Source organism: Rosa chinensis, chromosome 6, assembly GCF_002994745.2.
Source record: "Rosa chinensis cultivar Old Blush chromosome 6, RchiOBHm-V2, whole genome shotgun sequence".
Classification (NCBI taxonomy): Eukaryota; Viridiplantae; Streptophyta; class Magnoliopsida; order Rosales; family Rosaceae; genus Rosa; species Rosa chinensis.
In genome coordinates this window covers 10701176-10763728 of record NC_037093.1, presented here as the reverse complement: position 1 = coordinate 10763728, position 62553 = coordinate 10701176, and the positions used below count along the sequence as shown (strand labels likewise).

Genomic DNA, 62553 nt, shown 5'->3' with positions numbered 1-62553 from the left:
ATCCCTCTTGATTGATTACCATATATGGTGTCATTTTAACTTAAGAGATAGCTACACTACTGAGAACACCACCACTGTTTCTAAAGCTGTAACCGTGCTTATTATTTAAAGCAAGGATTGCAATGCTTCAAGAAATAGCTTGGGGAAGATAAAAGGGAAGGGGTTTCTTAACAAACCACAATATATTGTAGCCATATTTCCTAAAAGAACAACCTCTAACATAAAATTTAAAAAATCTGAGTACCATTATACACTAAAACCATTAGCTAAAATACTAAAACTAATAAAAGAAAGTACTTTTGCAAGTCCCTCCTCAATCTTCACTATACAACCTCATGCCATTATCTTGGCAGACCACACATACAAGCTATCAACAAGTTTGCCCATGTTAGATATTGTTTCCAACGTTGCCGGTTTACCCGCAGGTTGAGATCTTCAAAAATGATGAGACAATGAGCGTCTTGTTTTAAAGTTTTTGCAAATTAACTTCTTATCCACAATCATCTGAAACAATTTTTACTCCGCATGATTAGGGTTATTATCACAAATGATACCTGAACTTATCATGTATCTTATCAATGGTACATGAACTTCAATTTTGATCACAACCAGTACTTGAACTTTTCTATTTCATTTCAAATGGTACCCATCACTAACTTCCGTTAATGTTCCGTTAAAAATTAACATGTGCAAAATACATGACCTATACTCAAGAGTAGTTTGACGAAAATACTCATTTAAATAATATTGTTTACTAGATATTTGATCAATTTATATGTTAATAAAAATAGAAGTTCAATTAAAAATAGAATTAAAAAAAGTATCTCTACCCTCTTATGAAAATAAAATTTAAAAACAAGATCTCAACAAAAATTAATTTGTTTTATAGATACAGACAAAACATTTCAAATAAAACTATAAAATATTTTTTTTTTGGGACAAACTATAAAACATTTAAAACCAAAAGCTTATCAAAACTTTAGTAATTTTTTTTTTCCCTTTCATTCATATTTTTAATTGAAGTTGAAAGTTTTTCCTTTTGATAGTCTCATCTTATATAGCCACAATATAAGTGAAAATAAGTGATATTATAAAAAATAATAAAAAAATGCAATTTTACAAATTTATCCTTGAAAAATGAGTCACATGTTTCGCATATGTCAGTTTTTAACGGAATATTAATGGAAGTAAGTGATAGGTACCATTTGAAATAAAATCGAAAAATTCAGGTACTGGTTGTGATCAAAATTGAAGTTCATGTACTATAAAAAGATAGAGGATAAGTTCAGGTACCATTTGTGATAATTACCCACATGATTAATATATATAGGCAGTTCAATTAGCTCAGCAATATGAGCAATCTCCATGAAGACAAATTTTGGCTCCCAAGTCAAATTATTTGTGGTTTGCATATGAAACTTTTCTAACCCATCCTCCTCTACTAAAGTTTTCTCCAATATCTCATTATACAAAAAATCTAAATGATAGGGTTATTTGTTTACATCCCTGCATAATTTGGTTATCCAAAAAATCTAGCAACTTCAAGAGACACAACACCATTCCTCGTATAGAAACCAATCGGTTAATATCAATGCATATGAATAAGAATAACATGATCAGTCAAATGGCATAAATCAAAGTGCTAAGAGTAGATTTATGGTTAGGGATTGAGAGCAGAGAGAAGAGAAAATGTTGAAGGAAGAAGACGAAGTTGTATTGCTTATGCTCGATCGATGATTACATCTGTCTAATTACACTGTATTTATACATAGCTAACATTACCAGATTGCTTAGGTCTTAAGCTAATGGTTGACGAGCTTAACCACTTTCAGTTTTGATTAACAAATTGCTAACAAACCTTTCTTGCTGACCCATTACAACATGACACGTGCCATGAGCTGTTATGGATTTAGATGACTTTGCTTCTTTGTTAACTGGATGACTTTGACTTTGGCTTTCTTCTTCATTTCCATACAATCTACACAAAGAAGCATGAGTAGTCATGGAAATTTAATTTAAAGTGATTGTTCTCCCATCGGGTTGGGATGAATTCTCCTGCTCATTTATACGCTTGCCGGAATTGTAGGTTAGAGAAGCTCTGAAAAAAGAGACGCGAATGATCGAAGGACAACGTGATGCAAATCCCTTTTGTTTTGCTAAGTTTTAGGCCTGGGCTCGGGCTCGGGCCGGGTCCAAATTTTACTAGAACCAAAACCGAGCCCGAAGTAATCGGTCCGGGCCAGTTCGGTCTATTTGAAATGTGGCAACCGAGAGAAGCCCGACCCGATAAGTAAAGTGTCGGGTTTTCGGTCCCAAAACTCAAACCATTTTCCAGAACCTGGATTGCCTAATTTGCCTGCACATGCATAGTCCAGGAACTGTGTTGTTGCATTTTTTGGTACCTGCAACGCAAATGGGGGCTTTTCAAGCATTATAGTACAATAATCACTCATCAAAGCACATTACAAGTTTACAACAAAGTTGAAAATTTAAACTGTGAAACATTGATCTATTATCAATTCAAATGCAATTACAGAACATTCACATAAACTGAAATTAAAGGCAAATTGATAAAAGCTCAAATACGGTGAATCAACTCAATCAAGCCAATCAAGTGAAGAGCTAATGAACACAATTATTTACACAAAGTCACAAATACATAAAAATAAGGATTAATTTCAGTTTACCTACCTGAACTTTCACTCATTCTTCATGTTAGTCCCTGAACTTCCAATTTGATCAAGACTACCCCCGAACTCTCAATTTTAATCAACCGTGCCCAATCTTTCACACTCCATCCAAATTATCAGTCAATTGATGACGTGGCAAGAGACGAATGATTAAATTCCTATAATACCCTCGTCAAAATTTTCCACTTTGTTTACATCCTCGCAAAAAAAAAAAAAAAAAAAAAAAGGCCTCTGTTTGCATCGCCCTCTCTCTCTCACTCTCGCTCTCTCCTTCTCTCTCTATCTCTCTTGCTCCTCTGATCCCAAACTCAGACGATGCAATTTCAATGAGTAGAAAACACAAAAACTCCAAGCACAAAATTTCATCCGGGTTTCTTGGGAAGAACCTCAAACTCCGATTTAGGTAGTGAAATCTACCCAATTCCTCATCCAGGTTCTTCTAATTTCTTCACAAAAGCCTCAAATTTGATTTGGTTATCAAATTCTACATCATATCTATCTCATCTAGGCTATGCTCATTCTTATGATTTCACGACAGCGACGACGACCGGGAGTTTGAGGCTTCAGGTGGCTGGTTGAGGACGACAAGAGCCACCGCTGGTTATGAATCCCAGCACTGACCCCACCACCGCCAAACCCGTCGCAGCGCCACCGTCCCTCTACCTTCTACGACCGCCACCTGGAGGAGAATTTCACCAGCTTCTGCCCCACATATGCCTCTGCAAACGACTCGATCTACTTTCACCGTTTTGCACCCTTCAACCACCTCAATCTACTTTTTCATTATCCCGAGAAAGAACAACCCACTTGGGGAGCCACCTAACCTAAGATTGAAGTTGAAACTAGAAACTTAGCTTGTCCCTCTTCAAGCTCTCGAGGTCCGGTGTTCGAGTCCAAAGAGGAGGAACAAGACAGCGACGAAGATGAAGAGGAAGAACGGGATTTCAGGAGCTTTTGAGATCTGGTGCTCTGAGCTCCTTCTCCTCTAATTAAAATAAGTTCAATTCTTTACATTTCGGTTTCGATTTGTGCTCTTTGTGGATCTGTGTCTCCGTTTTGGTAGAGTTTTTTGTGATGTTTGCTTTGCCTTGTATCAATGTTGCGTTGACTGTTTCAATCAAAGCCATTTTCATTGACTGAAGGTCAGGATTCCGGGAGGTATGGATTCAGTATGGTCACAACAAAGAAGAGGAGGATTGGTGTCGCTATCGTCGTCGCAGACACCCAGGTGGAGCAATAAGTCAGATAGAGATTTTGCGATCGACAGATTCAAATTCGATGAATAGGCATGGGAAAGAGAAGGGCGTCATGGTGGTGCTCCTTCATCTGTGGGAGATTTTGATGAATAGGCATGGGGAAGAGAAGGGCATCAATGTGCAGGTTCTTGTGCATTGCAAGTGAGTCAAGAGTCTGAGTTGGACTCATGGCCGAGTTGAATGAGTTGTTGTTTCGAGTCATAAGCTCGTGAATTGATTTAGCTGTGTTGTTTGTTGGAGTTAAAAGATTTCCTGATTTCCCTATCTGTGAGAGGTTTGAAGTTGTTCCCCAAAATGATCGAGGCTCAAGGATCTGGGGTTAATGTGATCAACAAAGACGCAGCTGATTTGTTTAAAAAAAAAATGCAAATTATCTATTTTAGCCCTCTTTGTGGGCCCGATGGCTTTAAAATTTGCTTGCTGACTCGTCCCACATCAGCAGTAAACGGAATTTTTGGATGGCGTTAGGAGAGTTGGACACAGGTGATGGAAATTGGGAGTTCGGGGGTAGTCTTGATCAAATTGGAAGTTCATGGACTAATATGAAGAATATGTGAAAGTTCAGGTAGGTAAACTGAAATTAATCCTAAAAATAAATTTCATTACCACAAACTACACTACAATAATGAAATAATGGCTAATGCAAATTCCCAAACCACAAGTCCAGTGTCCAGAGCATCAAATCATCATTGTTTTATTGTCTACAACAGTCCAGAACACCAAATTTTGACAATGAAAGATTAAAAAATTAAAAATGAAATCAGGAAGTTGAACAAATAGACTAATGGAGGCTACTCCAGCTGGGTGCAGCTGCTCCACATGCTTCATCACCAACTCCAGCTACTGCAACTGCTCCAAATGCTTTAAGTTTCAAGAATGCAAGCTGCATTTAACAAACAAAAATGACAAATAAAAATCAAATCACATGACATTAACCAAATCAATGACTTCAAGTGATGAGCATTGCAAATAACACACATATTAATGATATTATCACATATAAAAACCAGTCCAGAACCACAATGACATTAACAGTATACCACATTAAGCCATTAACAATTTAACACATCAACTCAAAATCAATGACACCATTGAGATATTCAGCTGTTGTTCACACATTTACACATATGGACAGTTTAACACAAATTCACACATTTACACATATTAACAGTTTAACACACATTCACACATTTACACATTCAATAACAGTTCACACATTAAGTACTTAACAGTTTCACATATGTCCCTGTATCAATGACACATTAACACAATAAAACATCACAAATTCCCAATTACATATTAAGGGATTGCAGTCTGCTACCTTTATAATTTGGCTTTTCCTTTGCTTGCTGCTCTTGCAGCATCCATTGTCTTTGCATTCTTTGAAGCTTTAGAAGATTTAGAGGTGGATGGAAGGTCAGGCTGATCAACTGTAGTACATTCTTCATTTGCATGTTTTGTAGCCAAATTGAAAACGGATTGACGATTAAACCATTTATCACATAAAAAATATAAACTGAAACAAAGAAATTTAAAATGCTCAAAACTACAAAATTTCATACCATGCTCCATACTTTCATAGAATTCAATATCCTCAACAGTGGGAACATATTGGATGCTATGAATGGTCTCGGACCTAATCCAGTTTTGGTAACAGATCAATGCTTCAACTGTTTTGGGAGTGAGAGAACTCCTAAAAGGATCAATGACCCTTCTCCCAGTGCTAAAGCAAGACTCACTTGCCACTGTGCTAACTTGTATAGCTAAAACATCCTTGCCAACTGCTGCAAGGCTAGGATACTTCATGCCATTCATCTTCCACCAGTCCAATATTTGCCATTCTTGAGGATTTTGAAGCTTCTCAATAGGGTCCAGTAAATATCGGTCAACCTCATGTCCAACAACAGCCTCTTCCAAGTCTTCCAACTCTCTTTCCCAGTCTTGTTCCACGTCCAATATTTTTCTAGTTGGTTGAACAGATTTTTTGGAAACTGATCTGCTGCCATCAGTGCCTTGGCTGAGTGTGCGCTCTCCACTTTTAGATTTTCTTGAACTCTGAGATCCTTGAGCCCTCATCGATATTGTATACAGATCATAAAGGGAAATCAGAAGATGTTTTACCTCTGCAGACTTGGTCTTAATCTCACTATGGTCCATCTTAAGCTACTTGTGGCAGATACTCTCGAAGTTTCTGATTTTGAACCTCGGATTTAACACCAACGCAATATAGATTAGCTAGTTGCAGTCATCCAAGCTCCCAAAATACTTGTCAAATTTCCGTTTCATCTTCACAGCCATGTCATACAAAATCTTCTCGGACTCGAAACTTGTTTGCATCTCAGCTGGTGTAAACAAGTCATCTATCTCAGCCTTGATTACCACTATATCATGAAACACTTTATGTGATGTGAGATGGTTTGAAGCACTTATCCTCATGGTCACATCATAAAAAACTTTTAGAAACCTAACAAACACTACAACCTTGTTCCAATCATCCTCAACCGATGGCCGTACCCTTTTCCTTCTCTGTTTCTGCCTCACTTGCAGTTGCACATCATCATCCTCATCAAAGTAGTTTAGGTACTTGCTTTCCTCCTCATCTGCCATTCTGTCGAAAGCTTTTCTTAGCCCCAATGCAGTGTCCAACATTAAATAGGTGGAGTTCCACCTTGTCGGCACATCGAGTATACAAACCTTCTTAGATTCTAGCTGATCATTTGCCACACACTGTTTAAAAACATCCAGCCTCTGTCCACTACTCCTAATATATCGAACTGCATTCCTAATTGTAGTAACTGACCTTTCCATCACTGCAAGCCCCGATCTCACAATTAGGTTTAGAATGTGGGCAAGGCACCTAACAGGCAGGTACTTGCCTTCTAGAACAGGTGGTTTCTTCCAACCTAACATCTTCTTCCTAATGTAGTCAAGTGAAACCTTGTTTGCACTTGCATTGTCAACAGAAACTGTCAACACTCTCTCCACTCCCCAATCAGTCAAGCATGACTCCAACAACTTCCCTATGCTAGTGCCCTCATGATTAGGAATTACCCTAAAGTTCAAAATTCCTTTATGCAATGTCCAATCAGAATCAACAAAGTGAGCAGTCAAAACCATGTAATTGATATTTTGCATCGATGTCCATGTATCGATGGTTAAGCACAAACAATGACTCCTAAGCTCTTTCTTAATCTCTATTTTTGCTGACTCGTACATGTTCAAGAAATGTTTTACAATAACCCTTCTAGATGGTACATCCCACCTAGGCACAGCCACGACAAAAATACCTAAACTCGGGCCTTTCGATGAAACTAAAAGGCAATTCATCCATAACTATCATCTTGCAGGCTGCTTCCTTGCAAGCATCCTGACTCCACTTAATCATCACTAACTCCTTAGTACCCCCAGTACTTAAAACCTGCTGCCCAGCCTCTAAATCAACCCTCCCCGGATATTTTTTGCAAACATCATGTATATGCCTCCTAAGACTACTAGTCCAATTCTTGTACTTATCACATGCAAGATCAGTCCCACAATAATTACATTTAGCTCGCTAGATAACAGAAGTTTGAATCTTCTTACCATCCTTGACCTCAAATACAGGCTTGTCGATCTTCTTGAAGTGTTCCCACATCTAGGATCTTCCAGCTGGTTTTTCAGACTTTTCTCCTTCCTCTTCCTCTGCATCTGCAGCTCGCTTTCTCTTTCCCCCTATAGCTCGCTTTTTCTTTTGGGCCTTAAATGTTTTGGGAATTGTCTAAACCCTCGAAGCATAGGTTGGAGTTGGTGTTGGTCTTGGAACGATTGATTTTGAATTTGAATTGGAATTAATGGAATCGGAATCGGATTCGGAGCTTAAACTTTAGGATGCATTTTGTGTAGATGCCATTAAATTTGGGATGAAATGAACTGGGTTTTGATTTTGGGAACACATAAATGCAGAATAAGCAAGAACTGGGTTTAAGTTGATATGGTTTTTGAGAAATGGAGAAAGAGTGAACTCACTGAACTGGGTTTTGAGAAAGAGTGAAAGAGAGACACTGATATGGTTTAGATCATGAAATGGAGAGTGAAGACTAGGGTTGACTGTTTTAGTGAGGTTTTTACTTCTTCTTTTTTTAATATACTATATATATAATCATCCAATAATATACTGACATATGGCATATTACTTGTAAATCGGGTCGGTTCGGGTAGACCGAACCCTAAAATTCTTAAGCTCGAGACCGAACTGAGAGTTTGTAATCGGGTCGGTCTTTGAACCGAACTGAAATTTTTCATTTACAAACCGAACCGAATAGGGCTATTTGGGTCGGTCCAGGTCGGGTTATCAGTCCTTCGAGTCCGGATGCCTAAGCCTAATCACAAGCATCCTCAAAGAAAGTGACATCTATAATGACATAAAACTTTTTTGTAGGAGAACGGAAACACTTGTTCCAAATAATTCAAATGCGGCTGAACAACAATCTTATTTTTATTGGTGTTTTTCTTTTTTCAAGTAAAGGTACCAAATTATTCTTTTAGCTGAAATCAACTATTTATATTTATTATAAAATAAAATTTAAAACAACCACTTTAGTCCTTTCATTTTTACTCTAATGATATTTGTTTTCAATAGTTTAATACATATCAATTTAATGATTCAACCAGATAGAGGAACGAGAAATGCGATGGCTATTATGCACCAAATACCCAGTTGTAAAGAAAAACAAAAACACAGCTTCGTACCTCAATTGATTTGTTTTAATACTACGTTCTTCTTCCTTCAATTTCCAGAAGCTCTAGAATTATCTACAGGCTCCCTCAAAATCAATAACACACTTAGAAAGACCTTTGTTACTTAAACTCAAAATCAATGACATATGAAATTTTACAGTAATTTGTAAGATTGTTTTTGAAAAATCCATCAAATACCTCTTAGAATGGAGAAGACAGGCTCATCACGTCCAAGGAAACTGTACACTGTCTCTCTTCTGACCGATCTCTATTCGCCTACAAAATCGCTCTACGACTCTCTCTCTTTCTGCGAATCAAAGCATGCACAGCCACGTCTAAAATTATCGCTGCCCCACGAATTGAACGGTGCACTAGAAAGTAGACAACTGGAAGGGGCTATTCCGTAAAAGAATAGACAGGAGGCAGGAACAAAATCGAAACTACTATTCCTAAGGAAGTTACTATTCATAAGCTATAATATCCCCTATCCTCTTTTAGTGTATATATAATTTCTACTTCATCTCACACCTTTGTCCATGCAGTCTATTCTTTTATTTCAAACGATTAAGATTCAGGATATTTTTCTCAAATTATTAAAACTAGTCTCTTAACATCTGCTTCGCACATGTCAATTGGTTTTGTTTTTTCCTATTTGAAAAAAGAAAAATGAATAGTTTGTGACGGACGTTTCAGAAGCACATGTCCATCAAGTTTTATTTTTTCCTATTCATAAAAAAAAAAAAAAATGAACAGTTTGTGAAGGACGTTTCCATCTCCAATTTTTTAGGGAAACTTGTCCTAATTTTGTGGGAAATGATGCATTTGTTTCTTTACATATATAAACAATCTATTTATTGATTTTTCATTAAGTGAGGGTATTTGTGGAAGTTTAAAATTTTTAACCGCTTTTGTGAAGAATTTGCTTAATTAATACAACATGCCCGTATTTCTCGTGGATGATATTGTGAGGTTAATGAAAAATGGGTCGATTAAAAAGAATTGTAATTTTTTTAGGACATAGAATAGTGGTGGTTTAGTTACGTTTTCAAATTTACACTTTTGTTTATTTATATTTTATTGGCTTAGATTGATAATTATGTTATCTAAGGGTATTATTACACTTTAAAATTTGGTGAAGCGCTTTGACACCTAATTACTAAATTTGGTGAAGTGGCTTGTGGACTAAAGCCTTTGACTGCTCTGATTGTGTTTGTGCCTGCAATGGGACCCGTTCGTGGTTTGGTGTTGCACCAATGACATTTGCACTAGTAGCTGTCTTAGCACTGTTGCTTTCCTCAGCATATTACATTGGTCAAGCTTCTATTAGTGACCAAGGTTCCTTGGTATCTTAGGGAATCGATTGTGCTACTGATTATGCTAGAGCATATGTGCTTCAGCGTGTTAGGCGTCGCGTGCATTCAGGTTTGAACCCCATTCTCTCAGGGCTCTCTCTGAGGGTCATTAGGTGGCTACCTACCGGTATCATACCTCCTGAGCAGATCTCTCGCCTACCTATGGACTACATAGCTTCTCTTCCTATCGAGTACCTCGCAGAGCAGCTAGTTGAGATCATTACACGACTACCACCTAAGCTCATATCTCGTCTGCCTACCCCAGTCATCTCTGAGCTTCCAATGTCTTCTATTCGACAGCTCCATCTTAGCCCCACGAGATGGTTGAGCGTCGGGGTTCGTGCGTGGCAGAGGCTGTTATCTACAGTATTATATTCAGTTGTTTCCCACCTTTCTTCTTGGGCACCTGCTCCATTTACGGCGTGGCCACTACAATTTTCTCTTGGCTTTGCTTCTATCATGATTTGTAGATTCATCGAGAAGGTATATTTGGCATGACATGTTTTTCTTAATCATCAAATGCATCATTTTATGGATTCTTTTCTATTATTTTCTCTATATTTTTGGATAGGTTGTGATAGTTTTATTTACTTCTAATCTCTTGCTATAAATCGTTTTACGTTGGACAGGTTGTGATGTATGTTGTTGGATTGATGAGGTGACTATATAGCCGTTTTGGGCGTGATGGAAGGCAACCATGAGGAAGGACGCACCATGCTATTTTTTTGTGTTTCAATGTTGTACATTTTTTAATTTCTTGTGGATTAATACACCATTGCTTTTGTATAATCAATGGCGGATCCAGACATTTTTCTTAGGTAAGGCAAGACTCAAAACATCATCAAACGACACTTAATGAACAAAATGTTAATGAAATTGTCCTCAATATCTTTTCATACATTATACTCTCAAATTATATTAGAAATGCCTCTTCAAAATTCGCCTTAGGCCTCGTTTCATATAGGAACGACCCTGCACAATAGTATTCTTGTCATCAGCAGCCAGCAACAACTTGATCATATCTTCCTTTTATTTCTCTAATTCAACCAGAGACGACGGATCGACGAACGAGCTACTGCCATGAGGGATTTGAGGAGGCAAGAAAAGCTACGTTCTTCAGTCTATTGAACTTTTCTTGTTTTTGGTTAACAAATATTAAACTTTTTGATTCCTCCTTGTACTTGTTAACTATGAGTGATACTAGAGACACCAAAATTTTATATCAAATTAGACAGATTTGCTCATCTAGGGGACAATTTTAAGGGACTGTGAGAGACAAATCCATCTCAACCACATATATTAAATATAAAAGCAGAAATTATAACAACTTAAAACTATATATTTATTTTCAGCCATAAGATTCACTAGTCTCTTACAATCCCTTAAAAGCTGTTCCTTAGGTGAGTAAGCCTTCCAAATTAAAATAGCAAATGATGTGGCATGTGCAATATCATTAGCTTTACATGCCACATCATTAACTAGTAATTTCCAATATATACAAAACTAAATTAATTTGTTCTTGTACAACTAAATTCTTCTATAAAAAAAACTGGAAGCCTTAAAACTCATCTTAAGGTGGAAAATGTCGTCGTTCTCGTACATCAGATCAACCATCCTTTTTCCCTTTTGTTTAGCTTTTCTAAACAAGTATTCTTACATTTGGATGATTAAGGACTATTTGGATTAGTAAGCCTCACATCATCTCGGTGACCATAATCTCGTGTGGAAGTTCGCATAAATTCTCACATCATATTCTGGCAGATCTCACAGAGGCTATCGCATGTGATGTGAGGATCTCACATAAATACAGATCCTCACATCATATTCTGGCAGATCTCACATAGAGGCTATCCACAACCTTTTCCATGTTAGATATGGTTTCCAACGCTGCAGAGTATATAGCACCTGTCTTGATATCCTCAAAAATGATGAGGCAGCCAGCGCCTTGATCTAAAGTTCCAGCAAACTTCTTGTCTAAAATCATCTGAGATAATTTCTTCTCCACCTGGTCGATAGGCAGTTCAATCAGCTCTGCAATATAAGCAATCTCCACCCTTGTGTAAGGCTCAATCAATCTACAGAGGTTTTGTTCCAAGAGAGTGTCATACAGAGAGGAGAGGTGCCTGTGGACAATTGGATCTTCGTCTAGCTGGCCTTGAAATGACGAAGAGCAGTCTAAAAAAGCATTAAAGAATGCTTCGAGTGAGCATCAGCCACCGTTTTCATGGCATCCAGCTCGGGCCCTACATACCGTAGGCCTGCTTTAGATGATATTATTCCTGCAATATCATCTGCATGGCTCACCATAATCTTGCAAAGCAACATATACTTGAGGCTAAACACGGCTCGAGAATCTTCAAGAGCATTGAAGGCTTCAAATGCTTCAAAGAAGTAACTATAAGCAGTTTTGTAGTCCTTTTCTTCGGCATGAAGGATCCCACTCCGCAAATCTATAGTTCCTTGTTGAGCTGGAGGAACATATATAGAATTGGCTGCTGTTCTCGCTGCTGTGAGTAAAGCCTTGGCTTTAGGAAGATTTCTCAATGAAAAATGGAGCTTACTTTCTAACAAATCTATATCAACAAGAAGAAGCTTGTCATCAAGCCTTCTCACTTCCTTGATCAAGCCTGATAAAAGATTTAGTACTTCAGAGTACTCCATGCTATCCATCAGAAGAGCTGCAAGTCTGGCCTCCACTCGCTGCCGAAGGAAAGTGCGCTTCTCAGCACGGGTCCACTGCACCATTTCCTTGCCAAAGGGAAATCTGAAGATCAGATGTGCCTGGTACTTCAGCTACCGTATCAATAATGCCACGGACAGTCTTTGCAGTCTTTGCCTTTGGAATCAAGTTGAAGAAAGGCCTCAGCTGGGTGAGAAGGTTACAGAGATCTTCTGCTCGCTTTTCATGCCTAAGGAGATCCAAAAAAATTGTTATAGCCTGTTCCTTTATTTGTAGAGCTGTAGAAGAAGATGACGGGTTTTCAAGAACACGGTAAATAATAGAGATGGCTTCAGATGGAGATTTGGCCTCTAAAGCCTGAGCAATCGATTCAGTAATTGCAGGGAGGTATGCTGAAGACATGGTGCTTTTAACAATCCAACTAATCCAAGTCTCAAGACTACCACAAAGTGACTTGGCTGGTAAGTGACTAAACCATCTTTTTCAACACCTACTATTTTGTAACACACTAATACGTAACATGCGTTTGAGGCCTTTAAAGCAAAGTTCACAGTAGTTTGATCATAGTGAGTATGCAGGCTAGGGACTTGAGTTTATATAGAGAGGTTTAGAACATAAATTCTTTTCCATAAAAAGAAACTGATATGAGGTCTAGAACATAAGTTCTTTTCCAAAAGGAAACTGAGTGTTATTCTATTACCTATTTACCATCCAACTATAACTTCACTTACAACAAGTGGATAACGTACGTGGGAAGAACACGTTTAAGAACTACAGTACTAAAGAATGAACTCGATACGTTTTTGCACCCTTCACTCTTACAAAGGAATGCATGACTATATTTCTTTTACAAAGTGAAACCTCCAGTGTCCGAATGAAAAATTCCTAATCCAATTGATTTACAAAGGGATGCGCCCTTAACTCTTCTACTCTCCTTGTCAAGCTAGTAAAGAAACACTCATTTTTCTTTTTTCAATCGAAAAAGAAACACTAATGTTGTGAGCAAAATAATCTCGATAGAGAGATTAGGAAGACAGAAATACACTAGAAAATACGCGAGGAAAAAAAAAACAGAAAAGTTTGCTGACTAGCCACGAAGTCCCTCTGACTAGACCCACTGAGGATCGGACACCCTCATAGATGCTCTTAATAGCAAGATATTGCTCCTTGGAGAGTTAAAACCTAGCAGTGCAAGACAGAAGTTACTATCATGGCAGTTTGCCCACATTTTGGGTTTGAACGTCAAACACATTGCAAAACATGGTTAATACGTGAAATCAAACATGTATCATTATTAAAAACCTCAAGTCCTCTACATTGACATAGCACCAAATGACAAATGATCACAGACTCACACTCCTACTACCAACGAACATAACGAAAGCTTCAAGCATTGACATATCAAAATAAATTTCATAGTTTACTCTAAAGGGCAGGATGATGGGAATTAGCTGATCCAAAATGCTTGAGGTATGCATCAGCAAGCATCTGACCCAACTGAACTTGTGCCTTGGTAGTCAGGTGAAGATGATCATCCTTGAGCTCCAATCCCTTGGCATCCACACACACAACATTCTCAACCTTCATCCCCAATTGAACCTCCCTAATTTTCTCCAAGAACTTTTCATCACCAGAACAAATAGCCACCTACAAAACACAAACATTAGCAATTAATTATTCGAAATTGAGTTAGGATTAAGCTAGCAGAAAATTCGAACTACAAAATGTGAACATTAGCAATCAATTATTCAAAATTGAGTTAGGATTAAGCTAGCAGAAAATTCGAACTACAAAACGTGAACATTAGCAATCAATTATTCGAAATTGAGTTAGAACTGAGCTAGACACTAAAGAACCGAGTGATGGACCAACCTGGATAATTGGAAGTGAAGGCAAAGCAAGGTCATGGCGCACATTCTCAATGAGCCTAACCATGTTCTCGTGGTACGCATCAACATCATGCTGAGACGACGTGTCGCTCTCCCCCTGGTACCACAGCAACCCTTTGATCTCTCCCCCGTTCTTCACGCTCTCACGCGCCCTCTTCACCATGTTCTCGTACAGATGCTCCCCACGCGCCCACTCCTTGATCGCCGTGCCGCCAACCGCGCACGGCACCAGCCCAATCTTCCCCTCCACGCGCCCCCTCACCGCGTTGGCGAACGACATTCCCGGACCCAAACCGCACACCTTCTTGGTGTCGATGTCGGCGTGGAGAGGCTCACGCGCCGCCTCCCAGTGGAGGTGAGCGTTGAGGCGGAGGATCGAAGGGTCGGGCTGAGCCTCCGACGGAACGACGCCGTCCCAGTGCTGGTGGTGGTTGTGGCCGTGGTCACGGATCACGCCGCCCCGACCCGCCATGTTGCTCTGCCCCGAAAGGATGAAGATCTGCTCCGGCGACTCCATTTCCGGGTTTTTCGGGTGGAGGATAAACGACGTGTCGGGTTTTGTTCTTGGAATGAGCGAGTTCTCGGGTTTAAATGGCCTCTCCGCGTCGCTTGTCAACGAAGGCGAGTGGGGCCCAGCGTATGCTTGGAGCGGAACGCCGTCGTTTCGTCTTCTTCGTGTAGTTGTGCCGCGACGGCGAGTTCTTCGCCGCTTCCGGTTAGCGAGTCGGTGTTGTTCTCCGGCTATTAATAGTAGTGAAACAGTGCACAAGAGCATAAATTCATCGTCAGAAGAATCAGAAGAATCAGAACAGAAACCCAAACCCATGAATTGTTTATAACTAGAGGAAGAAGGAAGTTGCTATAGTTTAGAGAAAAGGTGATTAATCTCTGATTAATTAGCAACATATAAATATAAAAATTTATGAAATAATGCAGAAAATTAAGAGAGGTGGGAAACTGATTTGGTGAAATAAATTGAAGATAAGAAGCAATTTCAATTTCTTATGCGGAAAACTGAAAATTTTCCCGCCAAAAATATTTTGCAAAATTCCCGCGAAAAAAACAAATGAAAACTTTGAGCTGAGAAACTGAAATACCATGTTCTTGAGAATCCTCCTCCTCCTCCTCCTCCTCCTCTTCCTCTTCCTCTTTGTCTTTGAGATAGTGAACTAGGACAGTAAGCAAATGGGTTAAAAGAGCCTGCTCTTCATCCTCGTCTCTCATTCGTTGGAGAAGATATCGCTTAAGGTTTGAAGGGAAACGAGTAGAAAATGGAATACGAATTGGGTGGACTTCGGAGTTCATGGTTGAGTAGAAGGCTGTAGCAAAGTTTAAAAGAAGAAATGGGAGGGAAATGAAATGGTGAAGAAGGTGATGTGTTGTGTGGCCTTTTGTAGAGGAAAGAAGTAGTGAAAGGATAGGGTTGAATGATTGAACTTTGAAGTGAATAATTTATAGATTAGAGTCATTTGAACTTCCACATCAGAAAAGTCATTATAAGAAATGATATCACTAATTCTGAGACATTTTGTATTAAAACCACATATCTATTGCACTCTTGAGTTGCTAAGTTGGGGGAATCTTGACATTATTGGATCCATATGTAGGGGATCTGTCTGCCGTTTCAGCCCAACAATTGGTGGTTTCTTTTTTATCTATAAAGTAACCCAAATTGGTGATGGCGTATAAAAAAGGATGTAGAAATGATACAATCTCTAAATTCACTTTTTGCTCAACTCTAATAGATTCAACTAAGCAATTCATCAACGAAAATCAATTCATAGGTTCACAGACTCATTTCATACTCAAAAACTCAATGCGATACTCAATTTATTTTACTACCTCGAAATCAAGAATAATTATTACTTTATTTTTATATTTATTTTTCTTTGGTCAGAAATTACTGCCACGCTTATATCTATTCGTAATCTTGATTGGTATAATAAGAATGAAGTCAATGAACTTGTAAAGTTCACAAAAGCATATGCACTCCCTTGATTTGGTCTCTCTTTTTAGAAACCCAACCGTCTCACATGCTTCTTCTACCGAGAATTTTAGTTTACTGCTATATACGATCGGTGATCAGTTTAAATATTCAATTGGTGATGATGTCATGACTTCAATCATTTCCTTTAGGTTTGTTGCTTGTATAATTGGGTATCGGTGTGCCATGTCATGTTTGTTCTAGCTAGAGCCAACAACATCGCGTAACGAGAAATTTCCCAAGTAGAATGTTCTGAAATAGAATTGTGCCCTAAAGTACTCTAAAAAGTAGTAACACTATGGGTGGTTTACGAAGAAAGGATTAGAGAGTAGGTGTAGCATCTTGATCTAACAGTTTTTTTTTTTTTTTTTTTAGAAGAAGATAAAATTTCATTAATGGATGTTTCTATTCATACCTTTGAAATTGGCATTTAAACCTCCTTACTTATTATACCTCCAACTTACTTTTTGAAATATACAATATGCTAACTAGTAACTACACCTCTTATAGTTTTCCCAAAATGCACTTAACCATAATATCTGACCAAAGCTAGGGTTCTCGATGAAGGCTTAGTTGCAACCTGAAAGGTGTCAAGGTAGCTACCTGCAATCGATCGATCTTCGGATAAACTTATTTAATAGATGTTCATTTCTTCTCTCGCTCTCCCATTGCACCCTCAATTTACAGATTCATTAGAGTCTTGGTATTAAAAAAATAAGAACTTGAGGACCTTATTACACAGTAAAGACATAGTTGGGTTTTATGTGGCCACCAAATTGCTATTCCCATATTCCACTATCAAATTTTCCCCAGATCGATAGTTTCATGTGGTCACCAAATTGGTATTCCCATATTCCACTATCAGATTTTACCCAGATCGATACCTGAGCAATGGGGAAAGGTCATAAAGAAGTAACAGGATATGCATTGAACATGTTTTTTTTTTTTTCCATTGGAAGTTAGCCTCCATCTTAATCGTTAAGAACCCTAAAATAATTTATCCTATTTAAGTTGTGTTCCAAAAGAAGTATGTGTAATTAAAATATGTTGTGTGAACACTAGACTACATTCAACTTATGTTGCAGAGAGTCTTTTGGAATTTGTATCAATATCACAATATGATTAAATATATAGATAACTGAAGGCTACAAAATAATGTAGTTGTGGACTTCTGGTGGTAAGATTTCCTCAAACTTTTGATAGAAAATAAAGCACACTTTTCAACATTGATTAACATTAACAATGAGAAAAAATGATACTAATCGATTCAATAACTTGAGAGTCTTATGGGATACATTGGGTTGTTTGTCGAATAACTAGAGGAAACTGTTTTTTTTTTTTTCCTTTATCCGGGTGTTTATTGGTAATTTCATATCAACTGACATAGTGAAACATCACTTGAAAAAATAGGGAGGTCCAAATGCTAATTTTTAGGGCTGGGCATCCAAAACCGAAGGCCCGGCCCGATACCGTCCCGAAATTCCCCAGTACGGGCCGGGATCAAAAGCTGAAATTTACTGTTTGGGTCCGTCCCGTCCCGTTCCAAGAAAACGGGCCCGTACCGGTACCGGCCCAATAGAAACCGGTTGGTCCCATCCCATCCCGTCCCGTTTATATTAATTAAATTAAATCTTTTATTTTTTATATTACTTAGCTGAGTTTGATTGGGTAGAATATTAGTCAAAAACATGAATTACCACACCTGATCACTAAACCTCTTGACCTAAACGAAGACCTCGATCCCCAATTTGGATTTTGGAAACCTTCTGATCTAAGCTCTCTTCAATCTTCTCCACTCTCTGCTCTCCAGTTCCAATTTCCCTTCATAGTTCATACATGAACCTCTAATTTCTCTTCTCCACTCTCGTAAGCTTGTTCCAGACCATCCAAGTTATTGATTCATACTTCATCAATTCATCTCCAATTCAGTTCTTCTCGTCAGCTTGTTCCAGACCATCCAAGCTGCTGATTTATACTTCATCAGTTCATCTCCAGTTCAGTTCTTCTTCTTCAATTCAAATCATTCCAGATCAGTTCTTCTTCTTCAATTCAAATCATTCGATGGCTAGAAGGAAGAAGGTAGCTGCTTGACCTCATCCATGTTTGCTTTGGTCTGCATGTTGGTCTGCATATTCACTTATTTGACATATTTCATATATGTTTGTTTGTAAGTTGGCAGCGGGAGTGTGAGATGTGTAGCAGACTTGGTTGGTCATAGTGTAGCAGACTTGGTTGCTCACTTATTTGGTCATTTTGTAGGTCATTGTGTTGCAGACTTGCACTTAATATTAATAGTATTGCATTCCGGAAAATTTGCAGCATCATCTTCATGTATTAGTGTATTACCATTACTACATTGAGCTCCTTGAAATAGTCAGTGTCGAATTCTTTTGTTTGCTTTACTCTTGCAAACTCATGCAAAGTTTGTTTTTCTTGAGATTAATGTTGCTTTAGGTAGTCTAAACTCTAAAGAAAGTTTCTAAAGCTGAGACAATGGTTTGGAAGATTTGATGTCACCTGGAATTTTTGTTAGCCATCTGGTTGGCATTTTGTTTATTTGTTATAGCTGCCTGCATTGCAATGATCATAATGTTGCTTTAGGTACTCTAAAGAAAGCTTCTGAAGCTAAAGACAATAGTTTGGAAGATTTGGGTTACCATCTGATTGTAACAACTTTGACTCTTCAAAAAATCTCAATTTTGGACTTTGGGGATTTTGTTGGTTTTAAACCCGAACTGGGCCCAAGCCCGTACCGAAACTGAACAGGAACGGTACCTTCGGTATCAAGTTTTGAAAATGGCGATCCCGTCCCAAAAGCCTATTTCGGGATGAGTTGATAACCGGCCTGTCCCGGCCTGTGCCCAGCCCTACTAATTTTGGAGGTATGAATAGAAGCACTCTTCATTAATAACCAAAACAATCACAAAACATTGGAATGATCGGTTGCGATATCAAAACCACGACAGACATTCCCATCCTGATCAATGGTTATGGGTCTGTTAAGACAAATGACATTCATGAGCTAAAAGGGCCCAACCCTTAACCAAATTTTACGCCCATACCTTCAGGCTACAATGAATAGTGACCAATCCCGAGTGTAATGATACAGCCCTGCCACAACATTAAGACGAACCACTTCATCCTCTTCAACACTGTGTCCCAAAACAACCAAACCACATGCAAGGACGATTCACCATCACGTTGACAACCAGAAAGCATCGACAATAGAACAGATAGTCCTCGGGAAAAACACCATAGAGATGGCACAACAGTACGAACAAGACACCAAACTAATTGCATCGATACTCCAGTACTAAAACACCCTAACCCTTGCTCAAGGGAGGAGGGACTTATTACGCCTAACCACGAACTAAAAAATAAAACCCTAAAAAACAAATAAATAAACTGCAACGATCAACTTTCCTCCTCTACAAAATCGACTCAAGCTTCACAGAAACTGCCACAATAAAGTTAGAATTGAGGTCGATAAACCCAACTCCCATAATCTGACATCTAAGCCAAGGACAAAATCAACCTGGAGCGAACCTCCATCTCTGAAATCTCCCTCCACTATAAACCCAAATGGTGAAACTCTCCAACCCACCATTGTCCCAACACTGAACCAATGTTAATATGCCTTGCAATCTTGCTGAGATGACCGCTCCTTGCTTCCCCAAGCTTTCTGCAACAGAACACCAATACGCCGTCGTGTTCATCTAAGAAAAAGAAAAAAACTCTTGTCACCGCCCCCCATCTTGATCACCTTCCGCTGCCAAGCGAAAACGCACCCATCCGGCCACACCTTTTGCAAGCCGATGAGGCTGGAAGCCGTTGTCGACAGGAAGGCGCAGCCGGACAAGCAAAGAAGCCGCCTCTGTTTTTTCCAAACCCTAACTACGTTGCTCCAATATTTCTCAGTCTCCTAGAGTTTGTACCATTGGTTTTGCCAAAATGTTCCATTGTTTAGAAGTCAATTTTCTTCCTCGCCAAATGCTCTGCCGCCGTCGACCCTTCTATTCTTGAATTTTGGGCCGAGGGTGCTGATGGTCGTGGCTCTTTGTTCTCAAAAATAAATTACAATGGTGATCGCTCCGTTTCTGGTCCTCAAGTGCTCTCTTGACGGTCTATGCCAACATATAGCTTCTTGCCTAAGCTAATTGTACAACGCCATTTTAGAGCCCTCAAAACCATCTTTCTTAATTAATCGGACAAAACATACATACAATCGCTTTTCTCACATGACTTATTAAACTATATCATCAACATTAATCTTATGCTTTTCCCATCAAACATTCTAGTCAGCAAAGCAAATGCTCTAACATAAAACCACTTTTGTGGGACACCTCGAAATACATTATAATTAGTTAACTAGTTTGACGAAATACTTTTGTCTAGGGCTTCTTTCATGGTTGGTCTTTTCTGTGGAACTCCTCTACCATTGATTCCAGCCCAAAGCACCAAATGACAATGATGACAGACTCACAATCATACTAGCAACGAACAAAAAGAAAGCTTCAAAGCATTGACATATCGAAGAAATTTCATTGTTTACGCTAAAGGGCAGGATGATGGGAATTAGCTGATCCAAAATGCTTGAGGTAAGCATCAGCCAGCATCCGACCCAACTGAACTTGAGCCTCGGTGGTCAGGTGAAGATGATCATCTTTCAGCTCCAATCCCTTAGCATCCACACACACAACATTCTCAACCTTCATCCCCAATTGAATCTCCCTAATTTTCTCCAAGTACTTCTCATCACCGGAACAAATAGCCACCTATGAAATAGGAATATTAGCAATTAATTATTCAAAATTGAGTTCAAGCTCCAGAGTATGTTTTGAAGGCCCTAGTAAGATTGTTGTCATCGAATAAATCATTCATATAATTTCACCTTTATCTTAAATATTATTTGAAATTGAGTTACAATTAAACTAGACCAGGACTAAAGAACCGAGAGATGGACCAACCTGGATTACTGGAAGTGAAGGCAAAGCAAGGTCCCGGCGCACATTCTCAATAAGCCTAACCATGTTCTCGTGGTACGCTTCAACATCATGCTGAGACGACGTGTCGCTCTCCCCCTGGTACCACAGCAACCCTTTGATCTCTCCCCCGTTCTTCACGCTCTCACGCGCCCTCTTCACCATGTTCTCGTACAGATGCTCCCCACGCGCCCACTCCTTGATCGCCGTGCCGCCAACCGCGCACGGCACCAGCCCAATCTTCCCCTCCACGCGCCCCCTCACCGCGTTGGCGAACGACATTCCCGGACCCAAACCGCACACCTTCTTGGAGTCGATGTCGGCGTGGAGAGGCTCACGCGCCGCCTCCCAGTGGAGGTGAGCGTTGAGGCGGAGGATCGAAGGGTCGGGCTGAGCCTCCGACGGAACGACGCCGTCCCAGTGCTGGTGGTTGTGGTGGCTGTGGTCCCGGATCACGCCGCCCCGACCAGCCATGTTGCTCTGCCCCGAAAGAATGAAGATCTGCTCCGGCGACTCCATTTCCGGGTTTTTCGGGTGGACGATAAACGACGTGTCGGGTTTTGTTCTTCGAATGAGCGAGTTCTCTGGTTTAAATGGGCTCTCCGCGTCGCTTGTCAACGAAGGCGAGTGGGGACCAGCGTGGGCCTTGCGCGGAACGTCGTCGTTTGGGTTTCGAGTAGTTGAGCGTCGCCGCTTCCCGTTAGCGAGTGGGTCTTGTTCTCCGGCTATGAATAGTAGTGGAACAATGCACAAGAGCATAAATTCATCGTCAGAAGAATCAAAATAGAAACCTAAACCCATGAATGGTTTATTAGAGGAAGAAGGAAGTTACAATAGAGAAGAGAAGATTAATCTCGGATTAATTAGCAACATATAAATTTATATTTATATGAAATAAAGCAGAAAATTAAGGGAGGTGGGGAACTAAGTTGGTGAAATGAATTGAAGATAAGAAGCGATTTCAAAAACCACTGCAAGTAGTCTAGTGGTTTTTGTTCGAATCTCGAAGCTGTCAAAGTGATCAGGCACTGTGCTGCAATGCACAGTTGGAGCATTTCACATGCCCCGAAGGGGTTTATATTAAGTCTAGGAAGCTTTTGAGTTCCCCTTAACAAAGTCAAAAAAAAAGAAGCGATTTCAATTTCTTGAGGGAGGAAAAGTAAAAATTTTCCCGCCAAAAATATTTTCCAAAATTCCCGCGAAAAAAAATTGTAAACTTTGAGCTGAGAATCTGAAATACCTTGTTCTTGGGGATCCTCGTCCTCCTCCTCTTCGTCTTCGTCGTCGTCGTCGTCGAGATATTGAGCTAAGAGAGTAAACATGCCACGCATTAACAGAGCCCGCCTTTGAGCAGAGGCATTCATATCATCCAGACAAAGTCGCATAAGCCTTGAACGAGGAAAACGAGAAGAGAATGGATTACGAGTTGGGTCGAGATCGGAGTTCATGGTTGAGGAGAGGGATGTGGAAGAGTTTAAGAAGAAATGAGACGGAAATGAAATGTTGAAGAAGGTGATGCCCTTTTGTAGAGGGAACAAGCAGTGAAAGGATAGAGTTGAATGATTGAAGTGAATAATATTTTGTTGTCTATGCTGGCACCCTCTGGCGCCTTTGTCCATTGATAATACTGTAGCAAGGCACAAGATGTGAGTTGATGTGACAGAGCCTGCTTACTACTAAGACTAAGCTCGGCCAATTCCCTCCTCACGGTAGCTAATCAGGTGGCCTGCTTACAATAATAGTATGGACTAATCTTCTAAGGGACTTAAAGTCATAAACACATCAAATTTACATCACATCTGATTATTGTTGTTTCAAAAAGTGTGGCTTAGATTACAGCTGTTTGAAATCTTGAGACATTTTGCATTAAAACCAAACACACATTGTACTCTGGGTGGAGGAGCTGGATTCAAATGTTGGGAGACCTATTTGTCATTTCTGCACAACATTTAGTGTGTTTTCTTTTGTATAGAGAGTAACCTAAATTGGTAATGGTGTAAAAAAAAAAAAAAGGAGGGGGAAACAATGTAATCTCTAAATTACTTTTTACTTAATTCTAATAAATTCAACTAAACAATTCATGGAAGAATGTAAATTCAAGCTTCATTTTCATAGTGTTATCGTTACTACTTCAAAAGGCAAGGTCACAGTCTCGTACTATCGTTCATACTCAAAAGCTCAGTGTGATACTCAATTTATTTTTCTGCTTTGAAGTCAAAGAAGAATTATTACGTTTCCTTCCTTTTTGTTTGGTCAGAAATTACTGCCGTGCTTATAGAAACTCATAATCTTGATTAGTATAATAAGCAGTGTTCTAAAACTCGGCCACCCAGGCCGCCTAGGCGGCACCTAGGAGCTGGGCGGTGGCTCTCCGACTCGAGGAATGCCAAGTCGCTGGGATTAGGCAGGCTGGGGTTGGGCGGGCTAGAGGCGCCTGGGCGGTTGAGCGAAGCATCTGAAAATCACCTTCAAGATCCATTTCAGTCACTCAAGAATCCAATTTCCCAACATAAACTTAAGGAGTACACAAATTTAGCTAATAGTAAAACCTGAGAAACCCAAATTCACCAATCAAATCAAGTTTGATTGTGAAACTGAGATCGCGATAGAGATAGCTTCAAGCTTGACCAAAAGTGTGAAAAGGGAAGAGAAAGAGAGGGTTGAAGCTTGATGTTTGTGCATGATGGTCGATTGAAGCGAGAAGACAAGAGAATCGGACATAAGTGAGCTCCTTGGCCACTCTGACGGCCGGCGAATCTAGAGCTGCGGTCAACCCAACGAGCTAGAGGAACTGGAATGAGATCTTAAGGAGGAATGGGTCATTCTAACTTGGGTCCTAGCCTCCGTTGCACGATTTTTAGTTTGCTGGTGTATGTAGGCCTCTGGGTTTGGGTTGAATAGGGACCCATCGTTCATATGGTGGGTTATTATGAAACTTGGGAAATATCTCATTTTAAATAGTCTTTATATATTCTTATTATGGAATGTAATTAGTCTTTATAAAATATAAAATATAATGAGATATATTCTTATTATTCTTATTTGTAAAATATAATAAGTCTTTATATATCATATATATGCTATAAAAATAAGATAAAAATTAAAAAATACAAAACCGTCTAGGCGCATGGGCACTCCTCCCCAGCCCACCGCCCGACTAGCGCGTAGCGATTTTTTGAACCTTGATAATAAGAATGAACTTGTAAAGTTGCAAGAGCATATGAACTCCCTTGACTTGGTCTCTCTTCTTAGAAAACCCACCATCCCATGCTTCTTCTACTAGAAATTTCTATTTACTGCAATGTATATGTGATCGGTGATCAACTAAAATATCCAATTGGTGACGATGTCATGACCTCAATCCTTTCTTTTAGGTTTTTTGCTTGAATAACTGGATATCAGTGTGCTATGTCACGTTCTTGCTAGAGCCGACAACAGAGAGTAAAGAGTAAGGGGCCGTAACCACTTACTCAATTTTAACCTAAAAATTGCCTACTTGCTCCACTAAGAGTTTTTTGACCCCATTTACCAAATTTAAACGCAAGTGACATTTTTACCCCAATCAAATTATTAAACTACAAAATTCTCTCTCTCTCTCTCTCTCTCTCTCTCTCTCTCTCTCTCTCTCTCTCTCTCTCTCTCTCTCTCTCTCTCTCTCTCTCTCTCTCTCTCTCTCTCTCTCTCTCTCTCTCTCTCTCACCTCCTCCTCCTCGTTGGAGCGTCGGAGCACAAGAATCCGATCTAGGGCGGTGAAGACTTCGCTGCAGAAGTCGTCGCCCGGCGAGTCGATGAAGGTGACGAAACCTTTCCGGCGGATTTTGGGTCAACTCGGATCTGTTTCTCGATCCGAATCTTGGCCGGGTCTTCCTTGGGAACCCGACGGCGACAAAGACGTAAGGTGGTTGAGGTTGAGGTCGGCGGTGGTGCGGTGGAGGAAGAAGCCGCGGGAGACGAGCTCGTCGGCCCAAAGCTTCAAGATATGCCAGTCCGATATCGAGTTTCTTCGTCCCCAGTCATTCTAATCTGGTGCCCAGATCATTTTTTTTTTATAGTGTGAACTCCGAGAATGGTGAAGGAAAAAAAAGTTAACGTGTACAATTGAACATATAAATTGATCAATTGTGTTTTTAGTGTATTCATTTTGGTTCACTTGAGGGCAATAATATGATTATTAGGAGGCAATAATATGTGTATTGAGGGGCAATAATATGATTACTGGGGGGCAATAATATGATTAATTGTGTCTGTAGTGTATTCATTTTGGTTTTGGGAGTTTATACAATTCACTGGACGGAAATAATATGATTATTGGAGGCAATAATATGATTATTAGGAGGCAATAATATGCATATTGGGGGGCAATAATATGATTACTGGGGGGCAATAATATGATCCATTGTGTCTGTAGTGTATTCATTTTGGTTTTGGGAGTTTATACAATTCACTAGACGGAAATAATATGATTATTGGAGGCAACAATATGATTTTTGGGAGCAATAATATGAGTATTGGGAGGCAATAATAACATTACTAGGGGCAATAAATTCAGACACCGGAATCCCGACACCAGTCCTGTAGCCGGATTCCGAATTCCCGTCACCGGTCACCGGATTCCCTTCACCGGAGTCGGCGGCCGGCCACTGGTCACTGAAATCCGGCAAGGTGGAGGATGACTTCTCCCTCTAAGTGAGAAAGAAGGAGAAGACAAAAAAGTCCCAAAAATAAATAAAAAGAATAAAAAAAAGAATTAATTGGGTAAAGGGGAAATAATCCCTTAGAGTGTTTTGAGTAAATGAGGTTAAAAAACTGTTAGTGGAGCAAGTGGGTAAATTTTAAGCTAAAATTAAATAAATGAGCGCAAACATACATACAATCGCTTTTCTTACATAGCTTATTAAACTATATCAATAACATTAATCATATGCTTTTCATCAAACATTCTAGTCAACAAAGCAAATGCTTTAACATAAAACCACTTTTGTGGGACACCTCGAAATACATTATTATTAGTTTGAAAAAATACTTTTTTCTAGCACCTGGAGGGCTTCTTTCATGGTTGGTCTTTTCTGCGGAACAAAACTAGCACAACTAAACCCTAGCTTCAAACAAGCCTGCAAGGCATCTTCCCTGCCCTCCACCTCAGCCCTAATCGCCACATCGACCATTACCAAAACCCGGTTCTTCTCCCCCATCAGTGAAGCGGCGGTCCACTGGTCCGCCAGCTCCCTTTCCGTAAATACCCTACCCGTGAGAAGCTCTAGCAAAACTATGCCAAAAGAGTACACGTCCCACCTGGGGTTCGGCTTCAAGTTCTTCAAGGACTCCGGGGCATGATAAGGCGACAATGCTCCTCCCGCGGAGGAGGATGTGGCGATGGGGCTGCCGGTAACAGGCGGTAGCATTTCATTAATACCTTCGCGAGCCCCCGCGGACTTTAGGCTTCCGAAATACCCTCGGGCAGAACCGCTACCTTTTTGACTGATCATGCCACCTAACATTAGCTTGTCAAGGCCGAAATCGCTGATTACAGGGTCGAAATCGGAGTTTAGAAGAATGTTGCTTGGTTTTATATTTCCATGCACGTTTTTCTTCTCGTGGATGTAGCTTAGCCCCCGGGCAATGCCTTTCGCTATCTTCAACCGAACTTCTAAAGGCAGATGGTAAGGAGATGAACCTGCTTTTCCTGCAAATTAATAAGGGAATAATCAATTTGATGAGGAACCCTACTCATAAATTTTTCATGCCAAATTGATGGTGTACAAAAAGAAACAAGGGCGCAAGCAATTGATATTTAGCGAAATCAGCTAAGAGCCTCAGACCCAGCAATATAAAGATGTACCCTACAATCCCAGAAAACAAGTGCAGCGCAAAAGTATACATGTGAATAGTTTTGTTTGGGAGATGGGGTAGGTAGTAATAATTCTGAAGAGGACAACAAGTAAACTTCGTCTGTTACGTTACCTGGTTAGTTGATATGACCGATCAGAAAAATACCAACGTCTTGTAACATCGTATAATACTGTTAACATGCAAAAAATAACACTGAAGTTTAGATGTAAACAAACTTTCGCGACTATAGACGTAATTTAGCCTCTTCTAAAGGAGAATATCACTATCCCAGTCACAGTTAGCTCGCAGAGGAAGATGTACCACGAATTCTCTGGGCTCCCAATTTCTGCTATTTGCAGTAAAAAGATTGCCGTGTATCTTGACTATCGTCTTCTTTCATTGTTCACGTGCTTTTGTATGTGAAATTGTGAATGATGGATCTCACAGGGTTTGGTGATTAAGAAACTAATTAATATTATCAGCTGATGCTAAGCTTGTATTTTAATGTGGGATTAGCTAATAAAGCTGGACATTGGCCTCTGGGGTTTTATAAAAAGACTACAAACCAAATTGTTAAGTGAAGATAAAGGAGAGTGCAAAACAAGCCTCCAGAAAATCCAGAGACCCGAGAAATAAACAAACAAACAGAACAATGCCCTTGCTAAATTGTGAAGACAAGTGGAGTGGTTTAATGACTACAAAAACAAAGTTTGATATTTCATATTTCCCACCTTTTCCAATTTTACTAGTTTAGGTTTGAAACCAAATAAACATTGCTGCCACTGCTTTAACATTTAGTATTTGTTTTCCGAACACATTTTGAAAACTAGTAATTCCCAAAAATTACTGCTGCGAATGGAATCTTATCATCCTATGTCACAAATAATCTCTTGTTGCCATGTACTTAGGACGATAAGTCAATATTTGTGTCTAATATAACATAAAGTTTTATACTTTAGAAAGAAGAATGACATTATCAAACTTGACTAATTTTAATGTACTTTACGTTGTTTCATCATTAAATCAACAGCATACTCAAAAGACGTAAAAATTTGGAACATATATCATAGCAATTAGCAAGTGCATGTATCATAGAAACTTTTCAATTTACAATAAATCTTTCTTACCAAATTTTAATTTTTATTTGAAGTTCATAAATTACTTGGGCAAAAAAAGTTTTTAAGTTTGATTCATCTTACTTACTGCCGAAAACAAAAAATTAGCAATGTCATAGATAATGTGAAAAAGCGTATTTTAGCACAAAAACTAATAATTTCACTAACGTACGCGGCAAATATTAAGAAAAGAAGAAACAGAGAGAAAAGAAGAAACAGAGTGAGCTCGGAGAAGAGGGACTCACTGTTAATGGTTCCGGCGAGACTGCCATTGGAGACATAGTCATATATCACAAGCTTCTCATCTTCTCCCCAATAAAACCCACGAACTCTCACCAAATTTGGGTGCCTCATCTTCGCAATGGCCCTCACTTGGTTCTCGAAATCCCTCATCTTCTCCACCACACTCTCTCCGATCCTCCTCACCGCAAGCGCCGTCTTGTCTTCCAGCACCGCCTTGTACACAATGCTCGGACCACTCGCACCCAACACGTACGCCGAGGCCTTCAGCAACGTCTCGAGCTCAAGCTCTGGTTCGCCGTCCACGGTTATAAGCACACCACGCTTTTGAGAGTTTTCGCTGTTTTGACTATGCACAACCCCTGTTTCATGGTTTGGCTTCTCGTCGTGGTCGCTGTCTGAGCTCGTTGCTTCCGAGGTCTCTTCACCTTTGATGGTGAGGCATGACCATGAGGATGGTTTTGTTGCAGCTGGATCGATTTTAGTGACAATGTCTGGTTTCTTCTCTGGGTCTGATGAAGTGGAAGTTGGATTGTTCTTTGATTTCTTCCTGACTTGGTAGACGTAAAGGATGACCAGCCCAACGATGGCTATTCCGGCTAAGTCTCCGACTACTATTCCGGTGATTGTGACCGGTTTTAGCCCGGTTTGGGTTTTGTTCTGAGTACTATTTGGTGCGCCAGAAGGGTTTGATTCTGGTGAGTCGAGTGTTTTGGGAATGGCTGCAATAGCCGGAGAAGATGAAGTCACATTCGGTGGAGTAGACAGAGTCGAAGGAATTGCGCAAAGATTCTTCAACGGTTTGCCACAAAGCTCACCATTTCCTGCAAACTGCTCTGTTTTCTGGTTGAGCAAAGCTTGCGAATCCGGGATTGCTCCGGTTAAGTTGTTGAAGGAGAGATCAATGGTTGAATTCACTGAAATATTCCTGGCAAACTCTGCTGGTATTTTCCCCCAAATCTTGTTGTAAGAGATGTTTAAGTACCGCAGATTGTCTCCACCAAAATCAAGAGGCAGAGAGCCATTGAGTAGATTTGAAGAGAGATCTAAAACCTCAACGGAATTAAACCTGGTTGGGACATTACCAGTGAAGTAGTTGCTTCTCAAAGAAACCACTGTGAGGTTTTGCAGAGAAGTGAGATTTTGAGGGACTTTTCCGGCCAAAGCATTGTCAGAAATGTTGAGAAGCTGAAGGCTTTTGAGATCACCGATGGACTCAGGAAGCTCACCGGAGATGACATTGTTTGAGAGAGAAAGCACCTGAAGTTCAGAGGCGTTGAGAATGGTTTTAGGCAGAGACCCATTGAAGAAATTGTTGGAAAGATCAAGATGGACGAGGTGTTCAATCATTCCCAACTCTTCAGCTATAGAACCCAGAAGCTGACTGTTTGGGAGGACCAAGCTTGTGACTCTGAACATGTCAATGGTTCCTGGGCTTCCTAGTTGGGTGCAAGTGACTCCACTCCATGAACAAGGTGTTTCATCCTCATAGTTCCAGCTTTCCAAGACTGAAAGTGGATCACTGAGAATGGAGTACTTGAAAGAAAGCAAGAAAACCCCATCTGAGTTTAGAGACAACGAGGGTACTAGAAGAAGTAAAAGGGAGATGAGCCTCCACCAGAAACAGAGATTTTGGGTATTGGAGCTCATGGTTTCTTGAACTGGCTGAGCATGCTGGGTTCTACAAGCTCATGGAGTACAAAAAGGGTTGTGAATGTGATAAAGACAGAGGAAGAAGATGGTGACCAACTACAAGATGTTGTTTTGGGTCACCAAATCTGAGGATTAAAGTGAAGCTAGCTGGGTTTAAATTGCTTGAAGGACTATGAATAATGCAGTTTGGTAGCAAAAGAGGATGGTGTGAATTTCTGAGCAGTTGATAATGATGAAGGAATTGAAACTTAGCCAAAGAGGGTAATGACAACAAAAGAGCACTGGTTGTGGGTCACTGGCAAGTCTGAGACTGGGTAAAATTTTTGGTAAACTATTTTCTTGGATATGAGGAAGAGGGGAGGAAGAGGAATCTAGGTTCTGCTATTGAACAAGGGACAACCAAGTGAGTTGGAGCCCATATCAGGTTGCAGAGGAACTTAATCAACCTCTCTCATGAGTGTTCACATGGAAATTTGATCCTTAATTATGTACTGGCTTTTTGGGGTTTTTAATTTTTCTTTCTTTTGCTGGAGGAGGATTTGGGAAATTGTCCCTTTGTAATTTTTGCATGATTTTAGCTGAGCCCCTTTTTATTCTTGACGCTTTTTTGTTTGTCTGGTTTCTTATGTGTTTTCTGTAGCAGTAGAACTGCTCTTGTAGTCTAGTTTGTCTTCTTCCTTCAATAAAGCTTGTTGCACAGTTATGGTCATTGTCGATCAATCAAATATATATCGTTCTTACTTCGTATTATTATTATTATATTTTATTATTTAGTCTAGAGCTTTTTTTGAAAAAGGATATGATGTTATTAAATATCAAAGCCATAAAAACAGGCCAGAGTCTAACAGAACTTACATAAGAAAACCCGAGACAAATCGGATAACCTATCTAAGCCACTCTAAACTCATTAAGATCTAAGGGATGCTCGCTGAACAGCAAGCCTAAGCTAAGCAAGAGTAGTCTCACTCTCTAAGGGAGAAATATTCATCTAGTCTAATCTGTCAGTCACGCAATTGTGGTACAAATATCAACTAGAAACGTCTTAGAAAAGCCTATAGAAATTACCCCTCCTTCAAAAGGCTTGAGTCCAGAATATCTAAAAGCTTGGAGGACTTAAAAAAGCGCGAGTCCCTCCCCCATAGGGTTGGAACCAGCACCTTCTTCAGTCTCCTCAGTAGCCAACAACCTCAGCATCAGGTTGCTCCTCGGGCTCTCGTTGGGGATCTGCAGTAAATAGCCCCCATTTTCAGATATGAGCCAAAAAAGCCCAATTGCTACCTTCGGCCCAGTCATTGCCCTAGGTCCAATCACATGTGGCCCAGAAAACAGTCTAATCAAACCGGTAATCAACCCTAGTTGGGTTTCCGCGGAATTTTCAGGGACTGCTTCCTGCCCATCTTTCGCCGCCCTGACCTTCAGACGACCAATCACCGCTGGCACCAGCCCAGGTGCTATCGAGACCCATCGCGGTGCCTCCACGAAGCGCGCCGAACCACCATGGCCTAATCCGAGGAAGCAAACCACGCCGGCCCAATCCGGCACCACTGAAGGAAACGAAACATGCTGCCACGCTGACGCAGAGCCCAATCGCCCCCAGAACTGCAGGCATCGACCCCACCGTCGCCGCTCCGACTCGATTCGCCCAACCTTGTTCACAAAAACATCCTCAACTGACAAACGCTTCAACCGGAGTCTCCGAAAGTCTTGGTCGAGGCCCCGACGTCGCTGTAGGAGAAACCACCATCTCTCCAAGCCTACTCCGCCGTCGTCCTGCCACTGCTCGGTCTGGAGAGTACGAGAGTCCCCACCGCCATCACGAAACTTAGGTTTCGTCTTCCGGGGTCGCTCCGCAAGTGTCGGAGGCCCTCCCATATTTTGGTTTTCTCTTATTTAGTCTAGAGCTTGTTGCACATTGTAGAGAAAAAACTCTCAAAATTCCATGAGATTTTGTTGAATAAACGTCAGTGCATGTGCCACAAGATTAATTGTATAAAACAGAGTATTTATTAGAATGGCGAGAACTCTTTAAAGCGTGCAAAACGTCATAAGAAGCAATCTAAGAATTTTAAATTTTGGGAAAAACTATTGAATTACTAGTATGGGAAAACATAAAATATTATGAATTTTTGACTTTCCTGGTTTTTTTTTTTTTTTTGGTCTGGTTTCTTAAGTAGTAAGTACTAGTGTTTGGTATGACAGAGAAATTATTGACACATTTTATGACATCTATGACAGATGCAATTTAAATTGTACTATTGAAAAGTCAGTGCAACATGGGCAGGCAACAGGATATTTTTTAGTACTATGGGAATCGGTATTTTTACTGGTATGCTCAGAAAAACTACAGTTTATTAAGATCAATTGGATTATTGAGGGGTTGGTAGCTTAAAGCTCAGACCAGACCGGAAAAATATAAAAGGGTTAAAGACTTAAAGCTCAAACCTGCTTTACTTCCTAACGTTTCCATTGAGCTACTACCATAACCGTTGTGTTCACTAGAAATGCAGTAAAGCTAATCCACTACTCATCAGCTTTTCCCTTTTTGACTAATCTACTCCACATTCTCTAACTCCCCTTTTCATAATACTCTAATGATCTCATCTTTCCCCATTATCCTAATGACGCTTCTTAATAGAAAAGTTAGGTTGTTGTTGGTAATGGTATAATCTTATGTTTTTTTATTAAGTCCAACATGAATTCTATAAAATTTGTTATTGCCATAGCTGCTGGTATACTCATATATATATGCAGCCTTGTTAATGACATGCTTTTCATCTGTACATATATAAAATTATGATAACACACAGTATTGAATATTCCTTCTCCAAGGAAAAATGGAAATTCTTAGATCAGTGCCTTAGGTCCTGGTCATACTTCGTCTTTGCTGATCAAATTGTTTAGGTATTCAACTGCTTGCAGCTAGCTATATATTAATCAACTAATCAAGAGTTTCACAACTTCACTTTGCTTTAGAGGATATAAAAGTAGTCAACAAGGTGATCCATGAAAGTGATTCTGCAGATAGAATTCTAATATCCCAAACAGAGTTTGTGATACATGACCAAAATAGTGAGAATCACAAATAGCCAAATTGGGCTTCCTGATAATTGAATGGTCTTCAAGGTTCAGATGTTGTACATAACATGATTGAAAATTCTTATGGTTTCCGACCCCCAGACTTGTATTATTCACTGGACTATACCCAGAAGACGCACATGCAGTTGCAACAGATGTCCTTCTCCTAGCAGATAGCAACGTTAATTGAATTATGCAGTACCAAAAATCCTTCAACCATTGATTAACCAAACTCAAGAGAGATGGACAAGACTGAAGGCCACTCTCATTCTTCAAATGCACCTCTAGGAGGGGACCCTTCTCAAGAACAAGCAATGTTCCTAGCTCAACAATAGGTATAAGATAGTGTGAAATTTGATCCACTCAAATTTAATAGACTGCTAGTTTAGTTTTTGACATATTTGTTGTCTACTTGTCTTAACAAGTAGCACACTATTCCAAATTAACCCACATGTATGCGCGCAAATCATGTCAAGAAGTGTGGAATGAGAAAGAGAGGATGGAAGTTGATTGCCAATGCATCTTAGCTTGGAATCTTTTGTCAAAAGGATGGTCAAAGAACTTCTATAGAGTGAATCTCCTTGACATTTTTTTTTCTGCTATGTGAACTTCAACAACAATTAAAATATAAAAAGAGAAGAACCTGTGGCCAACAAGCACAATTTCAGGAGGGGAAATATAGTTCAGAGTACATATATTTTCAGGAGGGGAATCTCCTTAACATCTGAATTCCAACATTTTCTTTTTCATAGTTGATCCCAGATTTTAGTTTCATTTTTGTTTATTTGGTGATATTTATTTTTAGTTTGCTTCTTCGTAGTTTAATAATTATCTAACATGATATCATAATATTATTAGTGGACGATTTTAGATAGAGTTGAGTGAAGACAATCACCCCACCAACATTTTGTTCACCTATTAAAATGCACAACAACTCTTTGTTGCTTTCCTATTCTCTTTCAGCTTTGGGAGGGCAAGATGCTTGTTGAAATAATGAAATATCTTAAGCAGTTGAGGAAGGACCGAGGGAGCAAAGGAGTGTTTTTGCATCTCCCTAACAAAGAAGACAGTGTTAGCTTACATACGATGCTCCGTTAATTTCCAACACTATATACTTCAAAGTTCAAACATACCATCATATTCTCCTACAGCTGGAAATATGCAGTACCTAGTACAAATTATACTCAGAAAAAGCTGCACAAGAGAAAGCTGTATATTCTCTAAGCTAAGCTATTCTTTCAATCAAGTCTAGAAGTCACTAATGCCCAAAACACTAAAGCAGTGCTCCTACAGTGAAGGTCAATCACATCCAATTAGAATATAAGATTTGAAGAGAGCTGGTATTTCTTTGCAGGAGAAGACAAGAAGCAAGGTGTGGAAGTTACTTCGAGAAATGGAGTCGACCATTTTATGATGCCGTGAAGAATAATTTGTCTGATAACAGCATCAATTCAATTATTAAAGACCAAAATAATAAGATTCTAGTACAACCATAGCTTTACCCCAACCGTACGATACTTGACTATATTAATCTAGGACAGGACAGTCATCTTTTTTATTAGTTTTTTTACTAACCATGATTTGTCCAGGTAGCTTTGCTGGCCGGTCTTGAATATGTTGTGCGAATCTGATTTTATAAACGCGATCAATATTTGGACAAGATTTCTTTTTGAGTTTCAAATCAATGGTGATATATGATATTAAGCATTTTGTTTCCAGTGGCCCGAGAGTTTGGACATTTCTTAGGACAAACTACTTTTTGAGTAAAAATATGATCATGAATTGTGCATAATATATATGTTTGGTACATTTGTAATGCATGCTGTACAAACTGAACCTTTCCCCGTGATCATCTGGTGGGTGTGCTGGGATTCAATTATATAATCTGTTTAGGTGTTCTTCGTCGAGAAATTCTTGCATACAATTGTTGTGTATATATGACTGAAAGGTCGAATGTGAGAGAGAGTTGTATACAATTGGATTCTACTTTCCACTCAACATAGCCAGTTGCAGTAATGCATTGTCTACATTCTGGGCCCTCTATCTCAACTCATTCTGTGCATGAATTGCAGATGAAGTTATAAGCAACAGGCTAATCGATCATATATGGTACCAACATATCATTGCTAGAAAGCCATGCCCAACAAAGGTTCTCAATGTTGCTGCTGCTCTGATGCCCTCTATGTAGGCCACCGACCACTTAGATAAGTATGATAGCTGCTAACACGTACACTTTAAGCTAAAGAAAATCAGAAAACTAAAAGTTCAGTGGTATAATCTGTTGAAGGATATCGACATAATGTAGAACTAGGGTTTAGAGTTGTACTAGGAATGTGTTCTAGGTATTCAATTGTAATCAGATTCTATTACCTTTTTGAGTATTTTGTAACTCCCTATTTAAAGGGCTCCTATTATCAATGATAACACACAATTACAATTCTCCTACAACATGTTATCAGCACAAGTTCTAACCCTAGCCCAAAAGAAAGAAAAAAACCTAAAAACTCTCTCTCACAAATTCTGCCGCACCCCCTATTGCCCAGCCATCTGACGCACGACCTCCAGCCATCTGCCTTTGCGAGAAAACGTGGAAGAAGAAGAAAGAGAAGAAGAAAATGAGAAGTGGGCCCCAGAAGAAGAAAGAGAAGAAAACGTGGAAGAAGAAGAAGAAAAATGGGCAGCCTAGGGCCCAAGTGCCAGAAAAAAAAAAGGAGGTGCGGGCTTAGGCCGAATCAGAAAAGAAAAGAAAAAAAAGGGAAAGGCAGGCCTGGGCCAAACCAAAAGAAAGAAAGAAAGTAAAAAGGAAGAACAAAAAGAGGGGTGCAACACGAGGACTTCTCAGGAGGTCACCCATCCTAATACTGCTCTCGCCCAAGCAAGCTTAACTTCGGAGTTCTGATGGGATCCGGTGCATTATTGCTGGTATGATCGCACCCATTAATTGAGATGCACCTTGTGCATTTGGACATCCTCCAAGGATCCCACGTTGGCCAATGTTGCCATGTGTCTACGTATCTCGCGGTTTTCCTTCCTTTGTAGGGCGGTTGTATGGACCCATACGTCCATTTTGTTGTCCCCTAACTTTTAGGGGATCAAGATGAGACATAGTGGGGACAGACCACGACAATTCCTGTCGTTCCTGTTGAACATTGACGTTCTAATGACCACCTCCGGCAACGACTTCCAGTCAACCACCTCCGGCTGCCAATGTTGCTGCTGCTGCCCTAACACGCCTGCTCCAACACGCGCGTGTTCTCAAGCCCCGAATCATCAAGTAAGCTTTTGTAATTAAAGTTTCTGCTTTCTTGTCTTTTAAATTCCTTTATTTGCTGCAGGATTTGTATAATACGAACATGGGTTCGATTATTTAATAAGCGGAATTGTGGGGATTCACGCTTAACGAACTAAGAGCGTTCGTAACCAATGAACTAAGAGTGTTCATAATAAACGAACTAAGAGCGTTCGTATGAACTAAGAGTGTTCATAATGCTTGGACTAAGAGCGTCTGTAAGCATCAAATTGTGACCATATTAAAACATCATTGTTTGGTCTAATCCAATTATTCTTGGAAATTGATTTCTTGGTAGCATAGCTCGGAAATCTTATTATTATTAGTTTTCGTGGAAGTTTAGCTCCGAAACTAATTCGTTCTTGTTTCACCCTTTTTCAGGATGTCAAACTCGAACATACTCGATTTTGTTCCATTGGATTATGCAGGCAAAAGATACATATTGTGGGATCAGGACGTTAAGCTCCATCTTATTTGCCGTGATCTATTGCACACAATCCAAGAGCTTTGTTCTGAAGGAACTGCTCCAGACTCTCAAATTGAGATTAACAATTCCAGGGCACTTGCCCTAATGATGCGTTATATGGATAGAGACCTCCAGTTTGAGTTCATGAATGAGGATAGCGCCATAAAGCTTTGGCAAGCGCTTCGTGAACGTCATGGCAATGTTCGTGACTCCATCCTTCCGAATTTAGAAGCAGAATGGAATGATCTTCGCTTCTCTGACTTTGATACAGTCATACAATTTTATTCGGAAGCTCTCCGCATCACAGGAATGATGCGCTTCTGTGGCAAGACGATCACAAAAGAACAATTGATTGAGAAAACCCTCAATACCTTCCCTGTCTATGCTATGAGATCCTGTGATTTATTTCGGACTCATATAAATGCAAGACGGATCACAAGCTTTCAAAAGCTTATTGAAGCTATGGAAATTGCTGAAAGGTAAGACAACGAGCTTGTGAGAAGAGAAATTGATAGGCTTCGAGATAGCTATCTAGAGCATCGTCCCATGGCTAGAGAAATTCGCCATAGACATCATGATCCATATGATCGAAATGCTCATGAAGGTAGTCGCCAAAGGCGACAATCACGCCACCGTAGGAGCCGTGATTTTGAGGGACTAAGGGTTGGAAACCATAGAGCCAACGTTGGTCATGGTCATAATCTTCCAACGCCTCAGGTCCTAGGGACCATGCACATTGCGCCAATGCGCCTCAATCAAGGGAGAGTCATCTTCATGGTATCTATTTCTGATATGGAACGTCTGATCAATGGGCCTGAGTTTGCAATGTACCTAAGAAGGTAGCTACCTCATAGTGATCAAGACATCAAGTTCACAAAGACTTTAAATCTGGCGATGAAGACAAAATGCCGCAGATTTTTATTTCGAATAGTCTTTTATTTTTCCAAGAATTATATAATGGCAGTTATGCCTTAAATCAATAAATGACATTTTGTTTTAACTCTTTCTCACTTGGCTCACCTAATTAAGTATGATGTCTAGGAAAGTAATTGAGATTAGTGGTACTTAAGAGAGCCTCGCTCCACCGACATCTCTTCCTACTTTCCTAGTCATATTTGATTGAAGTCACCGAACGGATTGAGTGACTACAATTTGTCTAAGTTTGACTTTTATTTTTGGATTAGACTTTGGTTAAGAAACTTTGATGTAATCATTGGCTATTAATAAAGTGTCGATTCCTTAATGTCTTGGACATATCTTAATTCGGACTTTATTATATAAGAGCCAATGGTTTTCATGTAGAAACACATTATAAGAATGGACAGAGTTCCTTTGCATCACCTGTAATGACTACGAACATAAACGAGTATTAGAGAAACTTATGTGTCGCTCTAGTGGGTTGTATGCAACCACTATTCGAGTTATTGAATCCAACCATATCATGAGAGACGACTTATGGGATTTTGACACATATAGGCTTTGACATGACGATCCGTGTATTAAAGACTTTACACGGACATCCATTTTCAGAACGAAGAAAAGTAAGAACCAAGAATTGGTTCGAGGAGCTACACATGGGCCTCATGGCGCCATGATTGTGCAAAGACCGGCCATACATGGCCGGCGCCGCCTACCCCCTGCGGCAAATACATGGCATTGACGTCATAAACTCCTCTCTCTACTTCTCAAGTCTATTGTGACATTATGGCTTAACCAAAACCTTCATTGGTTGATTATAAAGCCCATGGTTCGTTCTGTAAAGCCTGTTATTTAGGATTGAGACCATCCTATGCAAAGGAGATTGAGGAAATAATTTCATTCTTACAAAGAATCTACGGGAATTCTATAGATTTGATCAACCAACTTGCAGACCGTATAGATGTTTTATAGTGTTGGTTGATACGCAAACACGCTGGTCACGTGTTGTGCCATTATCCACTCGTAATGCTGCTTATACTACACTCCTAGCACATAACATATGGCTCCGGGCTCACTACCCATATCATCTCATTCAGTCAATTTGACTTGATAATGCTAGAGAGTTTACATCGACAATTTTCGATGACTATTGCATATCATTGGGTATTGATATCAAGTATCATATTCTCATGTACACACCTAATTGGTCTCGTGGAAAAGCCACCATTAAACTCCTACGATGGTAGCCCGGAAATTGGTAATGCGCACCAATATTTCCGCTTGGGTTATGCAATATCGCATGCAGCTATGCTAATTCGTCTACGACTCATAGCAGCCACTCAACTTTTATTTGCGTTACAGCTAGTGACTGGGTTTGAGTTAATATCTCGTATTTATGCATATTTGAGTGTGCGGTTCATGTGCCAATTGCGCCGCCATAGCGCATCAACATGAGTCATTGCAACGAATGCATATATATATTTGTTGGACATGAGTCTCCAACTATAAGTCCGCTATGTAGAACCTTTGACAGACGATCTCTATTTCGCTGGATTTGCGAATTGTCACTTTGATGAGACAGTCTTCCCGTCGTTAGGGGGAGATTAGACAGGAATTGTCATGGTCTGTCCCCACTATGTCTCATCTTGATCCCCTAAAAGTGACAAGATCACATATACCTGCTGCAAACATGTCTGCAAGGATTGATGTCCCCATAAGAGGACATGGTGCCACCTAGAGAAGATGGGTACTGCACCACTACCATGGATGGTGGTATGGTGACGCCACAAAGGTGGCATAATGGCGTCATAGGCCATGCGTTCCGCTAGAGAGAGTAGGAGACCCATAGGTTCGATGGATTCTCGCCCTAAGAAGAGAGCGAGTTTGGCACAACTTGATCCATTGATCATTGATACTCAAAATCCGTCTCATGAGAATATTTTGGATTGTGGTTATGTCCAAGAGACATCGTTGGGGGACGCCACAATGTTAGAACCAATTCCTGAGAATATAGAGATCTCTACGAACTACACTAGTGTACATGAGGACGTGGAATTATTGAGACCAATGACATCGAACCTTACTCCGTTGAGGAATGCCAACGTAGAGAAAATTGGCTTAAATGGAAAGATGCGATCCAGGTTGAATTAGATTCACTAATGAAGAGGAAGGATTTCGGGCCTGAGATGCCACACCTCCTAACATAAAACCTATTGACATTAATAGGTCTTCGTTAGATAGCGTGATGAGAAAAAGAGATGGTAATCTCGCCTTATGGCGCAAGGTTTCTCACAACGTCTTGGAATCGACTACGAGAAGACATATTCTGTCGTAATGGATGTCATTGCACTCCACTACCTTGTCAGTTTGGTAGTTTCCAAATAACTGAACATGCAGCTTACGAATGTGGTCACTATGTATCTCTATGGGGATCTAGATACGGAATATAATGAAGGTTCTTGTGGACTTTATTTACCCAAGTTAAGTGGCTCTAGACCACAGAGCGCATTTGCAACGAGGTTGAAATGCTCACTAAAATGACTACTTGATTGGGAAAGGATATGATGAACTATGCCCACGCGTTTCCATGACAAGTTCCGGATTTGCAATTGTCGCGGTTTATGTTGATAAACATAATTGGAACCCTTGAGAGTTAAGGGAAACCCCTGAACACCTGAAATCCGAGTTTGAGAGGAATGACATTGGGAGAACACGGTTTTGTCTAAATTCAGAACTTGTATACCGTGTCAAGAGACATTTTTGATAAAGTTAAAGATGTACCATGGTCGTCCGTAGTTTTGGCCCTAAAAGGGATCCGTTTCGTCCCAGGGATGATGACGAAAACGTGTTAATAGCAGAAGTGCTTACTTATGTACAATAGGTGCATTATTGTACTTAGCACAATACAAAACCGGACACCTCAATTATTATGAACTTGTTGGCTAGATATAGCCCCGCGCCAACGCAACTCCATTAGATTGGTATAAAGACAATCTTTCGATATTTGAGAGGTACGATTGATATGGGCTTGTTCTATCCCTGCAGAGAAAAGAGATGACGGAAGTGTGGGATCGGACCCCACAAGGCAAAATGCAACCTTCCGTGCTCCTCCTCCCCTCCATCAAAATGACAATAAGCATTTCTAAATATTGAAGTAAACCAAATCCGATCAGAGGATAATGTAGCGGACTTATTTACTAAGTCGTTGCCAAAATCCACCTTCGAGAAACATGTGAAGAGTATCGGATTGACAAAGTTATCCGAACTCCCATGATTGTAGCAATCAGGGGGAGATATTGACATCAGGGGGAGGTATGATGTCTACATGTTCGATCTCGAAGAGTGAAGGGCGTGTTGTGCTCTTTTTGTCCTTCGACCAGAGTTATTTTTGTCCCACATGGTTTTTGTTACCTGGCAAGGTTTTTAACGAGGCAACAATCAAAGCGTCATCACCAAGTTTGAGCGGCACAAGGGGGAGTGTTGAAGGATATCGACATAATGTGTGCCTCTACAAACTAGGATTTAGAGTTGTAATAGGAATGTGTTCTAGGTATTCAATTATAATCAGATTCTATTACCTTTTTGGGTACCTTGTAACTCCCTATTTAAAGGGCTCCTATTATCAATGATAACACACAATTACAATTCTCCTACAACATAATCTTGTTTGAATGGGGGAAAATGAAAACTAAGAACTTATGTGAAATTGTCAAATTGATAAGCCCAAGTGGCTAAATGATTTTTGGATAATTTGGAAGACTTTACTAGATTTAGGAGAGCCAGTAAGCCCAAGTGGCTAAACTTCTTGTTATTTCATTTTTCTGTTTTTCAGATCTCTTCAAACCCTAGAGCCACCATTAATAGGCGTCAATTCAGGGGGGCTCTAGCGCCTTCCCTCTAGTGTTCGCCAAGGCGTACGAGTACTACGGAATCTGCCTCAATCTCGCACATCGGATTCAAGCTGCGCATGTTCTGATAGGGTTGGATTCTACGAAGCCAATCTCTAGATCAACTTGGGTAGATCTGCTATCTGTGGGTTGGGTGCAAAGATTTAAATTTAAATTAGGGTCCTTGACCCAAAGCATCAAAATAAGCAAAAGTTATCCCACTTACCCCAACAACAGATTTTTGTTCCCACATATACAATTTATCAACAAATGATCATTTTGCCCCCAATCTAATTAAAAAATTACAGTCCACGCCACACTCTCTCTCTCTCTTCCCGTTGCTCCACTCCTCGTCGACGACGCTCTCACTGGCGACTGCCAAAAGACATGCACCTGGCCGCTCAGGCCGGAGTCCGGTACATCATGGAGAACCCCTGCTTAGTCCACAGCAACATCGTCGGCCTCGTTACTCTTCTCAAGGCATGTAAATCGGCCAATCCTCCGCCATCGATTGTGTGGGCCTCACCGGCTTTCTTCGTCGCTGAGTAGAGGCTCGCCAGCTGGTTCGTCCGGTCGGATCCCGAGAACGGGACCTTGTAGTTTAAGCCGTAAACGGAGCATCCAGCGCAAACAGTGGCGTGACAGATCCGGATCTTCGTAGCCGGAGACAGCGTCAGCGTAAACTTGGCCCACCACGCGACCTTGTTTCGATGGGAACCGGTCTCTCTGATAATGACAACGACGGGGATCCCTCAGCTGCATGCCTGGTGGGTTTCCTCCAATTTGGTGCCCAGATCAGGTTTTTTTTTTTTTTTTTTAAGTAACGGGATAGAAGGAAAGAAAAATTTTTTTGAATGTCTATTGTGGGGCAATAGACCTGCAATAGACGTCTATTGGAGGGCAATAGACGTTATAGACGTTTTTAAATTGATATAATCGCTTATGTTTTTTTCTTTAATCAGAGTTTTATTTATCTAATTTTAGAAAGATTAATTCTCATTCCAGCTACCAAAAGTTCTATTGAAGGGCAATAAACGTCTATTGGGGGCAATAGACTATTGCTCACGAGTATAAGAAACGAAACTGGGGGAGCTTTTGAGGTCTGAGCTTCAGTGAAACCCCAGTTTCGTTTCTTATACTCGTGATCACCCCCTTAAACTTCAAACCACCCATACTTCTTAATTCCTTGGTCTGACACCATTGTCTGGCGCTTGGCCTGCTTCAATGCTGAAGTGTTCTGAGCTTCAGGCCCTCAAAAGAAGCCTTGGATTGCTTAAGTGTAGGTATGGATGAGCTAGTCTTACCATTAGCTACCTCTGACAGAGGAAAGGGTGGCCAAATACCAATTGTGGTTATCTAAGAAGGCTTTGGGCTTGAGTGAGGAATCCATGTGGACAATGTAGGAGTGAGACTCTGCAGAAACCATGATTGGAAGAACATACAGAGATAGAGTAGCCATTGCTGATGTGAAATCCCTCAAGTCTGAAACGACTTCTTATAGCAGAAGTGCTGGACAGATCTTTTTCTAAAGCTAGAGCTAGACTTTAAAGTAGGACATACCCTATTTTCCATCGTTTTCTCTGAAAGGGGTTGGTTTCCTCATTATTTCCTATTATTTTTGTCCCATTGCAATTTGCACATAATGTTGATGAGATCAAAACGTCAGAAATTTTTTGAAAGGGATTTCTGAACCACTTTTCTATTTACTGATATACTAGCTAGGATCAGAAGACGATGTCCAATAAACCGTATCCCCACATTGTTAAGTATCGCAAATTGAATAGAAAGCTATACACCACTAATGTATATAGCAGCTAGGTAAGTTGTACAATGAATAATTCGGCTCCTTTCTAAAGACGTGATAGAGAAACTCTTACTTTTTTGAAGAAACAGACATGGACAACCACCACAAATTTGAAGAACCTCATGCATAGAACGAATTTAATACAGCAGCTACGCACCAGGCCACCAACCATGATACTTAATGTAATACGTACTTACCTATAGTTTACAACTTTACATGATAAAGGGTTTTATTCAATTTTATTCTGAATTCTAAGTTAATATATGGTAAAGTAATTTGATAAATTAATATATGGCAAAGTTATTACACAAACCATGATGTTTAAGACCCTTTATTGTGAACAAAAAAACACTCTAATAATGTAATACGTACTTACCTATAGTTTACAACTTTACATGGTTGGTGTAATAACTTTGTCATATATTAATTTATCAAATTACTTTACCATATATTAACTTAGAATTCAGAATAAAATTGAATAAAATTTTGTTGTTGTTAAAGGAAAAACATATTGTGTGCCTTCGTCAAAGCAACTGACGGAGAGGGAATCAAGGAATCAGTGATTACCATCAATCAGCACAATTATAGATCAATCAGCATTCAATGTATTTAATGTAATTAATGTTTCTGTTGTAACTCTATCCCTATATAAAGGGACTATGAAATGAAATGAGCAGACCATTTCCAATCTCCATTTACTTTTACACGTTATCAGCACGCTCAGAGCAAATAGCCAACAGAAAAAAAAAATCTTAATTTTCTAGTTTTCTTTCTAAACGAAAAGAAACAAACCCTAGAAGAAAACAATATTTTCTTCTGTTTCTGCCGCCACTAAAAAAAAAAAAATCTCTTCCCAGCAGTAGCAGATCGACCACGTTCAGAACCAGACCCGATCTCGATCTTGACCTCACCGGCATTCATCTTCACGTCCAGATCGGGCCCCTCCCTTCAGCGTTGCCGTCTGCAAGCTGCCATACCCAAGCAGCACCCAGCCTTCTCCAAGCACGCTGGAGCACGCACGACCCCTGCAACCTCCGCGCCTGCAGCAACCCCAGCGCAGCACCGATCCCAGCGCACCTCCGTCCATACAGCACCTGCGCGCCCGCAGATCCAATCCCGGCACCGCTGCCTCTAGCCCAGCACCACCGGTCTCCAGCCCACAGGCCACACCTAAGCCCAACCCCCGCACTGCAGCAACCCGATCTGTAGCGGCCCCAGCTCAGCGCGTTGCAGCACAGCCTCTAGCCTCACGCCCAGCATCCCTTTGCAGCAGCACGCACACAGCCTTCGATCAAGCCCCGCCTGCGCAGATCCCAGCAGCCACTGCCCGGCCTCGACATCCCTCCAGATCGGCCTCACTCGTCGCTGCTACCGAGCCAAGCACCTGCAAATCAGAGAAAGAAGAAGAAAAAAAAAAGAGGGCGGGTTGACCCGGCCCAAAATAAAAAAAAGTCACCCGGCCAAAGAAAAGGACCGAACAGAATAAAAAAAAAAAAAACAAAAAACAAAAGGCCCAAAGAACAGAAGGCCTAGAAGAAAAAAAATAATAAAGACAGAAAAAAAAGGCAGGCCTTTCGGCCCAGAAACAAAAGAAAGAAACAGGCCATGCGACCCAAAAAAAATATGCCTGCGGCCCAGAAAAAGAGAAAAGAAAACAATAAGTCTTTGTGGCCCATTACTGAAAAAGCGTAAGCGACTCAGTTTTTCTCAAGCTCAAAAACATCGCTACGCACGCCTGCATCAACACGCGCGTGCGCTAGGATTGTTTTATTTTTCGAAACCAAGTATGTTCCCTTTAATTTATTTAATTTCATACTATGGTAAATTCTCATTATTTATTTTCTTGAGCATGCTATATATATTTTTTATTGTTTATGCTTTTATTATAAATTTTTCGAGCATGCTTAGTTAGATTATATTAATTATTTTACGCATGCTTTGTCCTTTATGCTTTATATAATTATCTTTAAGCCATGATTATATATTTGTTTTTTGAGCATGCCATATATATCTATATATATTGTTATATATTATTTATGAAATTTTGAGCATGTTTTTATTTTATTTACGCTTATATAAATTATGTATACGCATGCTTTATATTTTACTATTGTTTACATTTTATTTTACGCATGCTATATTATTGCTATTATTATGTATAGTATATAATTTATTGTATATGTGTGAAATTTGAGCATGCCATGTAGTTTATTTATGCTATGTTTAAATGTGCTATGCTTATTTTTAGAATGCTATACAACATATAAACTCCATTTTGCCATGATAATGAAAATTCATGTGCATTATACACACACTTACTGTGATAAAGTATTTTCACATAGCATCGAAAAAAAAATGTGTGACCATTACGAATCTTGGTCTTGAAATCTAATTCATATAGTTGGAAAATAATTTACGTGGATGTCTTTATGACTGCGTAATTTATATCTTCTCTCTTGTTTTATGTAGATGGCTGATCCAGCTCAACCTGAGTTTGACATATTGGACTCAGAAGGACTTGAGTACCATCATTGGGTTTCCGATATGGAAACTGCCTTTGTGGCAAAAGACTACACTGCCACCATTACTGATCCCAAAGATGATGAACTATCTAATAAGGTGAAAGCAGATGCCTTACTTTTTCTGAGGCGACATATTGATCCTAGCCTACGCTGGGAGTACCTTCAGTTGAAGACACCCAAAGCACTGTGGGATGCCCTTAAAAGACGTTTTGGGAACATTCACGATACTTTGCTCCCAGGACTGGCTGTTCAGTGGAATGGAATCCGCTTGCTTGACTATAAAAAGGTCAATGACTTCAACAAGGACATGTTGCGCTTAAAAGCACGTCTCAATTTCTGTGGAAGGGAAATCACAGAAGATGATATGATCTACAAGACTCTTACCACCTTTCCTAATTCAGCTTTTATACTAGCGAACCAGTATCAGTTGGATTATGACAACAAAAGAATCACAACCTTCAATAAGTTGATAAGCCTACTGCAAGTGGATGAGAGACAAAATAAGATTCTCTTGAATAACAATGCCAGGCCCACTGGGACAAAGAAAATTCCCGAGGCTAATTATGGAAAAATGAAAGGTGGAAATAACTCCAATGCAAGGGGGTTTAGACGTGTTGATCCCTACCCACGTGGCAACAATGCACCACGTGGAAAGGGACATGGGGATCATGGAAACAAGATGCCAAAGGAAAGAGTTGACAATGAACCATTCTATAGGTGTGGATTCATTGGGCATTGGTACAAGAACTGCCAAGCAAACAACAGAGTAGTAGCCAATTACAAGAGGTATAGAGAGTCTAAAGAACAAGTGGCTCACTATATGGAAGAAGGAGGTCATGACCTAGACGTCAACCTTACAGTTGCAGACTCCAATGGCAAAGAGGAACTTGCTAAGTCAATGGATGCTCTCAATCTTGACTGATCTGCTTTATTCATTTTATTTTCCAAAGACAGTTGTGAAGGCATAATGCCTCATTTTTAATTAGACTATTGTTTGGTCTTAAAGTTTATTTTCAATCATGGATTGATGAATAAGATTTCTGAACAAGACCTTGATTTGATTATCGTTGGCTTATTAATAAATTTTGAATTTTATTCTGAAGCACTGAATTTATTCAAATTTATTTACTACACATATTTACATGGTTCGACATAGCACTATAAATATGTAAAGCAATACATCTAGAGAAAAATTATTAGAATGAAAAGAATACCATTCTACGCAAATAGAAATACTCTAAAGAATATGAGTTTTATTTTCTAAATACCTCCCATTTATTTGTAGGAATGAATGGAGGAGAACTTGAGTGCTTAGATGATAGTGGGACTACCCACACAATATTAAGTAATAGGCAATTATTCATTGAACTAATAGCCTATAATTCCTCTGTGACTACGATGATTGGATTATCAAAACTAATAAAATGGCGAGGAACTGTCAAATTTTTGCTGCCTAATGGCGCAACATTTCAAGTCACAGACGCTCTATATGCACCAAGAGCTAATCGAACCTTGTTAATGTTTCAAAGCAATTTGTGCCAACGGTTATCACGTAAAAACACACCGTGAGAATGGAACTGAATACCTTGATATTACATCTAATGACTGTGGAAGGAAACACATCTTAGAGAAACTTATGAGTCAATTTAGTGGATTGTACCTCACTACGATTCGGATCATTGAATCCTATACTGTCACCAACAATGAATTGTGGGACACTGACTCATACAGGCTTTTGCATGACCGCCTATGGCACCGAGGTCGTGACATGATGATCCGTATTTTTCAAGAACTCACACGGACATCCCTTCTTTCGAGTGAAAAATGGGAGAAAAATCCGCCACACTGCAAGGTGTCGGTTCTAGTATTGCTCAAATGCAGTCATTGCCTTCTGAAGTACCAGAAGCACTATCTCCCTCCCATTATGCCTCATTGACTATTTCAAAGGTACATCACTCGTTTTGCAAAGCCTGCTCTTTAGCAAAAACAGGATCGAGACCTTCCTATGCTAAAGATACAAAACAAAACATTCCATTCTTACAAAGGATACAAAGAGATGTCTGTGGACCTATCCATCCAGAATGCGAACCATTCAAGTACTTTATGGTTCTGGTGGATGCTTCGACAAACTGGTCACATGTCGTTTTATTGTCCACAAGAAATGCTGCAATACTCCTAGCAGAGATTATACGTTTGAGGGCTCACCACCCTGATCACCCTATCAAGTCTATAAGGCTTGATAATGCTGGAGAGTTTTACATCAAAAGAATTTGATGATTATTGCATATCTATTTGGATCGATGTAGAGCATCCTGTACCCCATGTGCATACACAAAATGGTCTCGCAGAAGCCACCATCAAAAGGATACAGATGATGGCTAGGGCATTGGTTATGCGCACCAACCTGCCTATATCTGCATGGGGTTATGCAAAATTGCACGCAGCTTTACTTATTCGTTTAAGACCCACAGCTAGCCAACCATTTTCTGCGTACCAGTTGGTAACTGGATATGAGCCTGACACTTCACACTTTCGCATATTTGGTTGAGCAGTATGTGTGCCTATTGCGCCCCCACAGCGCACCAAAATGGGTCCTCAGAGACGATTAAGTATTTATGTTGGATACGAATCCCCAACAATTATCCGCTATTTGGAATCCTTGACAGGCGATCTCTCTACCGCTAGATTTGCAGATTGTCACTTTGATGAGACAGTCTTCCCGTCGTTAGGGGGAGATAGGAAAAAGGATTTTCCAAGGGAACGACAGGAATTGTCGTGGTTTGTCCCCACTCTGTCTCATCTTGATCCCCGCACTTCATAAAGTGAAAGTGAAGTGAAAAGAATAATCGATCTTCAGAACGTAGCAGATTCGATGCCTGATGCGTTTACTGATATCGTAAAAGTGACGAGATCAAATATACCAGCTGCAAATGTGCCTGCAAGGTTAGAAGTCCCCAACAAGGGGCACGGTGCCGCAGATAGAGGCACTGCAACCGCACTTATTGGAGGTGTGGTTGAGGCTGTGGCTCCCCAAGGAAGAGGGGGAGGTCACTTGGTTCGATTGACACTCACCCAAGGAAGAAGAGGGTGAGTAAGGCACAAACCAATCATCAATGTATAGAATCCCTCTCATGAGATTGTCTCTGATTATAGTTATGTCCATGAATCAATACTGGAGGACGCTCCGATGTTTGAAATGATTCCAGAGAACAAAGAAATCTCAAAGGATTATGAGAGTGCGTATGAGTTGATAGAAAGATCTTCCATACACATTGATGATATATACTGTTGCTCAAGGAATCATAGAGCACGATGATATCGAACCACGCTCTGTTGAAAAATGTCAACAAAGAGCAGATTGGCCTAAATGGAATGAGTCAATCTAGGTAGAATTAGATTCTCTGACAAAGAGACAGGTATTTGGTCCGGTAGTGCTAACCTCACCAAGTGTAAAGCCTGTAGGACATAAATGGACCTTTGTCAGAAAGCGCAATGAGAAGAATGAAGCCCTAAGGTACAAGGCTTGCCTTGTGGCACAAGGTTTCTCACAATGCCCTGGAATTGACTACGAGGAGATATTCTCTCCCAAAATGGACGTTATAACGTTCCGCTACTTAGTTAGCTTAGTAATTTCCGAAGGACTGGAAATGCAGCTCATGGATGTGGTTACTGCATATCTCTATGGGGATCTAGATTTAGAGATATATATGAAAAGTGCCTAATGGCCTTACATTACCCAAGTCAAGTGACTCTAAACCACAGAGTGCGTTTGCAATTAAGTTGAAACGCTCACTTTACGGATTGAAACAATCCGGCCGGATGTGGTATACCCGTCTAAGTGACTACTTGATTGGGAAGGGATATAAGAACGATGAATTATGCCCCTGCGTATTCATAAAGAAAACAAGTTCCGGATTTGCAATTGTAGTAATATATGTCAATGATATGAACATAACTGGTACTCTTGATGAAATAAGAAACCGCGAGCTACTTGAAATCCGAATTTGAGATGAAGGATCTTGGGAAAACTCGATTCTATCTAGGCCTTGAACTAGAACACCGAGTTTGTGGAATATTAATCCACCAGTCTGCATATGTCCAAAAGTCAAGCGATATAACATGGACAAAGCATATCCTGTTAGCACTCCCATGATCGGTCGAAGTTTGGATGCAAGGAAAGATCCATTTCGTCCAAAGGAAGATGACGAACAAGTGTTGGGAGCTGAAATTCCCTATCTAAGTGCAATAAGCGCATTATTGTACTTAGTCCAATTCACTCGACCAGACATTGCATTCTCAGTGAACTTGTTAGCTAGATTTAGCTCAGCGCCAACGCAACGTCACTGGAATGGTATCAAGAACATTTTCGATACCTAAAAGGAACCATTGACTTGGGACTGTTCTTTCCCTACAGAGAGACAAGAGGGACCGCAATCCCTAAAGGAAATGTTGATGGCGAAAGCGCCACTCCCTACACTAAAACGCCAAATGACGTTTTGGTCGGTTTTGCTGACACTGGGTACGTCTCTGACCCACATAAAGATCGTTCCCAAACTGGTTATGTATTTACCAATGGGAACACGGCGATATCTTGGAGATCAACCAAGCAAACCCTTGTGGCTACCTCCTCGAACCACTCAGAAATCATCGCCCTACATGAGGCGGTTCGTGAGTGTGTATGATTAAGAGCTATCATCACATATATTCGAGGGACTAGTGGTTTGAGTTCTACCACAGAAGAGCCTACTTGCATTAATAAAGATAATGCAGCTTGCATTGAACAGACGAAGCTAGGGCATATCAAGGGTGATAATACAAAACACATATCGCCAAAGTTTCTCTACAATCAGCAACAACAGTCCCTCCTCAATATTCAAGTGAATCAAGTAAGGTCTGAGGAGAATGTGGCAGATTTGTTCACCAAATCATTGCGTAAGCCCATATTTGAGAAACATGTGAAAAGCATAGGAATGCGATGACTTTCCAAGCTCCCTTGATTAATGAAAGTATCAGGGGGAGGTGTAGACGTCAGGGGGAGTCTAACACCACATGTCATTCTCAAATGTAGATGGTGCGTTGTGCTCTTTTCCTTCGACCAAGTTTTATTTTTGTCCCACAGGGTTTTTATTGTTACTTGGCAAGGTTTTTAGTGAGGCAACAACTCATGCACCATTTCGTCTTTGACTTGGCACAAGGGGGAGTGTTAAAGGAAAAACATATTGTGTGCCTTCGTCAAAGCAACTGACGGAGAGGGAATCAAGGAATCAGTGATTACCATCAATCAGCACAATTATAGATCAATCAGCATTCAATGTATTTAATGTAATTAATGTTTCTGTTGTAACTCTATCCCTATATAAAGGGACTATGAAATGAAATGAGCAGACCATTTCCAATCTCCATTTACTTTATTGTGAACAAAAAAACACTCTAATAATGTAATACGTACTTACCTATAGTTTACAACTTTACATGGTTGGTGTAATAACTTTGCCATATATTAATTTATCAAATTACTTTACCATATATTAACTTAGAATTCAGAATAAAATTGAATAAAATTTTGTTGTTGATTAAATTCAGAATTGTGTGAAAAGTTAGGAGGTTGGCCTTCAAGCAAAAAATCAACGAGTTTGTAGGAAGTTGGCCGAGTTGAGTAAATTGTCTATTCATAATGAAAATGAAAATGAAAATGCTAGAGCTAGTAATGAGATTTCCTATCATTCATGACTGTGGATTCAATATTAAAATCACAATTTATCTCCTCAATTAATACATGATTTCCTTTTGAAGTCGTGAATGTCATAAAGTTGAGATTAGGGCATGCGCTCCATTGTGGCACCGAATCTCTTTTCTTTCTTTAGGAAGATTCTTCTTCCCTCAACTACGGTAATGAGGATGAAAGAGAAGCATTTACCAAGAATTGAAGCTGAGTCGAGAGTGAGATAATAGCTAGGATGGCAAATATAACAGGATCCACACACTACATACCAATTTTGATATGCCCCAGCCCGCAGGCTGCAGCCTAATTCGATGTGGCCTTTTTCTGCACTACAGAAGTCTACTAAGGAAATTGAACAGAATTGGAGTATTGACGGAGATATAGGGACGGCTTTATTCACATACTTGGTACCATTTACTCGTATAAGGCTGCAAATACAAGATATTTTTCTTAATTGATTACCAGACTACTTAAGCTACATGGTTTAGACAATTCACAAGGATGAAAACTACAAATCTTCTAGAACCCAATCTACTTGTTTCTTTTCATTAAGTTCAGATTTCAGCATGTGTTTGAAGTTTTTTTTTTAATTAAGAAGCCAAATATAGTTTGCGTATATGTGTAAACATCGAGCTTTTAGTAAAATTTAAAATTGATCTGGGTCTATATAGTAAAGGAAAGGTGGCTCTTTTCATCATGAAACTAGGAAAGGTGGTTTTGGCTTTGTAATTAGAGATTCAAGTGGTGTAATGGTAGCTGGCGGGGCCGGTCCCTTGAGTGGGTTGATCTCATCAGAACATGTAGAAGTGTTGGCGTGTAGGAATGCCATGAATTTTGCATTTGATCATGAATTTGTTCCAGCTTTATTGGAGACTGACGCACAAGAGGTGCAACGCCAACTCGTTTCCCAGGCTAGTCTCAATACCTCCGCGTTGGGACGTTTGTATGAGGATCTGAATTTACTCTTGGGTTTTCATAATAATTTGAAAGTTAGTTATGTTAGTAGAAAGGCAAATGTAATTGCCCATATGTTAGCTGCACATGGTAGTAATCTTGTGCAGGATTGCTTTTATGTTTCGTTGCCTAGTTTTCTAGCAGCTGCAACCGCAGCTGAGGTTGTAATTTCAGTTTTCTCAGTAAAGGGCTTACTTCTTTCTGTCAAAAAATATAGTAAAGGAAAAAATATAGTTTTAGTCACTCAACTTTCGGTTGATTGACACTTCAGTGACCAAAGTTTATAAAATTTCACTTTAGTCGCTCAATTTTAACTCTGACCATCACTTTAGTCCGCCGGTGAATTTTTCCGATAAAAAAAGTCACATGACACCTCACATGCCCTTTTTTAAGGGTTATTTTCGTCCTTCAATGAAAATTTCAACCTAATAGAAATGGCCAAGTTTCCCTAATAAAAGGGAAAAAAAAATATAAAAAAAGTCACATATCATTACCTCTGTTTTGCTGTTCTCCAATTGCAGCACGAGATCAAAAGCAAGCAAGGAGATCAATACGTCAATTATAAGTTTCAGATTTAAGGGAAATGGGAAGGTCTCAGATTTGGTTTGAATATAGGTTGAAATTTTTATTGAATGACAAATATAACCCTTAAAAAAGGGCATGTGAGGCGTCCTGTGAGGCGTGGAAGAATGTATAATGAAGACATTGTAAAACAAGCGTGGATATCTTACAAGACAATTCTCATAAAGCTTTTGCTCATGTAAGAAATTGTTCTATAAGTGTTCTAGTAATGATATGGGACTGTTAACCAACAGCCCAGACATGAAAACAAACATAAGAAGGTCCTAGAAAAATAGAAAACGTTGGATGTGTTTAATGAAAAACGTTGGATGTGTTTAGTCTTGGGTGCCGGGACTACAAACGCGTTTCCTTCCAACTCGTGTCACCCAAGACGCGTTTTCAAATCAGAGGAAATGAGGCATGTGGGCATAGGGGTTTATAACACCTTCCCAAAATGCAGAGCGTTGTGGTTGACGGTGTCGAGGTGATGTAGGAACAATGTCTCCCCAAGCTAAGGGTAATAGAATAAATTTTGGTTATCAGTTGCTACCATCTAGGGTAATAACAAGCCTTCGTAGTAGTATACAAGTGAGACATTGAGGGTACTCCATCTCCCATCACCACTCCATTACTATTTACTGTCTTTTAATTTAATCTCAATAAATTCTCAAACGCTAATAAAAATAGATAAAGTGAGAGAGGGTTGCTCTGTCTAATCCCTCGAGAAGTGAATAAACAAAGAGAAGTAAATGTTCCCTTCTCTCTAGAGTTAGGGTTTGGAGGCTAGCCTTCGAAAAGGTTTAAGTTCGTCCCACCGGGCGTCGGTTTAGGGATACATGTGTGTGGAATTGTTCATTGTATCCGCATGACAAATTGTAATTCTATTCTTATCCTTAGTTCCTTACAAAAAAGGCGAAGATTTAATAACCCTTTCTCTTGCTATGTACCTACGAGATGACTTTGTATGAATGTATCCAAAAAGACTTGGTGAAATGAGCTCATGAACAAAAGAGAGTAGAAAGCTAAAACCTCTCCAAATAACACATTTCACATATTTAACTATTTAAGAATAATGTTATTTCTCATTGAACATGTTGAGGCAGGTTCCTTTTTTTTGTTTTTTTTTTCATTCCCCTCCTTATCACTCCACCACCCACTTCACTCATCTCATGATATCCTTACTACCCATATCATAATGCAAGTGAGATATTAATGAGTGACCTCTACACGGCTCACCGGTATGTTGAGGTAGAGTCTTCTCTTTCATTTTTGTTTTATTACAGTTGAGGTTGTTTCTGCGTTATAGTTGATAATTTGTTACACCTTGAATTTGAAAATGGAATTTTATTTATTTTATATATTGTATTTTGATAAATTTATCCTTTAGTGGTAAATTTTTTTTTGAGAAGAAATATATTTCATTAATAAAATATTACAACGCATTTGAATGGCCAGTTGTGGCCCAAAAATTATGACACACATTGCTATCAGAATCTGTAGTTACGGTCTGTCAATAGTAGTAACATCCATGAACTGACAAGGCTCAACTCCTTATCAAATATTTCACTCATAGCTGTTGGTTACAATAAAAGGTAACAAATTTCGAGTGTCACGATACAATCTCTCCACTCCACCAACATAAAGACGACCCACTTCACCCTCTCCGACTTCATGTCCAAGAACCATTACACCACGTATAAGGGCAATTCACCATCACGTTGATAACCAGTAGGCACTGATATTAAATCACTTTTTATGTCAATATCAAATTACCTACTTATCGGGAATAACGCCATACCAATGGCACAAGAATCAAACCAAAACTTCTAAACCCTACCTCAATTGAGCAGAGACTTATAAATCCTAACAAAAAAACAAAACCAAAACTAAGAACCCTTGTCAAAACCAAAAATATGTCATTGAGACCCACAATCCTGCACCTAAAGGCCACTACTGAGCTAACAATAGTATGCAGGTATCAACGAACATGCTATATCAAATATGGTCTACAAATGGCCCACCAAAAACGTCCACCACCACTCTATCCCCACCTGGAACCACCACTAAATCATCCCCACCCTAAACTACCACCGAGCCATCCTTCTCACTCAGCCCCCAAAATTGCAGCGAGCCCCCAAACCAACCTCCCGATAGCCCACCAGCAAACCACCACTGAAGCTCCATATGCTCAAGTACAACCTCTTACCCACACACTAGTATAGCCCAGATCCAACATAGCAATTTGCCTTAACTGAATTTTTAGACGCCGTACAACACACTACCCTTGCCCAAACACCAACACAACATGGCCCAAGAGATCTCTTGGCCATGAAATCGCCCCAACCCTCTTGACCAGATCAGGGTGACCATTGAAAAAGCCGTCGTCGCCTCCTAAAGCAGGAGGCCATAGAACACAACAACCTTACACCAACCCAATTGAGCCACCAAGCACCTGTCCGGCGCCGGCCAACCACACTTGGTACAGCCAAATGGCCAACAGGCATTGAGGAGCCCTTGAACGAGATACATCGACGTGAGATGAGAAAACCCAACCTTTCTGGAAATCCTAAGAGCTCCGAGAAAGGAGGAACTCAATAATGGTAGTTTTGAACTCATGATCTCCACGGTGTTAGTTAGGCTAGCTAACCAACATGCTACGGCTCATCGAGAAAGGAAGATTAAATTCAGATAGTTTAAAAAATAATTCTATTCTTGACATGGTAAATTGAGTGTGTGTGCAAGTGGTGCGTTAAATGGAGATGTAAGAAAAAAGTTACGGCTGTTTTACTTTAGGGGTATTTTTGCCTTTTAGCCCAATTAAAAGTGCAAAAAGGAATTAGTCAATTAGAGCACTAGCAGACCCTAAACAAAACAGAAGCAGGGACACAATCGCAGAATTCGACCCAAAAACTAGGACACAGAGAACGCGCGACCTTTGGCCGCCGACACTGTTTCCGGCCGTGTCTGCCGGCCAAAATCATATTAGTCTCTTCGTCTCTAAACTGGCTTCCCACCCATATAAATTTCAAATCCTATTGTTCCCCGTACGCGACGAATCGAAGTAGACAAGTTTTTTTTTTTTATAACTTTTTCCGGCTTCTTTTGCGATTTACGGCAAATTCGTCGACTTTCTTGCTAAACCCTAAGGTAAAAATTTGTTCTTTACCTCTTGGGTATATTATTGCATGCAGTTTTATAAGTTTTGACACATGAGTGAAGTTGGCAGCCGCGGCTCCGCCGTCTCCGTCTGCTCTGAACGGCCATTGTTGGTCTCTGTGACCTTTATTACACTAACTAGGAAGTTTAAATTGAAGAGCGGATCCTAGTGACTGGGTTTATATTGCTTATGAGCTAATCAAATGCATTGTGTTTGATGCAAAACTTGTCTGTTTCTTTTGTAAAAACTTTTTCTTTATTGAAATGTGAAGTTTCTGAATAGAAAAAACAAGGTTCTGGATTTTTGGTAGATCAAATCTTGCTTCCTTGCATTCGGTATAGTTGGGATTTCGGCTTGGAAGTATATTAGAAGTATAGGGCTTAGACTATACTTCCAGTTACATTGTTTAGGGTTTAGACTTCAGAATGACGTAAAAGATGATACTAGCTCGTTACATTCTTTGTAAGTTAGCTGATAGAAGTCCTTTTGCAGGGGAGATCAGATACATACATTCTTTAATTTGGTTGTATTCAGCTCTCGTTCCCAAAATTTTAGAATAGACTGGGTATGTTTTGTCGTTTGATAATAATCTACAATATTTTTTAATTTCTATAATGGTGTTTGGAGCAAATATTGAATTAGATTTTGAATGTGAAATGTAGGTGTGTGGCTAATTCCTATTCGTGGCCATTCATTACTGATGTAAAAAATGTTTTCTCCAATGAAAAATTCATGCACATATTCTTTCATTTCTAGATGGAACAATATAGCCATGGAGTTACTGGACAGTGCAGCCCTTATTTTAAGTTTTGAGTTTGTTCGGGCTTCTAGTTTTGTTTACATATGCTGTCACTTTTATAGTTTATAAACTTAGTGTCTTTGTATTTTTTTTTTTTAATATAAATCCATGGAACATATGGCATTATGCTAACGTTGCTGTGAAATCTTTTTGTAGAGACAATTATTAGAAACTAAGGAGGCTGTTGCTCAGACAAAGTCGTTGAAGAAAGGCAAACTGGTAAAATTCTGCTCCCTGTACTTTCAAGGATTTAAACTATGATGCAAAATGTAATGTTATGGTCTTATCTATTGACTGCTTTGCTCTTTTACAACATTAGTACTGACCCATGCTTCTATCTGCATGCCTATCCACTGGTCTAAACATCTCTCTCTCTCTCTCTCTCTCTGAAATCAAATCCCCGCATTGCCCATCTTATTTTGTTTTATTTAAAGTATAGTAACTAAGTACTGATTTAGCTTTTTATTTCTTGAGAAAATCAGCTTAGGGCTTAAGATTCGGAACATGGGCAAGAGGGAGAAGCAAGCGAACAAGTTTCACTGGGACGAGTTAAGTGAAGAAGAAGGAGAACTAGCTAATAGAAAGGCTCTGAAATCTGTCGTACACATCAGTAGCGACGATGATGAGGCCAATGAAGATCTCAGCCTCAAAATAGTTGAAAAAGCTCTACTGATGCGTGCAGCCAAGCTGGCCTCAGAGAACGACACTGTTGTTTCCAATCCAGCTGGTTTGAATGGACTGCCTTTTTCGTCTTCTCCACGGGTTGCTGAAGTTGACGCCGCAGATTTAGAGACTAAGAAAGTAAAGAAGGATAGGGTGAGGAAGACAAAGAAGAGGAAGATTGAAGACCCAGTTGTGAGTGCCTTTTTCTCTTTTACCTTGTTCCTACAGAAATTTGATTCAAGGAAAATTAGTTAATTGTGTGTAAACTTGTTGATTTTTACTGCAAAAATTTAGTTAATTGTGTGTATTGAAACATAATTTGTTGGCTTTTAAATGTTTCTTTTTTTCCTTCTCAATTTGCATTTGTGTTTTGAAGTCACAAACTATGGACCTTATTTAAAATTGATTTAAACAGAAGCATATTTTTTTTTGAATTTTATCTTTCGGACTATCATTTTATTTTGTTGACTGTATGTAGATATGGGAAGAAAATGTCAGTTTTCTTGATGAATATTTGTTTGTTTGATAAAAAAGGTGAAAGTTAAGATGCCATCTTATGTATCAGGTGATTCCTGCTAAAGAAGAAGTGAAGGTAGACGCAGCTAGAGCTGTGGATGAGCCAATTGAACTGAACACTGTTCAGATCACTGACAATATCGTGCTGCGGAAACTTCTTGTGAGTTCAAATACTTCCGTTGAAATACCCTTTTGAAAATGGCAAACCAAAATGAAGGCCTTAATATGGTACTATCTTATTTCTATTCTATCAGCGGGGACCAAGGTATTTTGATCCTCCAGATAGGAGCTGGGGAACATGCTTTAATTGTGGTGAAGAAGGACATGCAGCAGTGAACTGTACTGTAGCTAAGCGGAAGAAGCCATGCTTTGTTTGTGGCAGTTTGGAGCACAATGCAAAGCAATGTGAAAAGGTTAGTTGAAAAAGAAAACTAAGACACCAGACTTAAAGGGTTTTCAAGTCTATTTCTCTGAGTTTTTGAACTTTTTAAATGCTGGATGGTGGTGGAGGCTTTACATTAAAGGTTTGCTTTAACTTGAATGATTGAGGTTTGAACAAAAAGTTTATCTCTTTGCAATTATGCTTAACTTTTTTTCTTTTGCTCTTTTAAATTCTAAATCTATATGTGATAATAATGTTCGGAAAATAAAACTAAAGATTTTTTATTTGCCTGTTCTATGTGTTGTAATCTTCTGTTAGTTCCACTTTCCAAATATAATGATTTAACCACCAATTCTTGTTTGCTGTGTAACTAAACGAAGATAGGTTTCTCTATTTTCTCCCTCTGTTTTCTCATTTTATACCTGCTATAAATATTCACAGGGACAAGATTGCTTTATCTGCAAAAAAGGTGGACATCATGCTAAAAATTGTCCAGAGAAGTACAATGTTGGCTCGTTGGATTCCAAAATATGTTTAAAATGTGGAGACTCTGGGCATGAGATGTATTCATGCAAGAATGATTACCCATCTGATGACCTCATGGTATATTTTGGTTTTTTGTTTTGTTTTTTTTGCATATGATTTTCCAATATAATATAAAATCAGTTTAATATTTGGGATTTTGTGCAACAGCTGTTTCTTGATTTTTTTCCTTTTTGTAAACAGGAAATACAATGTTATGTCTGCAAGAGATTTGGTCATTTATGTTGTGTCAAGTGTGTTGATAACAGTCTAAAGGAAGTATCTTGTTACAAATGTGGTCAACTGGGACACACTGGTATGGTAAGTCTTAATGCTTCTAAGGCTCCTCGCGTGTATGACCATATGTGGAGTTTGATTTAAGGTCTTTGGGATAAGAACCTGTTTTTAGCCATTTGATTAGACATGACAACTGCGATGCATGTTGTGCTTATCTTATCCAATGATTAAGAACATGTTTCCTTTTGTTAGAGAGAAATTTTGAGTGCGTGTGTCTACATATATTTGTGTATGTGTGCGTGTGTGTGATAATGTCATAATTTCATTCATATTTGCAGCAATGTGTTTTAAACAGTACTGTTATATAATTTTTGATTCAACACAACCCTGTGTGGCTGTGTGTGTGAAATAACGTCATAATTTTCATTCATGTATATGCAACAATGTGTTTTCAAAAGTTGTGTTATATAATTTTTGTTTCAGTGTAGTTTGTCAATAACAGAATTCTTTCTTAAAAGGTCTAGATATGTTTCTTTTTTTTGGGAGGTTTACACATCAAATATCATGCAGTACTCTTTAGCTATTTTCTTTGTTTGAAATTTCAATGAATCCATATAAGTACTTGATCATTGAGTAATTTTTTTCATATCAGAGTTGTTCATATGCATAAATTTTATTTGTGGAAAATGTCTGTTGAGTTATCTTTTGTGATTGTAATGTCATGTGTTTTTTTTTTTCTTTTCTTTTTCACAAATTCTTCTGATCATCTAAATATTGATTTTAATTCCTTTGTGTGCCTAAACACTTTAGTTTTCTTGGTCAATTCTATTCTTCTAATCTTGTGGAAGTACTCAATTTTTTCCCCATACACTAAGAAATGGTAATCTATACATGCAGGCATGCATAGGCTTACGTGGTGGGGAAACCACTGTTTCTGGATCCCATCGGTTATGCTACAAGTGTGGTGAAGGTGGTCATATTGCTCGGGAATGCAGAACTTCCAATAATGTAACCTTCTGCTATATTATTATCTGCAATTGTTCTCAGATTATTTCTTTTGTGGTAGTGTTATGTTATTGTTATGCGTGGTGATACCAACTGGACTATTTTATGTAATTTGCAGGCTCGTAAGAGGTATGGCGAGTTCTCTAACGTACATACTCCTTTGAGACCTCATAAAGAAAAGAAAGACTACATGGGATTTTATTCTGCTCCTAATGATCTGAATAAGAATAAACAGAAACATACCCACTATGATGAAAGAGGTTTTGCAACTCCACAAAAAGCAAAACATAGAGGTGGATGGATAGTTGATGATCCAGATGACTTCTCCCCTAGAAAAGGCAAGCAGAACGGCTGGAAAGCTCCTGCAACACCATCTGGTAGGAGCCATAGGATTTCAAGTTCGCCTGCAGGCGGTCATGCTTCGAGTTCTAGATCCTCCAAAAAGTTGTGGAAGGTTCCTGGAGGAGCTCCTATCTCTCAAGGATCATCCAAGTCTGTTCAGCACAGATATTCTGCACGGAGGTTTAGCAACTCTGGTACTGATGGTGTTAGACGAAATAACGAGTGGTGGTAGGCAAAGATAATATTTATACACAAGTCTGAATAGGTTTTTTATGGACAAGCTTTACATGCACAACAGCACAAGTGTTGTTGCATGTGCACATGCTTACTGTCCTAGTGTTCTTAGTATGCTTTGGTCTGAGTTTAGGATCTTTTCAATGTTTTCTTTTGTATGCTTTAAAGTGTTGCACCACCTTTTGATTCTTTATACATTCATTTACATGTTTTTCATCCATAGATTCGCGATTCTATAAAGCAACTTTGTTTGAAAATTCTGTGTTCCTTGGTGGATTTGATCTGAGGTTAAGGAGAGTGTCTGTAATAAAGGATGTGAGATGGTGAGAATCACATATCAACATCCCACAGGAAATCTCAAAACCTAGACAGGAGGTGGTGCTATGGGAAGCTTTTCCGGGCAGCGTTGTATCACTATGAACAGAGCTTTCTTTTTAGATCTATTTTCATACGTTTGCCAACCCAAAAACCAAACTTCCCCTAGCTCCCCACCTATATATATATATATATATATATATATATATATATATATATATATATATATTCGAGATTTTTTTGTTTTTTTACTCTCTCTCTCTCTCTTCTGTAACATATAAACTACCACTTCTTAACCGATCAATGCTAAGAGCATTTGCAGCTGACAAGGGAAGAGGAGATGGTTAAAACGATGACCCGGTTTTGCAACATCATCTGCCAATAAGTATGTTTCTCTAAAACATGCTTGAAAGTGACCTTTAAGAACTGCTAAGCTAGCCAAATGATATCTTGAACGAGAAACTTGATCCTCCAGGGCACTTAAATTACACCCTTAATGCTATCCATCAAATAATCAGAAATCTCTCAAATATTAGTGTTAAAAAATAAAAATAAAATCTCTCAAATATCTTTTCCAAGTTTCGAACCTCTACTGCAACCATTATGGGCTGATATATTCGGCCCAATCTCAAAACTTTAAGAGCCTACTGTCACACTCGCTTACTCACTCTCTCTTCTTCTTCTTCTGCTCTCTCTCTCTCTCTCTCTATCTTTTCAGTAATTATGCAAACACTCCTATCGCCGGCAGCTCGCTCCGGCCTCTTCCCGTCGGCGCCACCGCAGGTCGCCCCGCCTCG

General features: G+C 39.6%; 5 protein-coding genes, 1 non-coding gene and 1 pseudogene across 11 annotated transcripts in view; 2 read left to right on the top strand and 5 right to left on the bottom strand.

The window, feature by feature from the left end:
* Window positions 1-11319: 11319 nt before the first annotated feature.
* Window positions 11320-13815, bottom strand: LOC112170370 (annotated as a pseudogene).
* A 143-nt stretch (window positions 13816-13958) lies between these two features.
* LOC112170371 (probable carbohydrate esterase At4g34215) lies at window positions 13959-15914 on the bottom strand. Its single transcript, XM_024307630.2, has 3 exons — window positions 15681-15914; window positions 14567-15324; window positions 13959-14341 (listed from the first exon to the last, which is right to left on the bottom strand). The coding sequence occupies exons 1-3, from the start codon at window positions 15886-15888 to the stop codon at window positions 14120-14122; spliced, it is 1188 nt and encodes a 395-aa protein (XP_024163398.1). The 5' UTR covers window positions 15889-15914; the 3' UTR covers window positions 13959-14119.
* Window positions 15915-20865: 4951 nt separating this feature from the next.
* On the bottom strand, window positions 20866-23037 carry LOC112170372 (probable carbohydrate esterase At4g34215). The gene is made up of 3 exons (XM_024307631.2): window positions 22790-23037; window positions 21535-22274; window positions 20866-21342 (listed from the first exon to the last, which is right to left on the bottom strand). Exons 1-3 carry the CDS (start codon window positions 22995-22997, stop codon window positions 21121-21123), a joined length of 1170 nt encoding a protein of 389 aa, XP_024163399.1. The 5' UTR covers window positions 22998-23037; the 3' UTR covers window positions 20866-21120.
* Window positions 23038-26401: 3364 nt separating this feature from the next.
* LOC112170368 (receptor protein kinase-like protein At4g34220) lies at window positions 26402-30897 on the bottom strand. The gene is made up of 2 exons (XM_024307629.2): window positions 28739-30897; window positions 26402-27232 (listed from the first exon to the last, which is right to left on the bottom strand). Exons 1-2 carry the CDS (start codon window positions 30381-30383, stop codon window positions 26556-26558), a joined length of 2322 nt encoding a protein of 773 aa, XP_024163397.1. The 5' UTR covers window positions 30384-30897; the 3' UTR covers window positions 26402-26555.
* Window positions 30898-36278: 5381 nt separating this feature from the next.
* Window positions 36279-36397, bottom strand: LOC112174956. The gene has a single exon (XR_002926265.1). It is a non-coding gene; the product is annotated as a 5S ribosomal RNA (ribosomal RNA).
* Window positions 36398-56428: 20031 nt separating this feature from the next.
* On the top strand, window positions 56429-61698 carry LOC112174268. Of its 6 annotated transcripts, none has more exons than XM_040509514.1 (10): window positions 56429-56731; window positions 57234-57306; window positions 57697-57759; window positions 58028-58395; window positions 58769-58879; window positions 58974-59132; window positions 59543-59704; window positions 59828-59944; window positions 60758-60868; window positions 60984-61698. In XM_040509514.1, the coding sequence occupies exons 4-10, from the start codon at window positions 58045-58047 to the stop codon at window positions 61437-61439; spliced, it is 1467 nt and encodes a 488-aa protein (XP_040365448.1). In that variant the 5' UTR covers window positions 56429-56731; window positions 57234-57306; window positions 57697-57759; window positions 58028-58044; the 3' UTR covers window positions 61440-61698. The 6 variants fall into 6 exon arrangements, with proteins under 6 accessions (XP_040365448.1, XP_024167776.1, XP_040365447.1 ...); XM_024312008.2 differs by having other exon boundaries at window positions 58023-58395; XM_040509513.1 differs by having other exon boundaries at window positions 58015-58395.
* A 710-nt stretch (window positions 61699-62408) lies between these two features.
* The window catches only part of LOC112173371 (protein TIC 21, chloroplastic), a 2237-nt gene continuing 2092 nt past the window's right edge, over window positions 62409-62553 (top strand). The window contains exon 1 of the mRNA XM_024310982.2: window positions 62409-62553. This exon is cut by the window's right edge and continues 196 nt beyond it. Coding sequence (XP_024166750.1) covers window positions 62480-62553 — 74 coding nt within the window. The 5' untranslated portion in view covers window positions 62409-62479.

Bases quoted from the DNA above. Each gene is read 5' to 3' on its own strand.
- LOC112170371 (XM_024307630.2), bottom strand. From the start codon at position 15,888: ATGAACTCCGAAGTCCACCCAATTCGTATTCCATTTTCTACTCGTTTC. The intron at 15,325-15,680 runs GTATTTCAGTTT...TACTATTAATAG, and splicing joins GGAGGATTCTCAAGAACATG to CCGGAGAACAACACCGACTC. The intron at 14,342-14,566 runs GTTGGTCCATCA...TGTGTTTTGTAG, and splicing joins CTTCACTTCCAATTATCCAG to GTGGCTATTTGTTCTGGTGA.
- LOC112170372 (XM_024307631.2), bottom strand. From the start codon at position 22,997: ATGAACTCCGATCTCGACCCAACTCGTAATCCATTCTCTTCTCGTTTT. The intron at 22,275-22,789 runs GTATTTCAGATT...TACTATTCATAG, and splicing joins CGAGGATCCCCAAGAACAAG to CCGGAGAACAAGACCCACTC. The intron at 21,343-21,534 runs GTTGGTCCATCT...CCTATTTCATAG, and splicing joins CTTCACTTCCAGTAATCCAG to GTGGCTATTTGTTCCGGTGA.
- LOC112170368 (XM_024307629.2), bottom strand. From the start codon at position 30,383: ATGAGCTCCAATACCCAAAATCTCTGTTTCTGGTGGAGGCTCATCTCC. The intron at 27,233-28,738 runs GTGAGTCCCTCT...ATTAATTTGCAG, and splicing joins TCTCGCCGGAACCATTAACA to GAAAAGCAGGTTCATCTCCT.
- LOC112174268 (XM_040509512.1), top strand. From the start codon at position 58,045: ATGGGCAAGAGGGAGAAGCAAGCGAACAAGTTTCACTGGGACGAGTTA. The intron at 59,945-60,757 runs GTAAGTCTTAAT...CTATACATGCAG, and splicing joins AACTGGGACACACTGGTATG to GCATGCATAGGCTTACGTGG. The intron at 60,869-60,983 runs GTAACCTTCTGC...TGTAATTTGCAG, and splicing joins AATGCAGAACTTCCAATAAT to GCTCGTAAGAGGTATGGCGA.